At 46.4% G+C, this 71316-nt stretch overlaps 3 protein-coding genes and 2 pseudogenes across 3 annotated transcripts; 3 read left to right on the top strand and 2 right to left on the bottom strand.

The window, feature by feature from the left end:
• Positions 1 to 8469: 8469 nt before the first annotated feature.
• On the top strand, positions 8470 to 17497 carry LOC130865056 (Golgi to ER traffic protein 4 homolog; annotated as a pseudogene).
• Positions 17498 to 18673: 1176 nt separating this feature from the next.
• On the bottom strand, positions 18674 to 22751 carry LOC130865052 (atrophin-1-like). The gene has a single exon (XM_057755911.1). The coding sequence runs from the start codon at positions 22568 to 22570 to the stop codon at positions 19028 to 19030; it is 3543 nt and encodes a 1180-aa protein (XP_057611894.1). The 5' UTR covers positions 22571 to 22751; the 3' UTR covers positions 18674 to 19027.
• Positions 22752 to 27582: 4831 nt separating this feature from the next.
• LOC130865060 (chromobox protein homolog 7-like) lies at positions 27583 to 29541 on the top strand (annotated as a pseudogene).
• Positions 29542 to 49054: 19513 nt separating this feature from the next.
• Positions 49055 to 54672, top strand: Ceacam18 (CEA cell adhesion molecule 18; the record flags this gene model as incomplete). Its single annotated transcript, XM_057756035.1, is given in 6 exon segments — positions 49055 to 49223; positions 51223 to 51393; positions 51396 to 51434; positions 51437 to 51460; positions 54573 to 54614; positions 54617 to 54672. Coding segments are annotated over 6 exon segments (501 nt in total), but the record flags the coding sequence as incomplete, so codon positions are not given.
• A 5633-nt stretch (positions 54673 to 60305) lies between these two features.
• LOC130865160 (sialic acid-binding Ig-like lectin 12) lies at positions 60306 to 70445 on the bottom strand. The gene is made up of 7 exons (XM_057756034.1): positions 70016 to 70445; positions 69552 to 69821; positions 69331 to 69378; positions 67982 to 68239; positions 66918 to 67011; positions 66486 to 66567; positions 60306 to 60494 (listed from the first exon to the last, which is right to left on the bottom strand). The coding sequence occupies exons 1-7, from the start codon at positions 70443 to 70445 to the stop codon at positions 60306 to 60308; spliced, it is 1371 nt and encodes a 456-aa protein (XP_057612017.1).
• Positions 70446 to 71316: the final 871 nt, after the last annotated feature.

Raw genomic sequence — 71316 nt, 5'->3', positions numbered from 1 at the left:
CGAACGTTAAGATATCCGGCAACCTAGAAGTAGCTTTCACAGTGATGCCTGCTCATGAAGAGACTGGGGTGGTTGAGACAGAAGCAGACAGCAGAGTGTGTTGGCAGGGTCTGGGGTGCAGTGAGACAGGAGGAAGGAGCCTTTGTGAAAGGGACAACAGTTTAGGAAGGAAGAATCTTATGGAAAGCTCTGGCACCACAGAGCAGATTTTTCTTTTTTTTCTCTTTCTTTTCTTGTTTTTCTTTACTTTCTACATTTACTTCAACTTTTCTCTTTTCATTACCAACCATTTTCTACTATCTATGCATTTATCTTTGCCATTTTGTACATTGGTTTATTTCTAAACCTTAAAGCTGTTGTCAGTACATATTAGCTGTAAAATTAAAGCATTCAACAACTCACCAGCTTTGTTACTTCCCACAGCATTTCCCTGGTCTGATCAATTCCCTTATAATTGTAAGACTCTTCACCAGCCACCATGCCATACGTGAGACAAAATATGGCTGGGAATCTTGAGGTACAACACATTTTCTATGACATCGCAGTGTCCAGGACAGGCTACGAAGCCTATGATTCCCATAATTGGGAGTTTAATAAGAAGGGAACGGACTGTCACTAGTTTAGAAACCAGGAGGTCTGTGGCAGTCAGATTCACTAGAGAACTTGAGGGTCTAGGTGAAAGCAATATTGACAAAGCCCATGTGTTCACTCTCCAGTGAATAACACATCTCTCACTCAGGTCAGCAGAAAGCTCACTGAGTGCATTCTAGGCATTACTGCTGTTTTCTTTAGAGTCAAAATGTTCTCCTAAACGATCTAATGATAGAGGTCTAACACTATCTCATCATCTCTGAATTCCTGGTCACTACAGGGGGTGCTATCTGGAGAAGTTGTGAAACAGTCAGGTAGTAGAACCCAGAAGGAGAAATTGGGCATTACAGGAAATGGAACCTGGAACAGCCATGCAAGCATGCTTGAGATCCTCATTCCCTGGTCTCCATTCGTGCCTTTCCTGTGCATTGTTACCCAGGGTGTGAGTGGAGGACTTATGGCAGTGATGTTGCTTCTTCTAAGGACTGGGTCACTCTCAGGAAGAAAGAAATGCAGTTCTGGGAGACACAAGGAAAGAAATTCCTTTTGTCCTGAAGAGCATGAATGCAATGGACAGATTGTGAGGTCTTGCAGACCCTGCTCATTGAAGGCACTGGCCAGTCTGGGTCTTGCCTTACACTGCAGAGAAGGTATTGCCTTGTTAGCTTTAGGGAATTTGGACTCAGAATTTGGGTCAAGTTCACATGGTTACTTTGATCACTTGGAAACAGACATGTTGATCTGATTTGACCAAAAGGGTTGTGGTTCTTTCCTGAATTGTTGGTTTTTATATATATATTTGAATGGTGTTTGAATTGATTTGTGCTTTCAAATTAGTTTCTTGTTTCAAACCACCTTTATTTTTTTCTCTTAAATGAGTATGATTCATTGACATTTCAAAAATATTCTATTCTAATTTTAAGTCGTCACTAGTAGGAGATAATTGCAGAAAGTAAGCTTTACAATGAGGGGCACTGTGAATATACCCCCAGTTTGATTACATCCTCCAATCTTTTGTTGAGCCCCAAATGTCACATATTCTCTTGATGGCCTTGTTGAATAGCCATGTCCCATCCACCACAAAACAAAATTTCAATTAGGGACCTCCCACCACAATACTATGTTCAATGAGACCTACCATCTTTTAGAGTACATCCATGTAAGGGTAAGAAAAAAATGAATATCTGGAGTGGAGAGGTGATGACGTTTATCTTAGAGAGTTCTGAGAGAACTTATAGACACGGTGAAAAAAACCACTGAAGCAGTTCCAACCTCAGATAATGCAGACCCAAGACCCTAGTCTAGCTCAACTCAAGAGTTTCTGACTCTATCCTTCTTCTGACTATGGTGCTCACCCAAGACTGGGGGAATACATCCGCAGGGTTTGATGTGAAAGGACTCACACTTCGATATGGGCCTGAATGCTTGATCTCTGGAATGCTGATTGGTTTGGGAAGACAGAAAACATTAAAGTATTGGAAAGAAGCAGGAGGAATTAGGTGACTGAATGCAGCAAGGGCCTGCCAAAGCCATGGAACCAGTTCCTTCAGCCTCATCTTGCCAGGTCAACTTCCCTAGCTCCTCTATCTGCCATGCCTCCCCTGTATTCAGAGGGCATGAGACAAGGGAGACCTTTTGTCCCTTAAGTTGCATTATGTTAAGGATATGTTCACTGCCATGATAAAAATAATGCAGTCCTATTATTAGACAGAGAACCTACCTTGTGTTACTCCTTGCTGTTACTGGTCCAACCTTGCCAGTTACATAACTTGTCCTTTGTGAGAAATGATAGGAATTTGTTCCCAAAGGACATTCAGTGGTTTGGACTTGATTGTGAAGCTGAAGAGAAAGTCATGTTGGATGGAGATGCTTTGTATCTAGCATTGGTCCTGATACAATTGGGATTTCCCAGTCTCTCGGACATTAACATTGGGAGTCTTCCTCTCGTTGCCATGAGTTTCATGTTTTGTGCAATCTTTGAAGTCACAGAGTCACTGCTGGTGTCTGAGACATTGATTTCTACTTGTGCCCATTTGACTTTTTTTCTAGATTTGATCCCTTTTTTCAATTTTGTTTGGCCATGTGGTACTATAATTTCTTTTGGGGTTTGTTTTTTTTTTTTTTTTTTTTTTTTTTTTTTATTTACAACAACAACCTTGTTTTATTCATAGTTTCTTCAAAAATTACAATTAAAACTTTGTTACAATCATGTGTCTCTACAAGATATAAAAGTAGAGGTGAGATTGTCAGGGGAGCAAATGCTACTAGCAGAGGGAGAGAGAGAGAGAGAGAGAAGAGGAGCTTAGGCCTGGGCTCTTAACATGTTTCACATACAATGTATCTTGTATGAAAATGTTCTTATGTAACACAGTATCTGGTACAATGTATACAGACTCTGAAATTTCATCAAGTTATTAATTTTAAATTGCTCCAAATCTTTGCCTCCAAGCTGGTGAGCATTTTGTATGTCACAATAGGTAAACATAGCATATTTTTCTGAGGCAAAAGGTTTACTCAGTGTTAAATTTTGATGAAGACAAAACTATAGAGAGAAGGAAAAATCTACATGAATTTTAAAAACAAGTGGAAATTCCAAAAGTGCAGGAGACAACTTTTGGTCTGCATGCAATCTCTTGCTTTTCTATGTTTTAAAAATTATTTCAGTGGGAAAGTTTGAGCAGCACTGCTCGGAGTATTTGATAATTTCCTGACTCAGTTTAAGAACGTGGGTTCTACACATGTGTGCCTGTTTCAATGGGCCTTCTGAAGCAGAAGATGACATAGTCACTGAGTCTGGACTCTGGAGCCACAAAATGAAAACCTAAGAAATCTGTTTTGCAATCTGGTGTTTTTGAGGACTTGAGTTATTTTCACATGTTCCCATGTTTCTTGAAAAACAGAAGATGTCAAAATGCATGAATATTTCTCCATTTTCCAGACTCTTTTTGGACATTGATATTTTTTTTCTTTTTTTTCTTTCTTTATTTATTTATTAAAGATTTCTGCCTTCTCCCCGCCACCGCCTCCCATTTCCCTCCCCCTCCCCCGAACAAGTCCTCCTCCCTCGTCATTCCTAAGAGCAATCAGGGTTCCCTGCCCTGTGGGAAGTCCAAGGACCACCCACCTCCATCCCGGTCTAGTAAGGTGAGCATCCAAACTGCCTAGGCTCCCACAAAGCCAGTACGTGCAGTAGGATCAAAAACCCATTGCCATTGTTCTTGAGTTCTCAGTAGTCCTCATTGTCCATTATGTTCAGCAAGTCTGGTTTTATCCCATGCTTTTTCAGACCCATTCCAGCTGGCCTTGGTGGGATTTTATTTCAAACCTTAACTATGAAATGTAGAAAATATGCCTTGAGACATGTATCTATGAGCATGGATCATTTTCATCTGCTGGTTATATTGCAAAATCACCTGGCATGTGCATATTGCACTCCCCTTTTAAGAATCCACAAACACATCCATGGCTCTACTTAGCTCAGGATATGTCTGGAACTTGCACAGTACATCCAATGCTGTGTCCGTGTGTATTTCAGAAAACTACAACATTTCATTCTTCATGGAAGAGTATGGACTCTTAGTGCTAAACTTGTCTGTTAACTGATGATCCTTTTTGTGTGGACTAACCCCTAGTACTCCTTGCTGAAGCCCTGAGAACATGAGATATCTCTTAGGTATTCTTAAACAGTGTTGAACAGGGAATCTTATTTCAGATGATGGACATCAAGAACATTACAATATACATTTTGTGAGTGTGTGTAGTAGTGTGTGTGTTTGTGTGTCTGTGTATGTGTGTTTGTGTGTGTGCACCCTCAAATGTGCATGAGTGTGTGTGTGTGTGTGTGTATTCATTGTTTTGGCATCGGGGTACTACTGCCATCTTAGAATGTTTAGAAAGATATTTTTTTCCACTGGTGAAGCAGCTTGAGGATCATTGATCTCCATTGTTTTTAAAGACAGCAGGTATGTTCCTTTATGCAATCTTTGGTCCTGGCTCTCCTTATACGGAAAGACTTATATTCTTTCAATCTTGTACTCATATAGATCTTAGCACATTTCATAAGCTCCTCAATTCATCATCATAACCAGGTGCAGCAGTGGAAAGGCAGCTGGTGGTGCATGTTTGGTAACCTTTTACATCTCTGTTTGTGTCTGGTCCATGAATTTAGCAATATCTTTCTTTGAGGATTGTCAACACTTTGGAGTACAAGGTTTTCTCACAGCCCCTAGAGTTCCCATGGATCTTACTCATCTCTTTCCTGTCTCACATTTCAATAATATGTGTCTTCCTCTGGGGGGTTCATGTAAAGTGTTGTCAGATTTGTTCATCCTTTCAAAGGACCAGCTCTTTGTTTCAACTGCCAAGTGATCTCTAGCTCTGTTCTTTCTTATCCTTTCTCATAACAGTTTTGAGGCTGGAATGTTGTGCTTTGTTTGTTTGCTTTTTGCATCTTTGACCACCAAGATGCGTCATTAGGATGTTTGTGAGACTTTTGATTTCTTGACGTACAAACTGATTGTCAGAACTTTGTCTCCTAATGTTGATTTTGCTTTTTTTTTCATTTCTAGCATCTTATTGCAGAGCCAATCCCCACCAGAAAAGGTGGAGGACATGGCAGATGAAGTATCCTGGGTCCATCTCACTGATGACAGTTTACAGTCTTCCAAACAATTAGCGTCGGAGTACTCTATTTCAAGCCTTGTCAACACAACCTGCTCACTGACTAACATAGTGGCAGAAGAGAACTGTGACACAATTTTGCCAAATAGATTTTATGAGACCTTAGCCAAAAACGACGCCCTTTTTCAGAAAAATCATATCTACAGGTGGAAAAGCAAATATCATCCACAGGTCTGCTACTCCAGGAGGCTCTCTCTTCATCTCACCCTCCCTCGCTTTCCACTGAGGAGAAGGTGGAGTGAGCTGGCTCTGCCAACCTTCATGACAGAACCCAAAGTAAAGAAAGGCCAGGAGGTAAATGAAAAAACTAGCAAGGGTTTCTCTAAGTCCAGCTCCCCTGATTTATACATCAGATCTTAACTCACCTGCGAATTCTGCCCCACAGGGTGCTGATATGAAGTCATCAGAGACACCCAAGTCAGCAGAAAATGCTGCAAACTTAACATCTGAGGGGACACACAAGGACGCTAAGGTGAAGGCCACCAGAAACCTTTTTCGAAGGTTTTTCTGCTGCCTCTGCATGCCAAGGACAAAAGAGACAACATCCAGGTAAGGAATAACAAAAGAATGGAAATTGCACTTTTAAGGAAATGTGGTGGGTGAGGCCAGTTAATCTCTTATGATTTGAGCTGACTTTTCGAAGGCACTTTGCCCATGGCACTTTGTCTCCTAATGTTGATTTTGCTTTTTTTTTTCATTTCTAGCATCTTCTTGCAGAGCCAATCCCCACCAGAAAAGGTGGAGGACATGCCAGATGAAGTATCCTGGGTCCATCTCACTGATGACAGTTTACAGTCTTCCAAAAAATTAGCGTCGGAGTACTCTATTTCAAGCCTTGTCAACACAACCTGCTCACTGACTAACATAGTGGCAGAAGAGAACTGTGACACAATTTTGCCAAATAGATTTTATGAGACCTTAGCCAAAAACGACGCCCTTTTTCAGAAAAATCATATCTACAGGTGGAAAAGCAAATATCATCCACAGGTCTGCTACTCCAGGAGGCTCTCTCTTCATCTCACCCTCCCTCGCTTTCCACTGAGGAGAAGGTGGAGTGAGCTGGCTCTGCCAACCTTCATGACAGAACCCAAAGTAAAGAAAGGCCAGGAGGTAAATGAAAAAACTAGCAAGGGTTTCTCTAAGTCCAGCTCCCCTGATTTATACATCAGATCTTAACTCACCTGCGAATTCTGCCCCACAGGGTGCTGATATGAAGTCATCAGAGACACCCAAGTCAGCAGAAAATGCTGCAAACTTAACATCTGAGGGGACACACAAGGACGCTAAGGTGAAGGCCACCAGAAACCTTTTTCGAAGGTTTTTCTGCTGCCTCTGCATGCCAAGGACAAAAGAGACAACATCCAGGTAAGGAATAACAAAAGAATGGAAATTGCACTTTTAAGGAAATGTGGTGGGTGAGGCCAGTTAATCTCTTATGATTTGAGCTGACTTTTCGAAGGCACTTTGCCCATGGCACTTTGTCTCCTAATGTTGATTTTGCTTTTTTTTTTCATTTCTAGCATCTTCTTGCAGAGCCAATCCCCACCAGAAAAGGTGGAGGACATGCCAGATGAAGTATCCTGGGTCCATCTCACTGATGACAGTTTACAGTCTTCCAAAAAATTAGCGTCGGAGTACTCTATTTCAAGCCTTGTCAACACAACCTGCTCACTGACTAACATAGTGGCAGAAGAGAACTGTGACACAATTTTGCCAAATAGATTTTATGAGACCTTAGCCAAAAACGACGCCCTTTTTCAGAAAAATCATATCTACAGGTGGAAAAGCAAATATCATCCACAGGTCTGCTACTCCAGGAGGCTCTCTCTTCATCTCACCCTCCCTCGCTTTCCACTGAGGAGAAGGTGGAGTGAGCTGGCTCTGCCAACCTTCATGACAGAACCCAAAGTAAAGAAAGGCCAGGAGGTAAATGAAAAAACTAGCAAGGGTTTCTCTAAGTCCAGCTCCCCTGATTTATACATCAGATCTTAACTCACCTGCGAATTCTGCCCCACAGGGTGCTGATATGAAGTCATCAGAGACACCCAAGTCAGCAGAAAATGCTGCAAACTTAACATCTGAGGGGACACACAAGGACGCTAAGGTGAAGGCCACCAGAAACCTTTTTCGAAGGTTTTTCTGCTGCCTCTGCATGCCAAGGACAAAAGAGACAACATCCAGGTAAGGAATAACAAAAGAATGGAAATTGCACTTTTAAGGAAATGTGGTGGGTGAGGCCAGTTAATCTCTTATGATTTGAGCTGACTTTTCGAAGGCACCTTGCCCATGGCACTTTGTCTCCTAATGTTGATTTTGCTTTTTTTTTTCATTTCTAGCATCTTCTTGCAGAGCCAATCCCCACCAGAAAAGGTGGAGGACATGCCAGATGAAGTATCCTGGGTCCATCTCACTGATGACAGTTTACAGTCTTCCAAAAAATTAGCGTCGGAGTACTCTATTTCAAGCCTTGTCAACACAACCTGCTCACTGACTAACATAGTGGCAGAAGAGAACTGTGACACAATTTTGCCAAATAGATTTTATGAGACCTTAGCCAAAAACGACGCCCTTTTTCAGAAAAATCATATCTACAGGTGGAAAAGCAAATATCATCCACAGGTCTGCTACTCCAGGAGGCTCTCTCTTCATCTCACCCTCCCTCGCTTTCCACTGAGGAGAAGGTGGAGTGAGCTGGCTCTGCCAACCTTCATGACAGAACCCAAAGTAAAGAAAGGCCAGGAGGTAAATGAAAAAACTAGCAAGGGTTTCTCTAAGTCCAGCTCCCCTGATTTATACATCAGATCTTAACTCACCTGCGAATTCTGCCCCACAGGGTGCTGATATGAAGTCATCAGAGACACCCAAGTCAGCAGAAAATGCTGCAAACTTAACATCTGAGCGGACACACAAGGACGCTAAGGTGAAGGCCACCAGAAACCTTTTTCGAAGGTTTTTCTGCTGCCTCTGCATGCCAAGGACAAAAGAGACAACATCCAGGTAAGGAATAACAAAAGAATGGAAATTGCACTTTTAAGGAAATGTGGTGGGTGAGGCCAGTTAATCTCTTATGATTTGAGCTGACTTTTCGAAGGCACTTTGCCCATGGCACTTTGTCTCCTAATGTTGATTTTGCTTTTTTTTTTCATTTCTAGCATCTTATTGCAGAGCCAATCCCCACCAGAAAAGGTGGAGGACATGGCAGATGAAGTATCCTGGGTCCATCTCACTGATGACAGTTTACAGTCTTCCAAACAATTAGCGTCGGAGTACTCTATTTCAAGCCTTGTCAACACAACCTGCTCACTGACTAACATAGTGGCAGAAGAGAACTGTGACACAATTTTGCCAAATAGATTTTATTGGACCTTAGCCAAAAACGACGCCCTTTTTCAGAAAAATCGTATCTACAGGTGGAAAAGCAAATATCATCCACAGGTCTGCTACTCCAGGAGGCTCTCTCTTCATCTCACCCTCCCTCGCTTTCCACTGAGGAGAAGGTGGAGTGAGCTGGCTCTGCCAACCTTCATGACAGAACCCAAAGTAAAGAAAGGCCAGGAGGTAAATGAAAAAACTAGCAAGGGTTTCTCTAAGTCCAGCTCCCCTGATTTAAACATCAGATCTTAACTCACCTGCGAATTCTGCCCCACAGGGTGCTGATATGAAGTCATTAGAAACACCCAAGTCAGCAGAAAATGCTGCAAACTTAACATCTGAGGGGACACACAAGGACGCTAAGGTGAAGGCCACCAGAAACCTTTTTCGAAGGTTTTTCTGCTGCCTCTGCATGCCAAGGACAAAAGAGACAACATCCAGGTAAGGAATAACAAAAGAATGGAAATTGCACTTTTAAGGAAATGTGGTGGGTGAGGCCAGTTAATCTCTTATGATTTGAGCTGACTTTTCGAAGGCACTTTGCCGTGGGCAGGCTTCAGTCATTTACAGGACTTAAACATTAAGGTTTCTGGAACCCCAAAAGGAGCTTTCACACTGAATCCTATTCATGAAGAGACTAGCATAGTTGAGACAGAAGCAGATAGCAGAGGTTGCTGGCAGGGCTTGCGGATGCAGGGGAACTGGAGGGAGAAGAGCTTTCAAAGGGACAACAGTTTAGGAATGGAAGAAGTATGTGGAGAACTCTGGTTCCTCAGTTCAGCTTTTTGCTAAGTCTTTCTATGTCAATGTCACTAAAACAGTCCTTTGTTCATCTCTTTTCCAGGGCTGACGATGCGGCCCTGACCCGGGATTCCTAAACCCCGGGTCTGTGTTCGGCCTGGTTGGGGCATAACAGTTTCTGGAGCAAGCCAGGCCAGAGCATGAAAGGAGGTGTGCCCCAAACATCTACCTGATAGACAGCTCCAGCCACCAGGGCATGAGCTCTGTACCCCTCTTCTCCTACTGGGTGCAAGGGTGAACTTCATTTGTTCCCAGAAGAAGTAGCTGGACATAGAAGCCTGTCACATCATCATGGGCGATGACGAGGCATCCATCCTGCTTCAAGTCCACATGAGAAAAGTTAAGTGTCCCAGATGACTCTGGGTCCCCATCTCCTTCTCCCCTCACTTCCATCAACAGAATCAATGAGCACCTGTAAAGAAGCGCTTGCACACTTTCCTCTTAGGTGGTAAGGAGGCACAGGAAGAGGAGGGGGAAGGAGGAGTGGGGAAAGTGGGACATGTCAAAGGATAAAAGCAGTGAGAGAGGGCAGAAGAAAGGGCTTGCATCTGGATGGGGAGGAGGTGATTTATCCAGAGGAAATTCCATTCTGAGAGCAGAAAAGTAAGGAATGAATGTGTGGGTGGTGACAGGGTCCACAACCAAGAAGGAGAGGAGCAAAATTCCCCTGAAGGGGAGGTTAGGAGCGAATGGTGCATGTGTACCCCGAGAAGACGACCCTATCTTCCTCATGGGTTCCAGCTTGCTCCAAGCTGCAGCAGGTGAGTGCTGCCTGAGAAATCTGTTCTCGTCCTGAGGTGCTCAGAGAGGGTGTGGCTGCAGAGAAGAGAAGCCACATGTTTTCAGGAGCCTCTTCTTCTTTCTGCTTGACCGAGTTCAAGCCTTCATCTTTCATGCCCTAAGGTGCTGTTGTCTCAGCCAATGATTATTCAGACAGATAAATTTGATGTCCCCATGGGGGATTCCTTGACTTTGAGTAAACAGCAAGATAGGTGTTTGTACTAGAAATAGGTAAACAGTGCTTAAAAGGACTGGGAAACATCACTGCCCAGAAAAAGTCAACAAACTTGGAACATCTTTGAGCCCAGGGCCATCATCAGGCTTTAGTTTAGAAGGAAACCTGATTGCCAAGGAGCTGCAGATGATGGCCAGTGGTATGGTGTGCAGCCTTGTTGAGGGAGCTGCCTGCAGTCTTCTCCTGCCCACCATACATATATGGAGCATCTTCTTGGGTCACCAGGGGCAAGCCAGCTGACAAGCTTTTCAGGGGTCCAATCTTGAGATCAGTCAGGTGTAGTGAATTCGTGTCCAATGTGCATCTCCTTGTGGTAGATGATGAGTTTCTGTATCATGGTCTTGATGTACACCAACCATCCCAATTGTGTGCTCTCCTCTGCAGAGGCCAATGGTCCTGTCCTGGTGAATGGGAGTATGGTTCTTTGTGACAGTTTATCAATTGTCCGGAATCCACTTCATTGGCTACATCATGTAGATGAAATCTTGACCGAGTCCTATATGGTGCCCTGTTCACCCCAGTCATAATAATAGTCAGTGTTAGTACAGTCAGTCATCATTTTATTCTAATAATTCCTGCCATTATATGTTACTTGATTATTTTTATTATACCCTTGAACATTCTTTGTTTTATTGATTTGATTATATTGTGCCAAGTATGATTTGTTTGATGATCTAGTCTATTTGGAGTTCTGTATGCTTCTTTTACCTTAATAGGAAGCTCAATCTTTAGGTTAGGGAAGTTTTCTTCTATGATTTTATTGGAAATAGTTTCTGTTTCTTTGACTTTGCTTTCTTCGCCTTCTATTCCCCTTAATCATGGACTTGGCCTTTACATAATATCCCAATTTTTCTGGTGCTTTGTGGTGGAAATTTTATTAGATTTAACATTGTTATTGACTGGGAAAACAATTTTCTTCTATCTTGTCTTCAATGTCTGCGATTTTTGCTTCTATCTCTTACATTCTGTCAGTAAGTCTTACCTCTAGGATTCTTGCTCCAGTCCCTTACACTGTTTCCAGTTCTCCCTTGGTTCCACTTGTCTTTATTGAATCTTTTTTTTTCATGTGTACCCTTGACCTGTCTTCTTCATTCAAATCCATTGTTTGTGTTCCAAAGATTTCATTCATGTCCTCCTAAGGTCCTTGACCATTCTCATAATAGCTATTTTGAAGTCCTTGTTCTGTGTGTCAGCTGTTTGCCTTGCTTGGGAACTACTGAAGTCCTATTGATGAGCTCTAATGGAGACACACTGTTGGGCTGTTTTGATTCTGTCCTCATGCTGACATCCAGCCATCTGGGCTTAGAAAAATTTCACTTCCAGTAGTTGATATCTGGTCTTGCCTGTCTGTTGGGTAGGTTTTTCATTCCTTAGTTTCTGTTGCCCTCACAGGATTTCTGGAGGGGGTGTGGTGGCTGTGGGTAGCCTTTAGAGAGTGCTCTGAGTCTCTCCCAGGTGTGGCCACTGGTGGTTGCAGGTGGGCAGTGTTTCTAGTATTGGGAGATTGCAGGAAAGAGTAGGATGAGCTAGATTGGCAAGTGTCTCAGCAGATACATAAGGAGGGAGAAAAGTTTGGTCAGCCATCTGGATCTCTAAAGTCCTTAGGGAGTTGGATTAAGAGGTGAAATCACATCCCTGTCCAGCACGTGGTCTTGTACAGTCTTAGGGATGAGACTGAGTGTTTGAAAATGGAGGACGGAAAGGAGAGGAAATATTGCCTATTTGCTTCCATGGTCAGCATGGGCTGCAGTGACAGACTGTCTCCAGTGAAGGAGACCAAGACAAAGGAATGGGATGAAGAGAAGGCTGAGAGAGAGGATTTGTTTACTCCAGGAATGGGGACAGAAAAAGGAGAGTCCAGAACAGGTGGCCTGCTATAAATCTGGGAATAAGACTGGGGAACTGGGATTGGAGGATGAGAATGAGATTGAAGTTCACCTACTTGCAAGTGTGTCTAGGGACATAGTGTCTCTGGTGTTGCTGGCTGAGATAAAGTGGTGGGAATTGGATGCAGTGGTGTAGGAGAAGAATGATGGATTTGAAATTTGTACATCGACTAGCAAAACATACAGACACTGGAAGTGAGTGCAGGAATCTCATAAATGAGTGTCTGATCGTGTATGGGGCAGACTATTGTATAGGCGAAAAGTTGAGACTGTAGTGCAGTAAATTCATTTGATAGTTACTGGAATATGTTCCCTGAATAATGAATTCTTTGAGGAACCCCAAATATATATATCTTTGTGGTAAATCACATACCAATGAAATAATCTGATGGCATTCTCTGTGGGAAAGTTAACAATGTGTTATTTCCTTTTATTTTTGTAAGAGTGTTAAAGATGTCTTCTGGATGTGGCAATCTTTTCAGAAGATCAAAGGATATGATCTAGTAGAATCCAGCTGGATTCTGAGGCCTGTGTTCTGTGGTGACTAATGATCCTGTTAGAGCTCACCCTGTGCTCACTGAGGAGACTCAGCAGTGCTGTCCTTCTGTCCTGTCAGAGCCCAGGGTGAAAGGAGTCAGCCAGAGCTAGTGATTACTGCTATGACTCCCCAAAACTGAAATCCTACCTAGCTACTCCTCAGGCTCCCATGGAAGCTGAGCTTTAGCAGCAGGGCTCACAAGGGTCTTGGCAGCCTCAGTGGAAACATTCCCAAAGGAAGAGCCACTTCTCTGCAGGGGTGGGAAAGGAGGCCTAGGACAACCTGGACTCCCTGAGGAGAACTTTGGTCTTGAACTGCTTCTTTCTCACTGCAGGGCAGGGACAGGCATAAGAGCTCTGCTGTCACCCTGGCTGTATCTGCATCTGAAGCACAGATCACTACTACACTTTACCACAGCATCTCATCTACCATCTGTTCGTCTCTATTACTGCAAGGATCCTTTCCCAGTCCATCCTGCCCTCTGCTTCTTGGCTAACATTGCCTGCACCTTGATCATGGAAATCAGTTCCATTGTCTCTAGGGTACAATGAGGTAAAAAAGTCAAATATCTGTTCCTCATATCTCCTTGGATACCCCTATGAGTCAATAATAACCAGTCCTGTAAGAAATATTAAATGATCATTTTTCTTGTCAAATACTATAAAACAAATGCTGTTTTTCCTTCAACCCTGAACACTCCTGAGCCTTTTAGACTTTCTTCCTCCATTCCCAATGTCCCATTCTAAATGCCCACTTCTCTTCAAGTGTTAGACATGTTCTTCCAGACAGATGGAACCAATTTCCTTTCCTTTTTTAAAAAGGAAAACAGAATATCTATACATCCAGTGACCTCCTCTTCTCTTTGCCTTCTTCACTGTTCATAATTCCTTTCCAGACTAGCTCTAACTGTGCATACACTGTGAAGTTGGACCTCAGCTCATCCAAACAACTACTTTCCTTCCTTTGGTCATGGATAATAGTGTTAACAGGGATAAAAAGTACAGCTTACTCTCCAGGTATGCTTGCTCTGCCACTTCTGTGAGCATCTATTCTCCTCATTAGAAGTTGCATCAGTAAGATGCTTTAGTGGGAGTGGTGGTCTCTTTCTTTGTGTTCTCAAGACCACTTTTAACAGACTCCAGCTCTTTCTGTGAATCTAACTATGCATCAGGTAATATAGGCACCGCACACACCTTTGGGTTGTGGCCTGGTGGTGGACCTGGATATTACATTCAAGTCTGGCACAGGTGAGTTTCTCAAGATGACAGAGACAAGAGAAACAGTGCAGGATACTCAAACTCCTGGGCCTCGATCCATCTCCACATCTGCAACAGTATTTGTCTACACTGCTGCCTTTGTACACAGCTTCTGCTTACAGTATCTTCTATTCGTTCACATTCAATGATTCTAAGTGATCATAAAATGCCAATAAAACAGACATCAAGGTTATGATTGGTTTACTAATCCAAGTACTTTCCATTGAACCTATTGTTTAAAGGGAATCCCATGGAGTTGGCATTTTTCTCTTAAATATAGAAATATCAGCCTGTGCTTGGTACATTTTACTAATGGAAAATGATTCTGGAAAGCTCTATGCCTGAATACACTCCTGTTTCCACATTATCATGTGTCATGTGGTTAATATATCACTAACCCCTAAGTGGGTCCTTGAACCTGCTTTCTTTCCTAAGTCAAGGTCTACGACGCATCTTGTACCCTGCACCATCTCCTCTTTTTGCAACGCCTGCTTACTGCATCACTGCTGCACCTTCAAGATCTGTCCCATTTCAGCCTTTCCCTGGTTCTCAGCTGTTGGACTGTATCAGCCTCTGGCAAATGCATTCTTCAAGGCCCCTTCTGTGCAAGTTCAGCCCATTACATCTATCAAAGTAGGGTGTCTAATGTCAGAAGAAACAACAGGCAGCATTTTGGTTAAATATCTCTTGAACATATTAACACATTTGCCTGAAAGCCATACATGACATCTTGACATATTGCCTGGTTCTGCACTCTGCCTGCTACCTGCAGACCCTATGTTGGTATTTGATCTGCATTCTAGGCCATGATGTGTCATCTCCTGTGACATTTATCAAGGCCTACTTCACTGTATGAACCCCTTTTCACCCACAGCATTTTGAACAAGTGCCTCCTCCTCTAAAATAAAGACAGATCTAATCATCCTTGATCCATTAAAGGCAACAGAATTGTTCATATTATCAGACTCATTTGTCTCTGTTCAGGGTTTGTCATCCTCAGTTCCTGGGTGGGTCCCAAGCTCTCCTGTGTTGATTGCCCGTGTGCTGTCCCTGTCCACATTCATCAGGAAATGCATCAGCGATGGCTTTGCTAGGACACATCGCCATGCTCCCTGTAGTTTTCCTTTCATAAGTCTGAAACCCACAGCAGCACTGATACAGTGAACACCTGTGGAAGAGATGGCTGCTCTGCGACTTACAGGAGTGTGCTGAGTCTCTCTCTGGAGTTTCTGCAGGACAGGTGCCCACATGCGATAACCCCAACAGACAGGCGGCCCATGACTGAGTCCTCCAATTTGTGAGGAATCAGCAGCTGCTCGCTCTCCTGTGGATCTCAAAGAGGTCTTTGCACACAGGCCTGGGTGTTTTACCATCTACTTTATATTCCATGGAGAAAGTAATTCACTTCACCTGGCTTGCTCTTTCAGGAACCCACACTGAACTAGGAGGAGTTAGTGAGAACTCATTTGCTTGACTAGCACATCTTCCTCTAAGGGGTCCAGATGATGAGATAATGAGACAGCCCAGACAGAAGACCCTGGTCTGAGAAGAAGGTGTGCTGAGCCTGCCATTGCTTGGACTCCCCTCATCTTCATTTTTCCATCTCAATGTACAGGTACGGACAGGTCCAAGAGTCCTGGGGAGAACTCCTAAACTCAGTCAATCCCTTCTGGTTCAGATCCCCAAAATGCTGTACCTCAACTCTGCTGTTCACTGTGGTTTCTGCTTTGGCAGGTTCCTTTTCTCAGACTACATTGACAGAAACACCCTCCTCCTCTGTGCCTCTTGGATCAACAGCCAGACTCACCTGCGCCCTGAGGAGTGTAAACGGCATTGGCAATAACATTTACTTGTCCAGCAGATGGAGGGGAGACCTCCCAGAGTTTTCCTGTTCTACTGCAAAGACTCAAACAAGTCACTGAGGCTTAGAATCTCCATTACATTCTCTGGATCCAGAGAAGCCTCAAAAAATGTAAATTTGCACATCTCTGAACTATAGATGAAGGGTGAGGCTCAGCACTGCTGTATTATCTAGGAAAATAGTGTTTCCCACAGTGATACAGGCAGATGGGGAAGTAGCCATCAATAGTAGCTTCTGCCAAAAAACAAATCAGTTCTGGTAGAGCGCATGTAGCAGCCACAGGGAAGGGAGCAAGGAGGCTCCACCAACATCGCCTGCCACAGCACCAGTTCTGAACAGTGCAGAGGCTCATGGTATTGATTTTGGTCACCCAGAAAGATGCCCCCACCACATGGAGGCAAACTGTGTGCAAGCATCGAGAAGGGCGACTACCACAAGGCACACAAGATGTACCTGATGCTCTTCTTCAGATACATGTCTAAAACAAGCATTCAGAATCCTGAGATCTCAGGTACTCAGGAGTATTTCTCTTCTTCGGTCATGGCCAGCAGAGCAGTCCAGGCTGACATGACCATGCCGGTCCTCGAATCCCTGGAGAAGGTAATAGTGTATATAGCTGATGAACTGTTAGAGAATTGTAGAGCCAGCTACAGTGTTCAGTTTGATGGATCTAAATTCTCAAGAGCAAGTAGTGTTGGTGGCCAGAGCTGAAGTGGTCCAGTGGAGGATCTGGGAAACTGGGCCATCCCAGCTTCCACCAACCCCTCACGCTGTGGGGTCTGCAATACTACTGTAAGTCTCAGTATTACTTCCTGCCCTCCACTGAGGGCAAGGGCTGTACCAACATGACAGACAGGTACTCTATTGCACAAGGCTTCTGAAGCGGGTGGGTGAGTTCATGGCCCAGGCTGTGTACAACTGTTTCTCTGTTTGAAAAACAAGAAAGGTGCCCACGGGATCTTTACAAGGTGCGCACAGAAGGTCCCGTCCATCGAGGGGACTTTCTTTCAATCCCTGCTCAACTTCATCAGGTTTCTGCTGCTGGCTGTGGACAAGATGACTGTGTTCACAGTGAGCACAGCCTGATTACCTACATGGGGACTCCATGTACAAAGTGTACCTGGACAGGGGAGCTGCCAAAGCAGACCTCCTCCAAAGAGGGCAACCTGGGAACAAGCTGAGCAGCCTCGTGGACTCCTCAGAGCAGGATGGGGATGAGTACGAGGATGACAGAAGCCTCATCAGCCTGCCTGGAAGCTGCCTGGCCAGCATGGAGACGTGCATGACCAGCACCACTGGGACGGATTCAGTGCCAGTCTGGACATGAGGCCCCTTACACAGTGGGTTCCTGTTCCGGGGCTGGAGGGGCCACCTGTGCAGAGTCTGCCCCTATTTATGTATGGAGGTCAAGGGCTGTGTGGTCAGGACCAAGAACAAAGCCCAGCTGCCCACCCATGTTCCTCATATCTCCCACAATAAAGCACAAGTCCTGCTGCAGCACCCTGCTGCCGTCCTTGTCTCTGGTTCCTTGTGGAAGGCTCTAGTGGGACAGGCAGCCTGGTATCAGTAACCGGTTTCCCTTCTTATGTGTCCATTGTTGCCACGGCATGCCAGAGGAGTGGTGCTCACTACTGGGGGCCATGCAGGATCCTGAACCCTGCAGATGAGGGCACTTTCTTGTTTTATTTCTGTTTGGACACAGAGTTATTTTACAATCATGGTGCACTTCTCAGGGAAAGTATATGTTCTGTGGTGGCCAAGATCCTTGGAGGTAGAGATTAGTTATTCAATCTACAGCCCTGCTCATCCCCATAAGCCCCACGCTGCTGTTCTGCAGATGTTTTAAAGGATGTAGTAGGTTTTCATATCTTTCAAGTTGTAGTATTTATTTTTTTCTGGGTGAGTGATTTTGCAATCTAATGTTTAGGACTTAACCATTTTAAGAGTCCAGGAATGAGCAACCAACTCTATTACCACAGATAATGTCCATGCTACCAGTCAGATTGTAAAGGGAGACACCATATTTTTTACAATTAAAATAAATAAAACTTCTGGATTACAACACCTCTAAGCTGCTTAGGAAGGAAGAAGATGTGCCCTATTTTCTATAAAATGGAATTTAAAGGAAGGCTTATGTCAGTTGGTTCTCATTTTTTTCTAAAGGTCTGTTTACGTTTTGAACCTATTTTTGATTTAATTTCTCTTACCCAGAATTTTGATCTCTGATCTAGAATTTTACCCATTTCATTAGGGTTTCCTGGTTCATAGATTTCAGAACTGTCTAGCCTTGTGATTTTTTTAGAAAATTATTTCTTGAGATTATACTTACATCATATACCTTTTCCCTTTATTCATCTCAGTCCTTCCCGTGTACTCTGCCTGGTTCTCTTTCAAACCATGGCCTCTTTGCTCACTTTTACACACATTCATTTATATACATATATGTATTTCTATGTACACAAACACAACCTACTCAGACTATATAATCTTTCTTTTTTTTTTTTGAAGTGTGAGGATATTTTTGTTTGGTTGGTTTTGGTCAGGATGTTTTTTAAAGAGCATCATATAGATATTTATATATATAAATTATTAATGTGGGACGGGCAAGGGGCACACATCGCCGAGGGGGGTGCACACAGGGGGATGGGGCAGGGGCAGCAGACAATGCTACGCAAAACAGCCACATCTAACAGATGAAATAATCACACCAATGGGTTAGGGGAGGAGCAGTGGCACCAAGGATTGGGCATGGAGGAGAAGAAAAGCAGGGGATAAGGAAGAGGGACCTGGTCCAAGATACTGTGCACTTTCTGTCCCCACCCTTGCCACTTCCCACCTCTGCACACAACCCTGGGCCTTAACCTTGTCTGTCCCTTCTTCCCTCCCTCCCTCTGCCCAGCTGCAGAAGCTCTGCCAGTGGGCAGCATCCTCTCCTCGGCTCTGGGGGGGTGGGGGTGCGGCAAAAGGGTGGAGTAGTCCTCCAAGGTCTGGGTGAAAGAGCAGTGGGCGCTCTCTGGATCGCAGGTTCTACAGCGGCTTGTCGCTCTCCTTCTTCAGGTGACTGTAGTAGTCCTCCTGGGCGGGCAGTGGTACACTGTGCAATGGGTGATGGGCGTGCAGCCACTGCTGCTGTTCCAGTGCCAAGCGCTGCAGCTCAGCTGACTGGGCGTGCATGGCCTGCAGCTGATGAGCTGCTGACATGGGAGCAGAAAGGGAAGCTGGCAGGTCCCGGTAAGGAGCAGCAAAGAGCTGGTGACGAAGAACTTCGTTCTCGTGCAGAGGGTGAGGAAGAAGGGGATTAGGGAGGGTCCCAGCTGGGTAGGGGATCCGGGTAAGGTGAGACCCTGAGGCCAGGGGGTCAATGAGAGGGTGCACCGAGGCGGAGGCTGCATGAATGGCATCCTGCTGGTGCAGGTGAAGGTGGGAGTGGATGTGGGAGTGCTGGTGGTGATGGGGAGTCACGTTGAGCATCTGCAGTCGGGCCAGAGGGTCATTGCCCAGGGCTGCCACCCTTTCTGCATGCTGCCTTTCAGCTGCCAGCCGCTCAGCGTAAGACATGTCAGGACGCAGGGCTGGCCCAGCTGCCAGCGCTAGCCGTTCTCGCTCTAGAGGCCCCAGGCTCGGATGAAACGGGAAGGGATGCAGGCCAGGTGGCCCAGGCTGTAGAGCCAGGCCCCCATGTCGGGGGAAGGGATCCAGGCCTGGCCCGGGGACCCCATGTAGGGGTTCCAGCTCACTAGGCTTCACCTCAAAGCCAGGCTTGAGCCGGTCACGGAGGTCGCGTTCACGGGCTTCCCGCTCCCTTTCGCGGGCAGCTGGGTCGCTGCTGTACAGGGCTGGGACATTGTAACCCAGAAGCCCCGGGTCCACTGCCCCCAAGGGCACATAGAATGGGTGGTTGCGATTGCCAGGAGACATGACATGAGGTCGGTCGTATTCACTGAGAGTGCGCAGGGCTGGAGTATCAGGACCCAGGTAAGGGGGCACTGTAGCCACAGCGCTGCCAGGCTCAAAGGGAGGCCGATGGGGCACTGGACCCAGAGATGGGCACTCCACTGGAGCACGGCCCTCCTGGGCCAGCTTCACACTGCGCTCCAGCTCGCGCTCTTTCTCGCGCTCCCGCTCCTTCTCGCGCTCCCTTTCGCGCTCGCGCTCCTTTTCTTCGCGTGCGCGCTGCTCGGCCTCGCGCCGCACTTTCTCCACCAGGTCCGCGCGCTTCTTGGCCAGCTTGGATCCCTCCAGCGGCACGAAGTACAGGTCGCTGCGCGCGCACGAGTTGAAGCCACGGTCCAGGTGCTTATTGAACCTGGCTGACTGACTGGCGTGGCTGGGCACGTCCACCACCTTGGGAGGGGGCGAGGGGCTTCGGGCCGGGGGCACCGGACTCTCGGGGGCTTCATACTCTTCAGCTGGCTCCTGTTTGATCTGCGTGGCAGTCAGGGGCGGCCCTGTCGCTGGGGCCGCGGGTGGTGGAGGCAGAGATGACAAACTCGAAGGCCCCGCAGGTGGCAGGGGCCCTGGCCCCACAGTGGGTGAGCCTGGCTTGAAGGTCCCTGGGCCTGCTGGCGGAGAGGTGCCTCGAAAGCCAGGCGGGGTCCCTGTTCTAAAGGAGGGTGGTGACCCCGGTTTGTATCCAGGCGGAGTGGCGGTCTTATAGGACCCAGGGGATGGGGCTCTCTTGCTGTACTGAGGGGGCCCGGGTAGTGAGGCCGTCTTGTAGCCTGCAGGCGAGGAAGCCACGGTAGCGATGACAGTAGAAAGTGTAGCTGAGGAAGTAGTGACTGGAGGAACGGGTGGGAAGGGGTAGGATGCCCCTTGGGAACCCTGGGATGAGGAGGGGTGCGAGCAGGAGTAGGAGGCTTGAGAGGAAGAGCCGGAAGCGTTGGAAGAGGAGGAAACTGGGGGGCCATTGGGACCTGCTTGACTATAGGACACCTGGCCATGAGGAGGAGGCAAGTGTGCTGGCCCCGGTGGGTAGGGCCTCAAAGACCCCAGGGAGGGAGACATGTTGTAAGGGTGTGCATGGTGGGAGCTGCTGCTCTCTAGGGGGTGAGGATATGCCCCGGGTGGAGGGGGCCCGGAGTTTCCAGGATGATGTTGTTGCTGTGGCTGTGGCTGCTGCTGCTGGTGATGGTGATGTGTAGGGGCTGGTGGGTGGGCTGTGGATTGGCCTCCAGCAGGAGGGTAAGGGCCTGGATGGGTGTTGTTGTTGGCCAAGAGGTGGCCATAGGGAGGAGGAGGTGGAGGACCCTGACTCCACACAGCCTGGGATGGGAGGGAAGGCTGGGTATACTTGGGTGGCTGATTAGAGACAGACATACTTGTGGGCTGAGGGAAGGAATGGGGATAACTGGGCAGAGCTTGGGAAGCTGGGTACTGGGAGGCCGAGGAGGAGGAAGAACTAGAAGAAGCTGCTGCAGAGCTACTGGAGGATGAATATGGATACCGCATTGGGGGCCCAGGGGCAGAGGAGGAAGAAGCTGGGGGTAAAGGGTGGGGTGAGGGAGCCAGAGTTGGACCCTTCTCTGGGCCAGGAGGAAGTCCACTCATACCCTGACCCATGGCATGGGGAGAGGGCAGATGCCCAGGGATTGGCTGAGCCCCCATGCCAGGAGGAGAGGCTGAGGCATTGTTGAGGGGTCTTAGGGCAGGTGGAGGAGGCAGGTTTGGGGTCACGTGGGGGAAAGTAGCTGATGGTGGAGCAGAAGGTAAGTTCCCACCACCCACTGGAGCATTAGGTGGCTTTGTTGGAGGGGGACCACTGGCCCCGGAGCTTGATATTGGAATTGGGGTGGTGGGTGGGGGATGCTGCTTGCCTCCACTAGGGGTACCCACTGAAGAGGCAGCTGCTCCCCCTTTGGGACCCATGGGGGGCCCAGATAAAACACCTCCACCAGCATTCCCAGGGTAGAGCTGTGGGTGTGGGGGAGGGGCTCCAGGAGGCGGGCCCTGGAATAATCGAGATGTGGGTGGCTCCATTGGAGCATGATATCCTGTAGGTGTCACAGAAGGATGGGGTTCAAAGCTGGGCTCTGGCTGTCGGGGAGTGCTGTCTGGTGGTGGAGGGGAAGGAGGAAAGAGTGGAGGTGGGTGGTAGGGGCGGGCCGGGCCCTGAGACAGGCCGGAAGATGAATCGGAGTCATTCTCCACACTTCCAGGGCTGTAGATGCTGGGAGATGTGCTTCGGTTATCCTGATCTATGTCCCTAGGGTCACTGCTGCCATCGTCATTAATGCTGCGCCCATCCAAGCTGTCCAGATCCGAGGGAGACTGTGGTCGAGGGAGCTCCTGCTCAGTTTTGGTCTTTTTGGGTGCACTGGTCTCCTCGCTTTCGCTCTCTGAGATCTCCTCACTGCGGCCCTGCTTGCTGGCCTTTGGGGTAGAGGTCTCCTCTACTCGCACCTTCTTGGCAGTCTGCCTGGACTTCTCAGCTTTGCCATCACTGCCGGACGTGCTGACCCCTCCAGGGGAGGCCCGGCCCCTTGATCTCAGCTCTTCCCGGGGCCCAGGGGCCTCTTTCTTCCGTCCACTCCTCATTGACATTGAGTCTTTATTCTGTCGTGTCTTCATTCTTCAGGCTGTGGAGACCCCATTCTCCTCTGCCTGGGCAGCTTAATACAGAATCTCGTATGCTGTACCCCAAGCTCCCCACAGCTGTGGTCTGGGAAGCTGGAAGCAGTTGTAGGCACGTGGTACTCGCAGGGTTTTCTCTGTGAAACACTGCCGAGCCTCAGTGCCCCCTTCACGAAGTAACTAGGTCTAGGATTAGGAAAACAGGGTCAGAGGTGACCTGTGAGCGGCTCGGGACGGCTGGCTGGCTGCGAGTGCAGTCGGGCTCCGGCGCCTCCCGGGGACGGCGGCGGCCACTCCCCGCCCCTCCTCGCTGCGCGGCTTCAGTCGCTGCTGCCGCGGCGGCGGTGGCGGCCCCGCCCCCCCCGGAGGGTGGCCCCCATGCCTCTCTCCCCGCGCAGCCCCGATTGGCTTCTCGCACTCCCCGCCCGCCCAGAACGCGCCGCCCGCCTCCGCCCGCACTCGCGGCCCCAGCGAGGCCCGCGACCCCCGACCCTCCCGCCGCTCGTGCCGCGCGCCCCTAGCCCGCCCCGAGGCCAGCCGCCCACAAACGCGTCCTGGCCTGAGGCCCCGGCCCGGCGCCGGGCTGCGGGCGGGCGGACAGGCGGACGGGCTGGGCGGCGCGTCCGGCGACTCGCACAGGAAAGCGGACGGCGGAGGGAGGGCGCTCGGGAGAGGGGGATGGGAGCAGGGAGGAAGAGGGAGAAGGAGGGAGAAGGAGGGAGCGCGGAGGAACGGAGGAGAGAGGGGCCCGGAGGAGACGCAAGGGAGGGAGCGCGCGGCAGTCGGGGGGCGGAGGATCTATATAATCTTTCTTGTAAGCATGTTTTTAGGTTTGACCATTAGTTTGGGGTCACCAATAGCAAGTGTGTGCTCCTCATGAGGAAGGCTATTTCTCCTACCCTCAACATTCTTTGGTTGAGGTGTTTTTATTTAGACTTGAGTCCTTGGATTTTCATTAGTACATACATGTTGGTGAGACATTATGTTAAATGCTTCTGTTATATGCTACTGGGAGGCACCGTCTCACAGCAAACTCCCTGACTCTCTGTCCCTTACAATCTTTCCACCTCCTCCTACTCAACTTTAACTGGTGTGTGGAGTGTGAACTACACAACCCTGTGGTTTGATTGATTGTGGTTTTGTGTAGTAGTCTCCATCTGTTGCAAAGGGAAATTCATTGATGAAGGATGATGACTATACTTATCAGTGAGTATAATTCTTGTTTATCGTTGTTACAGATTATTCTGGTTTAGTGGCTGTACATTCTCCTATAATAACCATAATTTCTCTAGGACTGAGTAGTTAGGAAGTTTGCCCCTACAAGGTATGGTATTCCTTTTCACATATGGGTCTTAAAATCAATTGGAGAGCTTGTGGTCAGCACTAAGGTATGTTTGTCAATAGTGCATCTTTAGGGTTATCATAACCTTCTGGTTATTGTTGTGGGTTCAAAGGTATAAAGTTGGGTTAAGATTGTGTAGGTTGGATTTTCCAGCTCACTATCAGAGAGGCAGCTTCTGTCTCTCCTCTCTCTGTCTCACCACCCCCCTCTCTCTCTCTTTCTCTCTTCCTATTCTTCTCCCCTTCTTCCTTCCCTTCCATAACCACTAAATAAATACCCAACCTCAAAAAAATTGTGTAGGTTGTTTCCTTCCTTTGAAGCTTGCATGACCATGGAAGTTAGACTGTAGAAAGAGAATGTTCAGGTAATTTCAGTTAACAGGTCTTGGGGATCGTTTTCTGAAGTGTTTGGTGTCTTCATCAATAGGGAATTACACTCTGGGTAGGAACCAAGGACAACATCACTAGGCTGTATTTTTTTATTTTTGTTTTTTTTTTTAATTTTTTTATTGAAAAAAATTTTCTTCCTCCTCCCCGCCTCCCATTTCCCTCCCCCTCCTCCTGCCCCTCTCCCTCTCCCCCCACTCCTCTTCTCCTCCCTCTCCAGCCCCAAGAGCAGTCAGGGTTCCCTGCCCTGTGGAAAGTCCAAGGTCCTCCCCACTCCATCCATGTCTAGGAAGATGAACATCCAAGCTGTCTAGGCTCCCACAAAGCCAGAACATGAAGAAGGATCAAAACCCCGTGCCATTGTCCTTGGCCTCTCATCAGCTCTCATTGTCCGCCATGTTCAGAGAGTCTGGTTTTATCCCATGCTTTTTCAGTCACAGTCCAGCTGGCCTTGGTGAGCTCCCAATAGATCAGACCCACTGTCTCAGTGGGTGGGTGCACCCCTCGTGGTCCTGCCTTCCTTGCTCATGTTCTCCCTCCTTCTGCTCCTCATTAGGACCTTGGGAGCTCAGTCCGGTGCTCCAGTGTGGGTCTCTGTCTCTATCTCCATCCATCTCTAGATGAAGGTTCTATGGTGATATGGAAGATATTCATCAGTATGGCTATAGGATAGCGTCATTTCAGGTTCCCTATCCTCAGCTGCCCAAGGAAATAACTGGGGACATTGCCCTGGCACCTGGTAGCCACTCCAGGTTCAAGTCTCTTGCCAACCCTTAGGTGGCTCCCTTAACTAAGATATGTGCTTCCCTGCTCACCTATCCAACTTTCCTTTATCTCCAATCATCCCGTTTCCCCAAGTTCCCCTCATCCTCTCCTTCACACTTTTCTCTTCCCATCTCCCCTTACCCCCATCCCACCCAACCCCCAAGATTCCAATTTTTTGCCCGGCAATCTTGTCTACTTCCCATAGCCAGGAGGATAACTATATATTTTTCCTTGGGCTCACCCTCTTATTTAGCTTCTTTAGGATCACAAATTATAGACTCAGTGACCCCTATCCACGGCTAGAAACCAATTATGAATGAGTACATCCCATGATCTTCTTTTTGGGTCTGGGTTACCTCACTCAGGATAGTATTTTCTATTTCCATCCATTTGCATGCAAAATTCGAGAAGTCATTGTTTTTTACCGCAGAGTAGTACTCTAATGTATATATATTCCACACTTTCTTCATCCATTCTTCCACTGAAGGACATCTAGGTTGCTTCCAGGTTCTGCCTATTACAAATAATGCTGCTATGAACATAGTTGAACAAATGCTTTTGTCATATGATAGGGCATCTCTTGGGTATATTCCCAAGAGTGCTATTGCTGGGTCCAGGGGTAGGTCGATCCCAATTTTTCTGAGAAACCGCCACACTGATTTCCAAAGTGGTTGCACAAGTTTGCATTCCCACCAGCAATGGATGAGGGTACCCCTTTCTCCACAACCTCTCCAGCAAAGGCTATCCTTGGTGTTTTTTATTTTAGCCATTCTGACAGGTTAAGATGATATCTCAAAGTTGTTTTGATTTGCATTTCTCTGATCGCTAAGGAGGTTGAGCATGACCTTAAATGTCTTTTGGCCATTTGAACTTCTTCTGTTGAGAATTCTCTGTTCAAATCAGTGCCCCATTTTTAATTGGGTTATTTAGCATTTGGAGCCTGTCCTGGAACTAGCTCTTGTAGACCAGGCTGGTCTCGAACTCACAGAGATCCGCCTACCTCTGCCTCCCGAGTGCTGGAATTAAAGGCATGCGCCACCACCGCCCGGCTAAAAGTCCTTATTTTAAAACTGATAATACGGTAGTGATTAGGCTGTATATTTTAAGAGTCTCTTGAGAACTCTGACCAACAACTCAAAAGACGGCTTCTCATATCTGGCACTGGTGCCTTAGTCAGGTGGCCTTCAGTTGTTTGGGGAGCACTGCCTTTGCATATGATAAAATCTCATTAACACTATCTTTATACATAATGACTAACATGTATATTTGTGTGTGTGTGTGTGTGGTTAGGTAAATAGTTAATTGTATGATTCTTTGTGGGTTTTTGAAACATTCTTATGGTTGATTAACCAACCTCCCTCCTCTCCCCTTCTCCCTTTCTAAAAAGCCCCATGTTTCACATTTCTGCTCAGATATCTAGTATTCTATTTTCCTTTGCTCTCCTCTCTGTATTTATTTCCCTCTCCCTCTCTAATCAGCAATCCTTTCCATTTCTCCTTTATGGTCACTCTTACCCTGACATTACCTTCTCTTTGGCTCCCCAACCACTTTCTTGTAAAGGAGACAACCACCTGATCGTGGTAATTAACTTTATTTTATTTAACAGAACATGTACAAACATGTACTCACATGTGAAAGTTTGGACCTAGGAGCCTCCAGTAAGAGAAAACATGTAATATTTTTTTGTGTGTGTCTGGGTTACCACACTCAATAAGATCTTTTCTAGTTCCATCCATTTACCTGCAAAGTGTATGATGTCAGTTTTCTTTATAGCTGAGTAGTATTCCGTAGAGCACATGAATCACATTTTCGTATCCATTTGTCAGTTGTAGAACCCTTGGTGGGTGTCATTTTCTAGCTCTATCAATGAGCATGCCTGAGAAAACATCTGCAGAGACGATGATTGAGTTCTTTGGGCACATGCCATGGAGTGGTATAGCTGGGTCATCTGGTAGATATTTTTAGCTTTTTTGAGGATTCTGCACACTGACTTCCACAGTGACCAAACCCATTTAGAATCCTAACAGCAGTGGATATGTATTTAGTTCTTGGCACTACCATCTTTGTTCTCTATCTTAGTTTGGCCCATTAAGCATTACATACAGGATTTGACCACTTTTCAAATGTCCCAAAGTCTTCCACATCAAAAAAGTAAAACAACAACCAACCAACCAACCAGACCAAACCAAAATAAGATTACCAGCTTAGGTCCGTCAGCAGCTATTAATACCCTACTCTCTGGTACCAACTTCGGTATTAGTTATTTTTCTATTGCTGTGATAAGACCAAGGTAACTCATAGAAGAAAGAATTGGTGGCAGCTGAGGTGACTGAGGAAAGCCTTGGTGGCTAGGCCTGGGCCTGCTCTCTCAGCATTTCATGACCTGAAGGAGCCACATGGGCCTGAAAATGATGATGGGAGCCGAGGCATGGAGGAGCAGAGAGAGGCCGGCTCAAAATCACTGAATAGGGCTCGCCGGCGCTGAGGAAAACGTTGCACAGGTTCAAAAATGGAACGTCGGCGGCGTGAGGGAGCGCTAGGGGGTGTGCGCGCGTGCGCGCCGGGCAGAGCCTGACGGGGTCCCCCGCGGGCAGCAGCCGCGGCCTCGCAGCTCCACCCCCGACCCGGCCGGCCCCCGGCCCGTCGCCCGCCGCCCCGCATGGAGCTGTCAGCCATAGGCGAGCAGGTGTTTGCGGTGGAGAGCATCCGGAAGAAGCGCGTGCGGAAGGGCAAAGTCGAGTATCTGATGAAGTGGAAAGGATGGCCCCCCCAGTACAGCACATGGGAGCCAGAGGAGCACATTCTGGACCCCCGCCTTGTCGTGGCCTACGAGGAGAAGGAAGAGAGAGACCGAGCATCAGGTTATAGGAAGAGAGGTCCGAAACCCAAGCGTCTTCTGCTGCAGCGGCTGTACAGCATGGACCTGCGGAGCTCCCACAAAGCCAAGGGCAAGGAGGAGCTCTGCTTCTCTTTGATGCGCCCACTCGGCAGCGGGAGCCCCGAGGGGGTGGTCAAGGCGGGGGCAGCTGAGCTGGTGGACAAGGGCCCCTTGGTGCCTACCCTGCCCTTCCCACTCTGCAAGCCTCGCAAGGCCCACAAGTACCTGCGGCTCTCACGCAAGAAGTTCCCGCCACGCAGCGGGCCCCACCTGGAGAGTCACAGCCATCCACGGGAGCTCTCCCTGCAGGAGTCAGCAGCCCCAGATGTCCTGCAGGCTGCCGGCGACTGGGACCCTGTGGAGCAGCCCCCTGGGGAGGAGGCAGAAGCAGACCTGGCCAATGGCCCCTCCCTGGACACCCACGCTCCCCTCAAGTGAAGTGACCGTGACTGACATCACCGCCAACTCCGTCACCGTCACCTTCCGTGAGGCTCAGGCTGCCGAGGGCTTCTTCCGAGACCGCAGTGGGAAGCTGTGGACAGCTGCTTCCTTTCTTCTTAAACTGTGTTCCTTGGGGCTTGGGTGAGGAGTTCCAGAGACAGGAGGGGCTGGGAGCAGGCCAAATTAAAAAAAAAAAAAAAAAAAAAAAAAACAGAAGCATGGGGAAGATCCCACCACCTTGCCCTTACCCCATGAGGGTTGTTTACAGAGGGGCCTCCAGGACAGGGAGGGAAGGCCAGTGTTGTCTGGGTCTCATCTCCGGGGCAGATGGGGATGGGCTCTCCTGCCCAGACAGAGGCAAATCCTAGGAGTCGGGGGAGCCCAGGAGGTCCCGACCTTGCCTTGAGCAGCCGCCCTAGCTCTCTGGTGTTGTTCCCTCCCTATTCCTTGACTTGGGTCTTTACTATGAACTTTCCACTCCAGCTTTGTGGTGGGACATGGAAGCTGTCTTTGGCCACCAGGGACAGGATCAGGACAAAGGGCATGGCCTGGACCAGAGAAGAGGCTGCCAACCAAGCCTCCTCTGAATGTGCTGTCCCCCCAGTACTGGCCTGTGTAGGGATGCCCATGAACACATCCAGCCACTCCAGAGTGCACACACTGCCTGTGTGTGTGTTCACACCTGCCCCATGTCTATAGACCTCCACGTGAACCTTGCACACCTTTAGAAACTGACAGGTGAACATGGCGTGATTTCTAGCACAAATGAACTTGCCCCAGCACCTTCACTCCACCTTGCACATCTGGCACGTGACTGACAGGATCAGACAGCTTGGGCCAGCCTGAGTCTGTTGGCATCCCTCTCAGCTACAGATAGAATCAGGCTTTGTGCAAGGTGCAGATGCTTCCACCCAGGATCGCAGACACTTGGCCCTTCCCTCCTTCACAGGAGTTCCTGTTCTTTCTGACTCAGGTGACTTTACAGCCCTTTTAGTACTACCCCTTCTCTGCCCTCTCCTGCAGCTCAGTTGACCTGGGCATCCATGGATGCCAGTGGGTGTGGGCAGTCAAGAAGGGAGTGTCCCCCTACTTTCTCAGGGCAGCCCTTGTCTTCTGTGTTCCCTCCCCACCGAACCTGAGTGACACAGCTAAGGATGACCCCTCATACCTTGTGGGGATTGGACTGTGCTCTGGTGAGTCAGCTACACACAAGCCTGTGGTCCTGGTGAGGGGGCAGTTTGCTAGTTTGCACAGGTGCCCTATAGGCTGATAACCTTCCTATCTGAGGAGGGGCAACTCCCTTGCCAAGGTCAAATTGCTCTCTCACACCCTGCCACCTTAGGAACCCGTGTGGCTGGGTCCCAGCAGCCCCTAAGTCTGTTTTTAGGAGACAAGCAGAGTTTGCATGAGCAAGGGTAGGATGGCTCTCTCCTCGACTCTCATTCCCAAACCAAAGAGCCTGTACCCTGTATCTGCCTGGATTCTTTCCTCAAGCTTCTCAAGTCCCTGGTCTCCCCCTCCTCCTTAATTCTCAGTTGTCCAGGGTTAACTCAGTGCTTCCATTGGGGGCAGTCTCCTGTGGTGACCTGCTTCACCTCTATCCTGGGTCCTGAATCTAGATATTGTTGGGGTGGACCAGGAAAAGGAGTCAAGAAGAGCCCCAACCCCTGGCAGAGAAGGTGGGGATGGGTGACTAAAGCTTTTCTTTGCTGGCCAACAATTCTGGGGACAGCATCTGGTAGATGTCATGCTCTCCATCCCTGGGGCACGAGACTAAATGCCTGTACAACTTGGATCATGAGGCTGGGGGGAAAGGGCAGAAAAGGCGGCTTTCGGGCAGCTGTCTCCTGTCTGTAGCAGCAGGAAGTGTCCTTTTCTCTCATGTGACCCTTTATGAAACCCACCAGCTCCGGAAGATTGTAGCCTGGACTGGAGATCCTTCAGGACAGCCATATGACTCTGGATTGCTGTGGTCTGGCTCCCTAGGGAGAATGGCTCCAGGCTTTGAGTGGCTACACAGGTTTCTCCCAGCCTGAAGCTGGACAGTGTCCAAGTGGACAGGGCCCCCCTACACACACTAACCCCCTCCAAGGCCAGTACTCAAGTGAGGAGTGGTGGCCACCTGCTTATCTTTCCCTTGACTCCACCCATTTGAATGTAGAGGTTGGTAGTGCTTTTCCCTCACTGTGGGTTGGGGTGAAAATGTGCCTCAGCTTCTGGTGTGGACACTCGAAGTGCCACATTTGAGCCCATGTGGGCTGTGTGGTTATCATCTGGTAAGATGGTTATTTCATTGCCAAGTTCCTCCCACCTCCGGCCCACTGGGGGAGGAGCTCAGTGTCGGCGAGGTGGTATAGGTTTTTTTTTTTTCTTTAAGTGGAGGACCACACCCGCCCGCCAGGTCTCAGCGCAAGACCACTTTGCACAGAATGAGCTCCGAGCTTTGTTCAGACTACATGAATGTATTGGGAGGGATTGGGACGGGGCATGTGTGCTGGGGAGAGTCAGCAAGTACAAAGTGCGGTTTTATTTTTGTACTGATGGGTAAAAGAGACTGTATAGCATCTATTTATTTAGATGGTTTGTCTGGTAGACGAGGCAAAGATTATTAGAAAGACATTAAAATGATTTAAAAAAAATCACTGAATAGGAACTCTTAGGACTTGGAGCTGTTGGAAAAACCAAGCCTGCCCTGGTGATACAGCTAATTCAGAAACAATTTGTAGAGAGCAAGCCTGAGGCAGCAAACTCCACAAGAGCAGGATTGAGCCAGCAACCTGGGCTTGAGTAGACCTGAGACAATAAATTCCACAAGAGCAGGTATAGGGAAGCAACCACTGAATGAGTGGACTAGGGCCAGAGACCTCTGCAAGTCTGGGCATGAATCTGGGACCTTCAAGGGAGTATACCTGAGCCAGCACTCCTGATGATCCAAATGTGAGACTGGGACCTCCAAGGAACTAGGCCTGAGCCAGGACCTCTGTGGGTCTGGCCATGAGTCTAGGACCTCCAAGGGAGGAGGCAGAAACCAGAGACCTCTTCAGGCTCTGAGGCAGTGGGCCTGATCCAGGATCTCTGCAGATATGGGCATTGGTCTGGGACCTCCAAGGTAGTAGGCCTGAGCCAGGTCCTCTGTAGGTTTAGGTGCACACGGGTCTGGACCTCTATGGGATTAGATCAGAGCCAGAGACCTTTGCATGACCAACCCCAAGGCAGGGACTTCTGCAGGAGCAGATCCAGACCAAGGACACTTACAAAAACTGGTCTGAGCCAACAACCTAACCAGAGCAGTCCTGAGTGAGTGAACCCCACAGGGGCAGGACTGAGACATTGACCTGTACTGGGATGGACCTGGAAAGGCTAAACTCCACAGGAGCAGGACTAAGCCAGAGACCTTGACCAGAGCAGGCCTGAGGCAGTGAATTCTACAGGAGCAAGACTGAGCCAGAGACCTAGCCAAGAGCAGGCCTGGGACAGCAAAGAACTCCACAAGAGCACACTCCACGAGAGTGGTGCAAACCCCGGGAGCACTTAGCAACCTCCTGGAACACAGAGTGACCAATGAGTAACTGGAACCATAGCACTGACTGCACCATGAGGAACATCCATCTGAGCCTTGGATCCACTGGCACCTGGAAGATTAATCACCAGAGTCACAGACAGCCACAACTACAGCAATTAGAGGAAAAGAGTAGACAAGGTAAGAACACAGGCAACACAACAAAGAACAACATGACACCAGTAAAATCTAGTGACCCTACAACAAGTCTTGAACAAACAAGTATCAATGAAGCAGAAGAAAATGACCTAAAAAAATAACATCAGGAGAATGTATCAGATGCTTAAAGAGGAAATGAGAAATCCCCTCAAAGAAATGGAGGAAAAAAACAAAAAATTGGAAGGCATCAACAAATCCCCTAAAGAATCCAAGAAAAACATCTTAAAGAAGCTATTCAAGACTTGAAAATTGAAATAGAGATAATAAAATGGAAAAAAGACAAAATTTATAGAAGCAAAAATCATGAGAAAAATGATCCAGAACCGCAAATGTAAGTATAAACAGCAGAATACAAGAGATGAAAGAATCTCAAGTGCTGAAGATACAATAGAGGAAATAGACTCGTCAAAGAAAACAAATCTAGCAAAAGCTTAACCTAAAACATCCAGGAAATGTGGGACACCATGAAAAAACCAAACCTAAGAACAATAGGTATAGAAGGAGAAGTTCAACTCAAAAAGCACATAAAATATATTCAACAAAATCATACAAGAAAACTTTTCCAACCTAAAGAAAGGCATGCCTATAAAGATACAAGAAATTTACAGAAAACCAAATAGACTGGACCAAAAATCCTTCACCACATAATAGTCAAAACACAAAACATACAGAATGAAGAAAAAATATTAAGAGCTACAAAGGCAAAGGGGGAAGTAACACATAAAGACAAACACATCAGAATAATACCTAACTCTGAAAACCAGAAGGTCCTGGACAGATATTATGCAGACACTAAGAGACCATGGATGCCAGTAAGACTACTATACTGGGTGAAACTTTCAATCACCTTAGACGGAGAAAACAAGGTGTTCCATAACATAACCAAGTTTAAACAATATATATCCACACATCAAGTCCTACGGAAAGCACATGAAGGAAAACTCCAACCCAAGGAAGTTGGCTGCACCCATAAAAACACAGGCAATAGATAATCCCACTCCAGCAAATCCCAAAGAAGGGGAACACACACTACCACCAAAATAAATGGAATTAACGATCATTGGTCATTAATATCTCTTAATATCTGTGGACTCCACTTATAAAAAGACACAGGCTAATGGAATGGATATGAAAACAGGAGTTGACCTGCGGCATACAAGAAACACACTTCAACTTCAAATACAGATATTACCTCAGTATAAAACGTTAGGAAAAGATTTTCTAGTCAAATGGACCTAGGGAACAAGTGGATATAGATATACTAATATCTAACAAAATAGACTTCAAACTAAAATTTATCAAACTAGATAGAAAAAGATATTTCATATTCATCACAGGAAAACTCCATCAAGGTGAAGTCTCGATTATGAACATGTTTGCCCCACATAGAAGGGGAGCCACATTTGTAAAAGAAACATTACTAAAGCTTAAATCTCACATCAAACCCCACATACTAATAGTGCGAGATTTCAACACCCGCTCTCAACAATGTGGACAGGTCTGTAGACAGAAAACTAACAGAGAAATAAGGGAACACGACTCAAATGTACTTAACAGACATCTATAGAACCTTCCAACCAAACACAAAAGAATATACCCTCTTCTCAGCACCTCATGGAAACATCTAAAATAGACCCCTTACTTGGTGAAAAAACAAATCTGAACAGATACATAGAAATTGGAATAACTGCCTGTATCTTATCAGATCACCATAATGTAAAGTTAAAAATCAATAAAACAAATTACAAAAAGTCTGCAAACTCTTGGAAACTGGATAATGCTAATCTAAAATATCACTAGGTCAAGGAAGAATAAAGAAAGAAACTAAAGACTTCCAAGAATACAATGAAAATTAGTGCACAACATACCCAAATTTATGGCACACTATGGAAACAGTGCTAAGAGGAAAACTCATAGCACTAAGTACAGACACAAAGAATTTGGAGAAATCTCACACTAGTGGCATAACAGCACACATGAAACATCTAGAACAAAAAGAAGTAAGTGCACCCAGAATGAGTAGATGACAGGAAATAAACTGAGGACTGAAAACAACAAAAGAGAAAGAAAGTGAACAATATAAAGAATCAAAGACACCAAAAGTTGGTTCTTCGAGAAAATAAGAAGAATAGACAAATCCTTATCCAAACCAGACAAAAGGCAGAGGGAGGGAGAATCTCCAAATGAACAAAATCAGAAATGAAAAGGGAACATGAAAAAAGACAGTGAAGAAATCCAAGAATCATCAGGTCATACTTCAAAAATATGTACACCAGAGGTGTGCTGTTGGTATGGAGAGAAAAACAATGCTTTCATCGTTGCCAGCTTTGAAAATGAGGATGAAAACAAGGATGAGATTTCCAAGAAAGTTAGCAGGGCTCTTGATAAGGTGACCTCTGATTATCACTCAGGATCATCTTCTTCAGATGAAGAAACAAGCAAAGAAGTGGAAGTGAAACCAAGTTCAGTGACTGCAACACCAAGCCCAGTGTACCAGATTTCAGAACTGATATTCCCACCTCTTCCAATGTGCATCCATTGCCCAGAAAAAAGCCAGGAATGTACCGAGGGAACGGCCATCAGAGTCACTATCCTCCTGTTCCATTTGGTTATCCAAATCCAGGAAGGAATAATAAACCATACCGTCCAATTCCAGTGACATGGGTACCACCTCCTGGAATGCATTGTGACCAAAATCACTAGATTAATCCTCACATGTTAGCGCCTCACTAGCTCCTTTTGATTTTGTCATGTTGATAGAAAGGAAGAATAGACCTTACTATATACACTAAAAGTTCCTACTTGTAGTGAAGTTAGATGGGCCAAACCATCAAACTTATTTTTATAGAAAAGTTATTGAGAATAATCTTTCTTTAAAAAGTATATATATATATATATATATGCACTTTAGATATATTGAAATAGTTTGAGAAACTTTATTAAAGTTAGTCAAGTGCCTGAGTTTTTAATATTGGACTGAAGTATTTATATATTGTGCATTGACTCTGTTGGATACAAAAACACTGTAGGAGTGGGCGATGTGTTCTAGCACCTTTGAGCATTGACTTTATGGAGAGTAAGTTATTTATACACAAGGAAATCTATTTTATGTCATTATTTAGAAAAATTGCATGAAATCATGTAGTTGCAAATAAAAAGTAGTCTGAGGCAAAAAAAATATGTACACCACAAAATTGGAAAATTTAAAAGACATTGACATTTTTGTGGATAGGTGCCATATACCAAAATTAAATCAAGATCAAATAAATAATTTAAGCAGACTGATAACCCCTAATGACGTAGAAGCATTCATTAAAGTCTCCAACCAAAAGAGCCCAGAACCAAATAGATTCAGTGCAGAATTCTTGCAGAATTGCAAAGAAAAGCTGGTACCAATACTCCTCAAAATATTCCACACAATAGAAACAGAAGGAACACTGTCAAACTTCTTTTATGAAGCTACAGTTATGAGGATACTCAGACCACAGAAAGCTGCAACAAAGAAAGAGAATTACATACTAATCTCCCTCATTAACATTGATGCAAAAGTACACAATGAGCCAGGCAGTTCTGGCTCACAACTTTAATCCCAGCACCCAGGAAGCAGACAGGCAGATCTCTGTGAGTTCAAGACCAGTCTGGTCTACAGAGTGAATTCCAGGACAGGTTCCAAAGGTACAGAGATACCCTGTCTCAAAACACTCAAAATATTCAGGAGGAGTCAAACTTTTGCTATTTGCAGATGATAGGATAGTATACCTAAATGACTCTAAAAACTCTACCAGGAGGCTCTTACAGCTGATAAATGTGTCAGGATACAAGTTTACTCAAAAAAAATCTATAGCCCTCTTATATACAAATAATAAATGGGCTGAGAAATAAGAGAAAAATCACCCTTTACAATAATCTCAAATAAAATATTTTGTGATAATACTAACCAAACAAGTTAAGACCTGTATGACAAGACCTTTAAATCTTTAAAGACAGAAATTAAAAAAGACATCAGAAAATTGAAAGATCTCTCATGCTCTTGAATATGCAGGATCAACATAGTAAAAATGGCAATGTTACCAAAAGCAACCTACAGATTCAATACAATCCCATCAAAATCCCAACACAATTATTTACAGACTGTGATAGAACAATACTCAACTTCTATGGAAAAACAAAAAACCCTGGATGACCAAAAGAATCCTGCACAATAAAGAAACATTCAAAGGCATTACCATCCCAGACATCATTTTCTACTTTAGAGCTATAATAATAATAATAATAATAATAATAATAATAATAATAATAATAATAATAATAATATAATATAATATAAAACTTGGTGCTGGCATTAAACAGATGTGGATAAATAGAATCAAAGGACCTAGGCCAGAGTGGGCCTGAGAAAGCAAGCTCCACAGAGCCGGAGCAGATTCAGTCCAAAGACATTTGCAGACCAGAATTAAGACAGCAACCTGGGCCAGAGCAGACCTGAGACAGCGAACTCCACAGGAACAGGTACAAGGGAGCAACACTAAGCAAGTGAGCCAGAGCCAGAGACTGCTAAGGGTCTGGATGTGAATCTGGGACCTTAAAGGGAGTAGACCTAAACCAGGAGCCCTGTGGGTCCAGGAGAGAGTCTGGGACCTCAAAAGGCATAGGCCTGAGTCAGGACCTCTGTTGGTCTGGGCATTGGTCTGAGATGTCAAAGGGAATAGTCAGGATCCAGAAAACTCTGCCAGTCCAAGCATGAGTCTGAGACTTCTGAGGGAGTAAGCCTGAGCCAGGTCCTCTGTGGGTCTGGGTGTACCCAACCTTGGGAACTGCGAGAGAGTAGACCAGAGCCAGAGTCATTTACAGGATCAACTCCAAGCCAGACACCTCTGCAGGAATGGATCCAGTGACATTTACAGAAACACATCTGAGCCAGCAACCTAAGCTAGAGCAGTCCAGAGACAACAAACTCCAAGGATGTAGAGCAAACCCTGGGAGCACTGAGTGACCTCCAGGAACATGGAGTGACCAACAGGGTTACTAGAACTGTGGTACTGACTGTATCATGAGGAACAACCATCTGAGCCTTGGATTCATCTGAGTCCTTGTTCACAGAAGGCAAACCTCAGACCCACAGGTGTCAAAATCATATGCAGAGAACAGAAAGATACCTCATAGCCAGAGGCCAGAGACATCGAGGCTCTTGAGAAGGAGCAGAGAATATGCTGTGCTCCCACCTCACACTTCTCTGGAAAATGGGGTCTGAATCAGACATTTTTCCTGATTCACAAGCTGTTGATAGTTTTTTCTTTTAATATTCAGACTTCTTTGAGAGTCCCTTCGGGAATCTTTTAGGTTTACCTAGGTTTGGGAGATAGGGCAATGTATGGGAGCATTTCATATCTTACACCTTGTGGAAAATGTAGTTGAGCTCCTTCCGTTTATTGGGTAGAGCTTACACTATACAATGTTCTACAACACACAGGGTCTCATCAGTCAAGAGTCATCAGGCCTCAACTTGTATCAACAATCAGAAGCCTGGGAGGTGCTGCAGCAGACCCTAGAGCCCATCAAATCTGCAAGGACGAGGGTTCAGTGTGGATATTTAGGGTGTAAAAGATGAGTAGTGCTCTCAGGGAAAATGTTGAAGGCAGGTGTTCACTAATCAGCAGTTACTGTGAGCTGTGGCTGGAGATGAACAGAGCAAATTCTTCATGTCCTTGAGCTTCTATCCATGCTAGGAGAGCCAGACAAATGCCAGAAAAGGGACAGAGGGGCTGTACTGTCTGGGATTTCTTCTGTATTAAAACATTCCATCTTGCAGCAAAGCTCCTTAACACTTAGGGAAGTTTGGAGGGATGCTCATCAAGACCTGGGAAGTAAACACACAAGTCTCTGGAAGTACCTGAAACTGACCAGATCTGCAATGTGCCGACCTCCCTAAGCTTGGGTCAGCAGTAAGAATTGCTGAGTAGAAGACCAATCAAACTGCTTGGAAGAGACGCCCTCCAACCTGTTGAGTTACCTGTGCAGTATACAGTAAGTGGCAGAGTTCCAGCTTTTGGGAACCAATGCCCATGCTGGAGTGGGCTTTCAGGGATGTATTTGCCTTTGAGACATTGCTCCTGTAAGTAACCCCAATAAACTCGTTGGTTCACCATGTTGGACCGTGGTGTATTATTACTCTGACCTGCCACCAGTGCCCTATCAGGGGAAGAGGCATTTGTTCAGGCCCCAGGAAAACTGTCACACATGTCCTGCCAGATTCTTTTGGGCACACCAAGCAGGCTATCCTTGGTATCTCCTATCAAAAGACAAGATGGAATGTCTCTGGGTGTGCAGCTCTGATATGGATGTAGTGAGGAGGCAAAGCAACTGTGTGTGAGGGGGAATAGGGAAGATACCTCTTCAGTCCTCCTGCTTTGTCCTATCTCCTGCATCGTCCTTTCTCAATAGAGAATGGCCTCAGTTGACCTGGAGGTCGGTTTTCTCTTTCCATCTCCCGCCTCTCACCTGTTCTTGCTATATATAAACTCCACCTCTGATGGAGGACATGTCTGCACCCATCAATGGCTGCTATGATCTGAATTTTTGTTTGTGTGTTTTTGTTTTTCAAGACAGTGTCTTCCTATGTAGCCCTGGCTGTCGTGGAACTCACTATATAGATCAGACTGGCCATAAACTCAGAGATCCACTTGCCTTTGCCTCCCAAGAACTGGGATTAAAGGTGTGTGCCACTACAACCAGCTATGATTTGATTATTTGAGTGTCCCAAAACATGTTGAATTCCTCTCCCATGTTCGTGGCACCAAGCAGAGAAAGCCTCCAGAAGATAGAGCCCTTGTGAGTTGGGTTAGTGCTTATGAAAGATTCCATCTATGAGCCAAGGAGAGGAACTTCGCCAGAGTCTGATGGTGCATGGTTCTGCACATCACAGGGGCAGTGTAGAGACTGTTTCATTTACCACAGTGTAAACATTAGCGCTTTTGGTGGGTTTGGTGACGGTAGGCAAGAAGGATTTGACCCAGTCAATCTAGGCATCTGAGTGTAATGGTTAGTTCTATATGCCTGTGTGACTGGGCTCAGATGCCCAAGTAGCTGATGGAACTGTTTGGGTTTGATCCTGAGAGTGTTTCCAGATGTCAGTGTTTGAATGGTAGACCAAGTAAAGAAGATCACACTCACCAATATGGATGGACAGTTGAGACTCCAACTAGAACAAAATGATGGAGGACAAGCAAATTTGCCAGACTGGGATCCACGGGACACAACTATGCAGGAGGGAAGCAGAGACCATGTTGTTGCCCTGGGACACCTCATTCCCAGCAAGCACTGAATGTACACACTCCCCGAGCGTCTTCCGAGCCATTTATTTGTACAGATAGTTTAAAGAGAATCACAAAAGAAAATACATTTGTATTTTCAGAGCTAGAAACTAAAGCACAGAAAGATTGAAAACATCATTTCCAAAGAACGATTTTGCAGACAAAACACCCTCTCACACTGAACAGAGAGCCCATCAGACCCAAAGCCCAAAGCCCAGGTTGACCCCGGGAGGACCAGCACCATTGGACAGATGGGAACATATGGAACACGACTTCTCTGGAGGAATACTTGTGTGTGGCTGGCATCATTAGATTTCAGCATGTCTCAAAGAGCTATGGCAGCCCTGGACATTTACTGTTTCCATAACCTTGACCTCCCAAGGTTTCATGCCTCCTCACAACCAGTCTGTGATACTCACATCAGGCCGTTTTCAAGAAGCACCAAGTTTTTGGGCTTGAAGAAAAATAAATGTGTTTTCTTCTGTAAATCTTAGAAATCTCTAGGATAGACCTGGATTTAAATGTGGCTGGCAGGTGAGATGGCTCATCAAATAAAGGGGGTTTGCCATCAAGAATCACAACCTGAGTTCAAGGAAAGAACTAATCCCCCCCCCCCCTGTGCAATGTGGCCCCTATGCACACACACGTGCCATAATTGTCCTCTGACCTCCCTATGTAACACACCTGTATGCACATACACACACACACACACACACACACATGCCATAATTGTCCTCTGACCTCCCTTGTAACGCACCTGTATGCACACTCACTTGTCATAAATGTAGTTGTTACATGGAAGCCGCTTGTTTGTTTCCTGGTCACCCAAACTCCCTAAATAACCACACAGAAACTGTTAATAAAATCACTGCTTGGTTCATTAGCTCTAGATTCTTACTGGCTAACTCTTACATCTAAATTTAACCCATTTATGATAATCTGTATATTGCCACAAGGCTGTGGCTTACAGGGTAAAGTTCCATCTGGCTCCAGCGGGGCTACATGGCTTCTCTCTTGACTCTGCCTTCCTTCTCTCAGCACTCAGTTTATTTTTACCTGCCTACTTCTATTCTGCTCTGCGCAGGACCAAGACAGTTTCTTTATTAACTAATGGCATTCACAATACACAGAGGGGAATCCCACATCATGTAGCAACAAATCTGAGCAGTCCTCAGTTTTTGGTGACAGGAGGCTCCTCTTGTTTTTGTTGCAGTTGCTCTGGTTGTTTTAATTCACTGGTTTAGTTCTCACTGAAGCAGAGATCAGGTGATTCTCCTATGCCCACAAGGTTCTCTTGTCACTAAACATGGGGCTTCACATTCCCTGTCCTAGAGAGGGACTTGAATTGTGTCCATTAGGCTGGCTACCTGGCCAGTGAATCCAGCGATCAGCTTGCCCCCCTTTACATAAACAGATGCCACCATGCCCAGCTTTATTTTAAATCAGTTCTGGGAATCTCGGGTCCTCATCCTGAAATAACAAACACTTTACGGGCCGAGCCTCTCCCCAATCTTAATGTTTAATGCTATCACTGTTGTTGACATTATTTTTAAAGATTTATTATGATTGTAAATGTTGTGTGTGTGTGTGTGCGTGCACAAGTGTGCACATGTGAGTGCAGTGCTGGAGGAGGCTGGAAGGAAAACATAAGATCTCCTGGAGCTGGAGTTGCAAGTAGTTGTGAGTCACCATGTAAGTACTGGGAACCAAACTCAGATGCTCTACAAGAGCAGCAAACCCCTCAACTGCTGAGCAACCTCTCTATTACCCTCCCATTCCACTCTCATCTTCTCCAGAAGCTTATTGGGGATTCCTGTCTTCATTTTTTTTTCATCCAGCTCTCCTTTCTCCTAGAGAATTTAGACTACAATCCAAGTTGATTTGTTTCAAGTGCCCTGTCTCCCCCTGGTGGTAAGACATGTTTGGGGTGATAGGGTTTAAGCAGGCGTGTTCTGCTCACCAGGGATCCCAGGTTAACATTCCCTATGTTGTCAGAAGTGATAACGAGGGAGGCACAGGTGTTTATGAGCATCTGTTCTGGCTGTACAGGGAAGCCTTTTGCCCTGAGAAGAACTGTGGGGTTTTTGTTGTTTTTGTTTTTGTTTTTCTCTTTTGCTAAGAAGCTACAGAGATAGCCGGGGTGGTGACACATAGCTATGATCCTAGCATTCAAGAATTAGAAACAAGAGGATTGAAAATTTGAGGCTAGCCTAGGCTACGATACAAATCCTGTCTCCACAATAAGTGCATGTGGTTCAATAGTAGAGCACTTTTCTAGGGTGTGCAAGACCCTGGATTCCATCCCTGGCATCAGAAAGAAAAGTGCAATGAAGGATTTGCTGGATTTTCCCCTTTTCCTCACATAGATGAGAGTTCACAGAAAAGAGGTTTCATAACCTACATCCACCATGCTTCCCTCCAGTTAAGGGTGGCCCCGTGAGATATAGGCAGAAGCATGAGTCACTCTCAGAAGGCATCTTTCACTAAAGGGAATTTTCCTCAGACCTCCCACTTCTTGCTCTCTGAGGCATGGACACATTGGTGGAGCCAGCTGCCATCTTGGATCAGAAGGGGAGAGACAAGAACATCACAGAGTAACAGTGTAGAGGAGCTTGGGTTTCCTGTGACTGGGAAGCTGTTAGATTAGCTAGTACTTCATGTCACTTGACAGAGACAGAAAATACTGTCTGCTTTACCCCCCAGATAAATTTTCACTATCTAGCTGTGGTATGTTGTAGGATATTTGTACACTATATAAACATGTATTACTGTGATCGGTGTAATAAAAAATTAACAGCTAATAGTTAGACCAAAGGTGTAAGCGGGACTTCCAGGCAGAAAGAACTCTAGGAAGAAGAAAGGCAAAGTTGCCAGGCAGGTGGAGAGAAAGAAGCAGGATGGGCAGTACAGAGAAAAGAGGTAACAAGCCATGTGACAGAATCGAGATTTAAAAAGATGGGTGAAGTTATAAGAACGAGTTAGGAACAAGCCTAAGCCAAGGCTGAGCTTCCATAAATAATATTAAGTCTCCTTGTTATTTGGGGCTGGCAGTGAAAAACAAATTCCAATGTGGAGGCTTGAATATCCCAACATTGGACCTGAGAAAGCTCAGAAAAGTTCTGGGTAGGGAGCCCGGCTAGCTCAGTTGGTAGAGCATGAGACTCTTAATCTCAGAGTCCTGGGTTTGAGCCCCACATTGGGCACAATTTGTAGAAAGGAGCTGCAGGCAGACCTGCTTTTTGACCAGCCTGGCTCCCACATGGCTATCTTGGCCCCAGAATAATTACAGAAACTGTATTCATTTAAACACTGCTTGGCCCATTAGCTCTATCCTCTTCATGGTTAATTCCCACATCTTGCTTAACCCATTTCTAATAATCTGTGCAGCACCATGAAGTGGTGGCTTACCGGGAAAGATCTTAACCTACATCCATCTTGGGCTGGAGCTTCATCATGTCTGACTCACTGCCTTCTTTCCAGCATTCTGTTCTGTCTATTCCACCCACCTATGTTCTGACCTATCAGGCCAAGCAGTTTCTTTATTAATTAACCAATGAAAGCAACAGATAGACAGATGATCCTCCTCCATCAGCTTCCTAGTCCTGCAGTCTCTCAGGCAGGTGGTGCCTTTCAGCATAGACAGGTAGGTGCAGGTTAGCAGCTGCTGCCTGCAGATAGGAGCCAGCCGCTGGCCCATGCACTAAGCTGAGCATGAAGCAGTGACATGGCAGTGGTCAAAGAATGCTGCCCTTGCTTAGTAAAGCGGGGTCAAGACACAGAAATCCTCTAAAAAGGTACGGAATGTTTAAAAATACGCTTAGATGCTGAAGAAAAAACAGAAAATGAGTATAGAAAGTCAGAAAAAAATAGTTTAAAAATAATAGTAAAGTCTTTAAGGATAAAGTAATAAAATAATAAGCCACATAAAGATGGGAAATACACAGGGTGTCTGGATCCTGTATGGTGTTTTGTGGACTTTGAATTTTTAAAATACTAATATAAAAAAAACAGTGTCTCTCTACTAAGAGACAGTAGGTTACAGAAACTCCTAAATTAAGTCAACTGATATATTTTAAGAATATTAACTTCAAAATGGTAGTCAGAAATTATGTTGTGTTGGGGAAGAGGTTATGTCTTTGTTTCCATAAGAAACAAAAAAGTTATGGTTCTCTTCAAATAATCTAATAAATAATAAAAATAAATAATCTAATAAGGATTAGATTTGATTGGGAAAGACCTCCAAAAAATCTTGTCTACAGATATAAAGAAAGAAAAAAGCCTACAAGTCAGGTGATGTATATGCTGATCCCTTGACTTGGGAGCAGCTCTGAGACTAGATGAGACATGGTCAGTCTTGCTGGCTCCAGAGTCCTCATGACTTATTACTACATGTCATCCTTTCATATGGCATGGTAGAAGTTTGGTTATACAGTCCAAATAGATTTATAAAGTTGACAGATGCCTTTTATCTGCTCAAACATAGAACAGAAAATCGTCTTTATCTGACTTGTACACACTACCCATTCCATAATTGTGTTACTGCAGGTGTGTGTGTGTGTGTGTTATCTTTAAAGGTTTGTGTATTTTCAAAAACATGATCAGACACTAATGAAGAGAAGTAGCCCAGGTGATCCAGCCTCTCAAAATGCCTCTGTTGCAATTTCCTCAAAATTCTAAATTCAGAACAACTTCAAAGCTACTGTCTGAGGTGGTCTAGCCTCACAGACTACTCCAGTCAGACTTCAGATAAGCTCTACACTTTCCCATCACACAGAGACTAAACAAAAAAATAACACAACTAGCTCTCCAGGACTTGACCTTTGTCCCCATTTCCTTAGGGTCCACTAGAGACGCTGTCACCCCCAGACAACAGGAAGTAGTGTAGAGAACACGACACCCACATTCCCGAGAGGTAGGGTAAGTGGTTTTCAGACATTTAATGGATTATGGGTGTTTGTTATTGTGTAGGGTGGTTGGTTGCAAATTGTTACGGGTCATGGTAAGGGAGGAAACTAAGCAAGGGAAGTTGGATTTAAGAATCTCTTTCTAAAAAAGGGGGGGGTATGGAAATGATAGGATAAAAGGGTAGATTGTTGGATCTACTTTCAAATAAAAAGAGCTATTAATCTCAAATATTTTACATTGGTGTAGAAGGAGCTGCGGGCTGCGTTCCTGCCACCTGGCTCCCAGCCACCAGCTAGCTTTACCCGAAATAACAACATACAAACTGTATTCATATAAACACTGCTTGGCCCATTTCTATTAATATGTGTAGCACCACGAGGTGGTGACTTAACTTGCCTAACCCATATTTAGTAATCTGTGTAGCACCAGTCTTACCAGGAAAGATTCAGCATATCTGACATGGCAGCTTGCTTCATCGCGTCCACCCTGGAGAGCAGAGGCATGGTGTCTTAGCTCACTTCCTCTTCCTCCCAGCATTCTGTTCTGTTTACTCCACCCACCTATGTTCTAACCTATCAGGCCAAGCAGTTTCTTTATTAATTAACCAATGAAAGCAACAGATTGATATGACACTCCCACATCACATTGGTATGGACTTTTGTATATTGATGCTCTGCCTACACCTGAAGAAACTTCAGAATTTTACCAGCATTCACCAGAGGCACAGACCCACCTGCACCTGGAGGAAGAATGCTCACCTAAGCCACAGGCCCTACCTATACCAATTGGAGGAAGAGGAACCCCCTGAAGCACAGACCCCACTTGCACCCACTGGAGGGAGAGATGGACAGACAGCAATATAAGAACACATTCAATAGCATAAAGAGCAAAATGACACCACCAGAAACTAGCACCAGCAAGACCTGAACATTCCAACACAGATGAAGCTTAAGAAAATTACTTTAAAAATAGCTTTATGAGGATGATAGAGGCCCGTAAAGATGAAATGAAAAATTCCCTTAAAGAAATGAAGGAAAAGACAAAAAAATGGAAGAAACAACAAATTCCTTAAAGAAAGCAAAGAAAGCCAAGAAACAACAACTAAACAGGTAAAGGAAACAGCTCAAGACTTGAAAACTGGAATAGAGGCAATAAAGAAAACACAAACTGAGAAAAATCTGAAAATGGAAAATCTGGGTAAACAGTCAGGAACTACCAATGCAAGGTTAACCAACAGAATACAAGAGATGTGAGAGAGAGTCTCCAGTGTTGAAGATACGATAGAAGAAATAGATTCATAAGTCAAAGAAAATGTTAAATCCAGCAAACTCTTAACATAAAATGTCCAGGAAATCTGGAACACCATAAAAAGACCAAACCTGTGAATAATAAGGCTAGAAGAAGGCGAAGAAGTTGAGCTTAAAGGCAAAGAAAATGTATTCAACAAAATCATAGAAGAAAACTTTTCCAACCTAAAGAAGGACATGCCTATGAAAGGACAAGAAGCTTACAGAAAACCAAATAGACTGGAACAAAAAAATTGTTCCCTCGCCACATAATAATCAAAACATTAAACAACTAAACAGGAAAGGATATTAAGAGCTGCAAAGGAAAAAGGCCAAATAGCATATAAAGGCAGTCCTTTCAGAATTACACCTGACTTCTCAATAGAAACTCTGAAAACCAGAAAGTCCTGGACAGACTTTCTGCAGACACTAAGAGACCACAGATGCCAGCCCAGACTACTATACCCAACAAAGCTTTCAACTGCCATAGATAGAGGAAACAAGATATTCTATGACAAAACCAGATTTAAACAATACATATCCAGAAATCCAGCCCTACAGAAAGTACTAGAAGGAAAACTCCAACCTAGGGAAGCTAACAACACCCACAAAAATACAGGCCATATATAATCCCACACCAGCAAAACCCAAAGAAGAAAAACACACAATATCACCACCAACAACAAAACCAAAAATAAGAGGTGCTAACAATCACTACTCATGAATATCTCTTAATATCAATTGTCTCAATTCACCTATAAAATGACACAGACTAACAGAATGGATAACAAAAAAGGATCCACCCTTCTGCTGCATACAAGAAACACATCTCAACTTCAAAGACAGACATTACCTCAGAGTAAAGGATTGGGGAAAGATTTTCCAATCAAATGGACCTAAGAAACAAGCTGGTGAGGCTATACTAATATCTAACAAAATAGATTTCAAACTGAAATTAATCAAAAGAGATGAAAAACGACATTTCATATTCACCACAGGAAAAATCCATCTAGGTGAAGTCTCAACTTTGAACATCTATGCCTCAAAGAGTGGCTGACTTGAGATTCTAAGTGAGCTGGCAGGGCAACTAATCTCCCTAACAAAAAGAGGAGACTAGTCCTAGGGACTCTGACAGGGAGACCCCTTGGAGGACATATTGTCCAGTGTCTCTGTTGCCCGAAAGTGACACTGAAATCTATGAAGGTGGATTTCTGGGTTTCCCTGCAGAGATGGGTCACTCGACACTTTCAAGGACTCAGTTCAATTTTCCATTGTTGTGTGACATCCGTACTTTAGAGTGTTGATTCTCAACCTTTGTAAATCAATGACCCTTTAATAGAGTTCCTCATGTATTGTGACCCCAACCATCAAACTGTTTCGTTGCTACTCCATAACTGTAATTTTGTTACTGTTATAAAGTAGATATCTAATATGCATGATATATGATATACAATCTTAAAGAGGTCACAGCCCTCAAAGAGAACTACTACTTTAGAAGCAAATAAAACAAACAAACAAAACCCAGCTAATCACTTATTTTTATAGAAGTGAGGGTTGATGCTAGGGGTCTCTGTAGGCTAGTGTGATGAGCATGGAAACAGATTCCTCTGAATGAATAAATAAAGGGAAATCTGTAGTGTAGATAGAACAGGAAATTTATAGAATAAGAATGAATGCAACTTGGGGTAGTGTAAAAGCATTTCTTCTTGTGTGTGGTGTGGAAAATTACTAAGGTGACATATTAGGAAAACATTTGCCTGCTTGAAGGCTGCCACACCCATCTGGCCCTGTCAGATAGGAAGGCTGCACCCAGCATCCTTGGTAACAAAGTAATCTTGCCACAGGAGAAGGACTCCCACCCTTCTGTGGCCAGTTGATACTGATAACCTAGGACATCTGGTTATCAGAAGGATCCAACAAGAGGCAGTTTCAAACTGGCATAAAAAGAGAGGGCAGAAGCAGGGCAGTTATCTCACTTCTCACAATGGCCTGGACACGCCAAGCCTTGGAGAGAGAGAGAGAGAGAGAGAGAGAGAGAGAGAGAGAGAGAGAGAGATCCTCCAAGCCTGCCTCCCGAAAAGCAGCAATATTAAACGCCTTGCCTAAACATTTAATGCTCTGTCTCCTGAGTACAGAGCTTCATCTCCCAAAAGCAGACATTTAATGCCTTACATCCCGAATGCAAAGCCTCATTTCCTGAGAGTGAACATCGAAGGTCTGTCTCCCAAGAACAGACAAGACACTCTGCCTTCCCAATTGCAGACAGAACTCTCTGCCTTCTCGAGCACAGGCAGAACACTTTGCCTTCCGAGACCAGGCCACAGACTGCACAGTCAAAAATTGATCCAGCACCTGATAACCAACCTGAGAACAGGACATCGAACGCCTTATTTCCTGAGCACAGACTACAGGGTCAAGAGTTGAGCCTCGCTGTCCAGCCCCCAGAACTGTCGGGCATCCAGCCTGAAGGAATTCAAAAAAGTCCTTTTTAAGCTGAAGAATACCAGGTCGTATGATGCTATTTCATGCGTGTATGAGATGTTAAGAGAAGAACATAGATGTGTCAATACATATGTTTAGTGTGTGAAATGTTAAGAGATGTCTTATGGATAATTGATAAGATTAGGAAATGTTAACGGATAAGTTGTATTAAGGTTAAGAAGCATTTTATAGATAAGTGATAAGTTAGATTAAGGTTATGAATTGGTTTTATGTATTAGGATTAGTAGGATTAATAACTGTGATATTGAAGTGCCTGTGTGTTGCCCATTATCAATGCCCCATGCCTATTAAGATTGTAAACCCCACTGATGCATTGGATATTGAAGTTGCTAGTAGTAACCTCCCAGTTTCCCCTGGGGATACCGAAGAGCGCAGGAATCCCATTAAACCTGGATATTTTTAATTTGGCTTGTTGTGATTTCGCTTGATTAGAATTTTTGCATCGGCAGAGAGCTCACATTAGGAAAAATTCCTAACGCTTTCAGTTCTCCTGCCTCTGCTTCCTGAGTGCTAGGACCATAGCTGTGTGCTGCTACAGCTAGTTTATTGTCACATGACTTCTGTAGGCCAGAACTCCGGGCATTGAACTAGTTGAGCCTCTGCATCTCAAATGTGCTGGTAAGGTCTGTGTTCTCATGTGGAGACTTCTCTAGGGAACAATCTCCTCCTAACCTCCTCCTGGCTGGAGGATGAACTTATTTCTTGGTGTCTATACGATCATAGATCTAGCTATCACTGGGTTGTTTTATTTATATATTTTTTTGTTGCCATGACTATAGGACCAAGTATTGTAGCTCACTGTCGCAATCTCCTCCATGATAGCAATGGTCATGCCAGGCTTGGGGAAAGTAGCATGGCTGCTTTCTGTCTACAACAGACAGTTTCCACTGGGTGCTAGGACATAATTAGGGAGAGAACCAAAGGAAGGGCAGTGGGGACACCAAGTGATATGTGAATTCTGTACCAACTTTAGGCCGTAACCACATGAGGATTTCCCCAGATGGTAAGACTCTGGCCATCCACAGAGTCAGTCGCTATGACCACAATCTTCAGTGTGCCATAGAAGATTTCCCAGAAATACTTCAGAGAAGTGAGGTGATACCACTGAGTGTGGCCTGCGAGTTAACAGGGGAAGGGAAGCCAAGGGCAGACTCCAGTATGGACTGATGAGAAAGGTTGAGCCAGCCTGCAGTCAGCTTGGTGTGGTTAAAATCCCAGCTCTGGCCATTTAGCTCTGAAGATTCACTAATACCCTCCCCGTGGGGTTTTGGACTTCAGAAGAGGGATGTAATCCCCATTCGAGATTAGAAATGCCAGTGTGACTTTATTGAGGCGTATTGTTGTTGTTTGTTTTTAAGAGAGGCATGTGGGACTGGGAAAGTGCTGTCCTCGAACAATCATGAGGTTCTGGATTGGGATCCCTGACAGTTGCACAAATGCTGGGTGTGGTGGTGTGTACCTAGAATCCCAGGACTAGGGAGGTAGGGACAGATTGATAGGTAGCTGGGGCTCACTGGCTAGCCAGCCTGGCCAGAACAGACAAACTCTAGGTCAGAAAGACACTTTGTCCCTTTCATTTGTTTGCTTGTTTGTTTGCTTTGTTTCTTTATTTGCTTTTTAAAGAGAGAGAAAAAGAAAGGGCAAGGAGTTGGGTATGTAAGGTGGTGGGGAGGGTATGCGGAAACGCAGACAATCATGATCAGAATATATCGTATGAAAACATTTTTTCAGTAAAAAAAATTAAAGATGACTCAAGAGTGGTTGAGGAATGCATGTGATGTTGACCTCTGATCTGCACATGGAAGTCATGCATGTGTCCAGACCTTCATGCATATGTGTATAGATCCACCACACCACACAATTCATAAACACACACACAAAGAGGAGCAGATTACAATCAATCTTTTATCTTCAAATCATAATTTTGCCTTTTTATTTGCTTTTATTTATGTGTATATCCATGTTGATATATGTGTGTGTGTGTGTGTGTGTGTGTGTGTGTGTGTGTGCCAACAGAGGCCAAAGAGGGTGTTAGCTCTCCTGGAGATGGAATTACAATTACAAGCAGTTATGAACTGCCTGATGTGGGTGCTGGAAAACAAACTCAGGTCCCTTATGAGAACAACAAGTGCTCTTAGCCACTGACCCATCTCTTCATCCCCAGTCATGTTTAAATTAATATTTAGTTATTAACTTTCTAAAACCTTCATATCTGTTTGCTGACTTTGTTCTTTTCTTCTTAATTTAGGAATGTTGCCTTCACTTTTTATTCTTGCTCCAGTACACAGATTATACTCCCTTCGGCAGCGAGCTGGATTTGAAATTTTAATCTTGGTGTGGGATACAGGTCAGTGACAGAATCCCAGAATAGACTGCCCCGGTGAGGGACTGGGGTATAGCTCGGTGGTGGAGTGCCTGCCAGCATGCAAGAAGCCATGTGGTCCCAAGCACAGCAGCAATGACTACGAGGAACTCATCAACACCCACTCAGAATCTCTCAACCTCAGGGCTGTTTTACATTCATTTCAACTGAAAACCATAATCAGACATCTCAAATGATTTTCTCATTTTAGTTAGGACTTGCTCAGTGGCCCTCCTGTTTCCTAAGATGAAGGCTGTGGTACCATCTGCAGGAAACGAATTCACAGGAGGACAGATAACCTCTGACCTCCATGTGCCACTCACGGGTTTCAGGCTGGAACCAAGACTGGAACCCCCTAGACTGTAGGGACTGCCCTGGCTGCTGGCTACTGTTATGTGAACACAGAACTTGAACCCTCTTCCTCACCTCTGAGATTTGCATCTGTAAGATGGATCATTTCTGGGACCAAATGGCATGTGTTTTGTGAAATATGTTCAGAGCTTAGCTTGGTTCCTTTCTCGCATTTGGCGGGATGAGTTTTTCTGCTTTGCTGTATGCCTTTGGCTGCGGTGTGTAGGGCGACCAAGGTTTACCCCACAGTCGGTACAAGCACTCAGAATGGAAGCACCCATTAGTGTTTCAGTTGTCACCTGGCGTGGGCTCATTGCCCATAGTGGTACCTTGTGTCTGGAGGATGGGATGCCATCCCAGAGGGTCAGAAGTATAACTGTCTTCTCCTGCCCTGTCTTTACAGACGGACCAGACCATGTGTCACCGCAGACCCAGCCTGGTGTCTTCAATGCTGTGCTGACTGCTGTCACTGGCACCAGTGTGCAATCGGAATGTGCCTGTTTCTTCAGGCCTGAACCCAAGTGTCTCAGAGGAGAGCATGAGCTCCCTCTGTCCTGGGAGCAAATGGGCAGCTACGGTGTCCTGTGCAGACCCTGGAGACCCAGCTGGCCTTCTACAGGATGTCACCATTCAGAGGCCTCGTGAGTGCAATCACCATGCTCTCCAGACTTTCTAGGCGGTATCCATGTCAGGAGCCTCACACTCACTCACAGCCTCTGGTGACACGACAGGACCAGTGTTAGCACAGGACACCAAGACGAAGTTCTCAACACACAGAAGATTTATTTGCCCCAAAGGGACAAGGAGCAGGGAATAAGAGACAAAAACAGGAGAGAAAGAGTGAGGGAGAAGGGAAAGGAACAAGGGAGAGGGGGCTGGGTCTCTGTCTCTGGATAGAGAACAGACGGATGTGATCTCTGGGCAAATGGTAGTTTATAAAGGGAAAGGGGAAACCCCACGTGAGGATGAGGTGTTTAATTTTGACTGGACTTGTTAATTATGGTGGCCAAAGGGGGCTTTTGATTGCTGGACTTTAACACTTTGATAGCTGGACCTTGGTGGTCAGTCTTAGGAGGAGGAAGAGGCCAAATAAGGGGATAGACCTTGGTGATTAGCTTTAGGAATGCAACCTAACAGTTTAGCAAGGCCAGAGCCATGTTTGCTATGCTTGAGCCGGTCAGTGGCACCCTCCTCATCCTCTAAGGACCTGTCCAAATCTGCCTACTCTATTAATCATCCAGAGTCTCCAGTCCTGGAGTCAGAGCAAATTCTGCCAGATACAATGCTGACCAGCATTTACTTTCTGCGCACCAGCCACTGTCCTGGTCTGTGTGACCGTCCCGGCTTCCTGGCACAGAGAGTGATTCACTACCTCTCTCACACAAGTGAGGAAACCCAGCCCCAGGGAGTTAAGGAGCTGACCTAAGGCTCTGCTGCTGATGGACACCCTGACCCTACCGCGTTTGCCCTCCATGTGTTCATATGGCCCCTCCCATAGTGGGAGGTAGGGAGAGTCCAGACACTGCAGAAATAGATATTTCTTGTGGTTTTAAAATCAGGAACTTGGGGCAACTTTGCAAGTGAGGAAAGTACCGCTTTTTCCCCAGCAGATGCACAGCTCAGATGCTCGCTGGAAGGAGAGCGATGGACATAATCAGGGAGAGAACTAAGGGAAAGGGCAGTGGGGACTCAGTAAAGCGCCGGCTGTGTGAGCAAGAGGACCTGAGTTCAGGGTCCAGAGCCCGGGTGCAAAGGTCAATTGTGGTGGTGTGTTTGTCATCCCAGCACGGGCCGGGCAGAGACAGCGAAATTCCTGGAGCTCACAGCCGAGCCCACTTTGAGAGCTCCAGGCCCCTGGGAAAGCTTGTCTTGAAAACTGAGATGAGGTCAGATATTGTGACATTTGGGAGGCAGAGCGGGTGGATATTGTGCATATGGGAGGTAGAAGTAGGGTTGGGGGCCAGCCTGGTCTACATAGAGAGTTCTAGGCTAGGCAGAGATATACAGTGGGATTCTGTCTCAAAAAACAAACAAACAAAGAAACCCAACAAAACAAAACAACACACACAACTAAAACAAAAACAAGTGAGCCAATAAGATGGCTCAGCAGGGGGAAGTGTTTGCCTCCAAGCCTGACAACCTGAGTTCGATCTCAGAGACCTACAGCAGTTCAAGAAGAGGACGGCGCTCTCCAGGGGTCCTCTGATCTCCACACACAGGCAATAACTAAATGTAAGCTTTTTAAAACCCACATTAGGTAACACCTTAGGAATGAAATTTGAGGTTAACCTCTGACCTTCACGTGCATGAACAGACACATGCACATGTACACGTTACCTACACTTATATGCACTTGCGCACATGATCACACACACACACACACACACACATGTTCTAGAATCAAAGGACTCAGATTCAAATTCTACCCCTGCTACTAATGTGAACCAGAAGCAAGAATTCCACCATTTCCAAACTCAGTTTTCCAAGGTGTCATTGAAGGACAAGTCCGTCTACAATGGAGTGTTGTGATAAGCAAAACACCATAGGAAACTACCCCAAAGGTGGCCAGCCTGCCTGCACGGCCCAAAGAGAGCTGTGAGCTGATTCGGCGTGGCATGCGTATGAAACTCCACAAGTCTCTAAGGTCTGGCATGTGAGCAGTGCTTTGTGATGCTCTTCAGTGAGTTAGCGACCCCGTGTCATCAGCACCTTCATCTCCTCATCCTCAGGAACTAGCGTGTCGGCCGGCCACCTCTGCCCATTGTCACAGCTGTGACAGAAGTCAGCGTGATGATGGATGGATCATCTTGGTACCTGGGGTGAGGGAAATGCTGGTGTCAGGAGTGGCAGCTGGTCACACTGTGCCTACAGTCGGGACGCAGAGACGCTAATCTTGATGCTCGACTTACTTTTGATTCAGGCCAGGACCTCAGCCCCAGGATGTCTCCTTCCTCAGCCACAACTCTCTGGAAATGACCTCTCGGACAAGTCCACAGCTGTGTCTCATTGGTGATGCTGTGTCAGTCAAGTTGACAATATCAAGAATCACGTCCTCCCATCTGCATGTTTCATTGTGTGTGTGCATGGCGTGTACGTATAGAGGGCTGCCGTTCGCTGTAGTGCGCCTGCAAGGCTGCAGACCAGCTCTGTAGCCTTCTCCTTCCTCCTTAGCATGGAGCTCTGGTCATCAGGCCTGCTTGGCTTTACTCGCTGGATCCCTGGTACCCGAATAGTGCTTTGTGCATAGTGAATACTGATGAGTCTTTGAGGAAGCCATACACAGCTCAGTGTGCTGTTGGTTTTTGTCAACTTACACAAACCTAGACGTATTTGGGAAGAGGGCGTCTTAACTCCATAAGATTGGCCTATAGACAAACGTGTGGGACATTTTCTTGATTAATTATTGATATGAGAGGTCCCGGTGCACTGTGGGTGGTGCCACCCCCGGGCCGCAGGTGGTCCTGGGTTATACAGGAAATCAAGCTGAGCAGATAACGAGGAGCAAACCAGCAAGCCTGTGCTGCAGTTTCTAACTCCAGCCAGGTTTCTGCTTGAGTTCCTGTCCTGACTTCCCTTCACGATAGACCCTTCCTTCTCCAAGTTGCTTTTTGTCATGGTGTTTTATCACAGCTAAAGAAACTCTGACTCAGACGGTGGGTGAAGGGTTGAGCTGATGGGTACGGTGTCCTGATGTCTTGTTGTCCTCTCCGTGCAGGGCCACTGCCTGCTGCCCACAAAGTTCCCTAATCTCAGGATCCTTGATAATATTTATCATCATATTGGCGTCCCTGGGCAGCCCTATGTCTGTGGAATCCTGGTCTACACCCTGATTATGTTTTGTTCCATCAGGTGACCATTGTCCTACATCATGGGGTCAGGGCTGGGCCTCATGACTCAGGAGATGTGGCCAGATGGAGAAACAGGGCAGAAACTGGACACCAGGCTTCTCATGAGGCAGATAAGTAGATTTCCTGCACCAGTAGCTGGTGGGAACTAGAGGCAGACGCTGGAGGATGAGAAGATCTGCCATGCTTTTGGCAGAGTAGGCCACGTCTCAGCTTCAGCGCTGCCAGGCTTATAGAGACCTGGTTATTTGAGACATGGGGAGTCAGGCTTTCCTGTGCATGGCAGGGTGTCAAGCACTGGTCCTGGCGCCAGACCACTAGATGCTAGTAGGAACACCCGCCACCACTGTAGTTTAGATAGCTCAAAACATCTCCAGGCACTACAAAGGTCAGGGTGGGGACACAAAACTGCCCTGGCCTTGGTACTGAAAAAGCATGGGATAAAACCAGACTCTCTGAACATGGCGGACAATGAGGGCTGATGAAAAGCCAAGGACAATGGCACTGGGTTTTGATCCTACTGCATGAACTGGCTTTGTGGGAACCTAGCCTGTTTTGATGCTCATCTTCCTAGACCTGGATGGAGCGGGGAGGACCTTGGACTTCCCACAGGACAGGGAACCCTGACTGCTCTTTGGACTGGAGAGGGGGGGAGGGGTGGGGGGAGGGGGAGGGAAATGGGAGGCGGGGAGGAGGCGGAAATATTTTCAATAAAAAAAAAACTGAGCTGGGCAGTGGTGGCGCATGCCTTTAATCCCAGCACCCGGGAGGCAGAGGCAGGCGGATCTATGTGAGTTCGAGGCCAGCCTGGTCTACAAGAGCTAGTTCCAGGACAGGAACCAAAAGCTACGGAGAAACCCTGTCTCGAAAAATTCAAAAAAAAAAACCTACCCTGGTGCTCTGGTATGAGATTCAGTATTAGAGATGGGGCTGGAGGGATGCCACAGTGGTAGAACTCTGCCACGGAAGAATGGAGACTTAAATGCATATCCTACAGCTATGCAAAGACCATTCATGGGGGTGTGTGCGCCTGTAATCTGAGCACCAGAGGATGTGCTGGCAGGGGTGTTCCAGGGTCTTACTGGTCAACCAACAGTCTAACTGAAATCATAAACTCTAGGGCCATGAGAGACTCCTAAAAGATGAGGGTAAGCTGGACACGCTGACACACACCTTTTATCCCAGCACTTGGGAGGTATCAGGCAGGCGGGTGCTAGGCCAGCCTGGTCTACACAGTGAGTCCTAGGAGCTAGGAGGTACATGATGAGAGAGTGGTGTTATAGCGGCAGTGGACGGTGGAGACGGTGATAGTGAAGGCAGTGGTGATGGTCTCAGCCAGCTTTGTGTTCCTCTAACAAATGCCTGACTCAATTAGCCTATAAAAACGAAGATATATCTTTGATCACAGTTTTAGAACTTTCTGTTCATGGTCAGTCACCCCCATTGGTACTGGACCAGGGCCAAAGCAATACATTCTGGCTTCTGGCCAGAGTGGAAAGCAAAGAGAGAGCAAGGAGCGAGGCTTCCAGTAACCTGGCTTACTCTCACTAGGCCCTTAAGGGTTTCACAACTCTCAATACCTTAGGGGCTAAACCTCTAACGTGTTCTCTATAGAGAACATTCTAGGACCAATATGTAGCAGAAATTATGGTGACAGTGTTGGCACCACTGATACTGATGTTGGTGATATGGGTATGGTGACAATACGTAAGAAAGCTGTGGGACCAGCAGGCCACATCCTCCATGGCTTCTGCTGTGCTCCCCTTGGTTGCGAATGAGTTTCTCAGTTGAACGTCATATTGTGTGGGGCAGCAAACAGGCCCGCCTCCCTCCGTGGCCGGCTGGGATCTGGGATTGTCAACTGGAACGAAGCCTTGTTTGGTTGGGTATTTTACCACAGCAACGGAAGTGAGACTAGGAAGGTGGGTTATGCTCATTGTTCCTCTGACATGAAAAAAAAAATTGAAACTAAAAACTATGGTTGGAAATGCGAGGGACTCTGGGCATGGAGGTTATTAAGCCCCAGGGTCATCTCTTCCATGGAGGTTAAGCCCAGGGTCACCTCTTCCGTGGAGGTTAAGCCCAGGGCCATCTCTTTCACAGGCACATGTGTGGGAAAGAGTCGGGTCCCTTTATCTCTTTCCCAGGACTTTAGGAACACAAGACATGACTTCTCCCTCATTTCCTCCCTCAGGAGAAACCAGACCTAAGAGTCCACGGCAGACCTCGAGTTCACCCCAGCTGGGCAAGGAGGTGAAGGAGAGAAAGGGAGAATAAGTCTCCCATGGGGACCGACTGAACTGAACCAGTACAGGGTCTGGGGAGGGAACCAGTCATTCTCAGTGAATAGAAGAAACCAAGGCTTCCAGACGAATTGGAAGACCCCATTGGGGACCTGCACAAGGGGTAATATCACGGGCAGCCTGGCCACTAGAAGCAGCATCTGCCAATCAGCCCTGGCCATGCTGGGTCAGGGTGGTATGAGAGCTCCAGGCTCTAATCGCAGACATCACCACCTCTAGTATTTATGGCTCCACGTCCTTTCCCGGACACTGGGTAATCCTGAAAGAACCTGGAAGATGCCTAGCTCAGTGTTGCCAATGGCGAGAAATTAAGTAATTTTGAGTTCAAACAACTGGTGTCAGCTGCTTAAATGTGTCCCCCTCCCCAGGTTTAGGAGGTGCACCGACAAGAGGGGCTTCCAATGAGGAAGGCTGGTGTCTTCTAAGTCATAGGGAATTTGCACAGCTACATCTGATATGGCCACAGAGCCACAGAGATGACATCAGAGACAGAAAATACAGATCAGGGACTAGAGAAGGAGTGTGTACTACGCTTGCAGAGGGCTTGAGCTGGGTTTCCAGCACCCATGTTGGAAAGGCTTACTATCACTGTAACTCCAGTTACAAGGGAATCTGAACTCAACAAGAACTGCACTCCTCTCTCTCTCTCTCTCTCTCTCTCTCTCTTTCTTGAACATATAGATAAATATTTATGAAAATATGTGGCATATACCTGTGACTCCAGAATTTAGAAGCTGAAAGGAGGAGGCTCAGGAGCTCAAGGTCATCCTCAAACATATAGCAAGTTCTAGGCCAGTCTGGGATACACGTGACCCTGTCTGTCTCAGTGAGTCAGTGCTCGATTGCTGTGCAGAGACACCATGGCCATGAGAACTCTTATAAAGGAAAACGTTTAATTGGGGCTGGCTTATAGTTCAGAGGTTTAGTCCATTATCATCATGGCAGGAAGCATGGTTCTGGAGAAGGAGCTGAGAGTTCTACATCCAGATCAACAGGTAGCAGGAAGAGAGAGTGACACTGAGCCTGACTTGAACTTCTAAAACCTCAAACCCCACCCTCTGTTATGTACTTCCTCCAACAAGGCCACACCCACTCCAACAAGGCCATGCCTCTGCTATAACACTCCTTATGAGTCTATAGGAGTCATTTTCATTCAAACCATCACACTATCTCAAAAACCCACAAAAGTATAGATTAATAGCAGTGATAGGTATAATATGTACAGCACACATACAGGTTTAGTCCAGTTGTATGTTCACATGAAAGTGAAAAAAAATGCAAAATATATTAAGTATTACCAGTTTTTCCTCCTATGTTAGTTTTTTTCTTTATGCTTTTTATTCTAAAGTGGTTTTCCTTCACAAAAGACATTCATTGTTTTTTTTAAAAGTCTGGAAAAGGACACTTCGGGAAGCTCCTCAGCATCCACAGTATTCTGTCTGCCACTTTCTCTGAGCTGTTTTCATCAAAGTATTCAAAATAGCAAAGCAGAGTTGAATGGTGTCTCTGTCAAATGATCAGTCTATAATCTATCTCTCATCTATCTATCTATCTATCTATCTATCTATCTATCTATCTATCTATCTATCATCTATCTATCATCTATCTATCTATCTATCTATCTATCTATCTATCTATCTATCTGTCTGTCTGTCTGTCTGTCTGTCTGTCTGTCCGTCCGTCCGTCCGTCCGTCCGTCCGTCCGTCCGTCTGTCTATCTATCTATCTATCTATCTCTTATCTATCTCTCATCTATCTGTCTATCTCTCATCTATCTATCATCTATCATCTCTCATCTATCTATCTACCAATCACCTATCTATTTATCTTACATCTACAATTATCTTTTATATCTATCTTCCATCTACCTTTCTATCACATCTATCATCTATTTATCTTGTTTACCATTTTATATATTATCTTCTATCATCTATTTACATCTACCTTTCTATCATCTATCTATCATCTATTTATCTATCTTATGTCTACCATATATCTTTTATATATCATCTTTCTATCATCTATCTACCATCTACTTTTCTATCAAATCTATCTATCTAATCTATCTATCTGTCAATCATCTATCATCCATCCATCTATCTATCTGTCTATCTACCTATCTATCTATCTAATCTATCTATTATCTACTTATCTATCAATCATCTATCTATCATCTATTTATCTATCATCTATCATCTATCATCTATCTGTCTGTCTGTCTATCTATCTATCTATCATCTATCTGTCTGTCTATCTATCTATCTATCTATCTATCTATCTATCATCTATCTATCTATCTATCTATCTATCTATCTATCTATCTATCATCTCTGTCATCTACCCATCTAGTTTCGGTTTGAATGTAGATGGTCCATGCTGGCTTATATATTTGGATACTTGATACTCAGCTGATGCCAATATTTTCTAAAGCCACAGAGCCTTTCAGACATGTGGCCCAACTTGCAGAAGTAGATATCTGGGGCTGGGCCTGGAAGATGAATATCTACTTCTGGTTCTGGCCTGAACCCACTGTTTCCTGATCCACCAAGATGTGTGGAGTCTCCACCGCATGTACCCACTATCTTGAGCATCACATTGCCCTGCTCACCATGAAAGTCTGAAACCATGGGCCAGAATAAACCCCTCCACCCTTCATGTTTCTGTGTTTGTCATCAAGATAAGAAAAGTAACTAATACATACAGCATTGAAACTAGAAAGGGGACTGTTTGGGTAGAGAAAGGGAACTAGTAGCTAACAGAATACAGAAAGAAGAAGGTAACAGGGACAAGTAAGGTCAAAGTCCATGATACACTTGGAAGAAAATATAACAAAACTTCTCATGGTGTAAATGATATGTGCTAATTTTTAAACAAAAATTAAATCTAGAAAACTAACCTAGGGACTGGAGAGATGGCTCAGTGGTTAAGAGCACTGGCTACTCTTGCAGAGGACTTGAGTTCATTCCTAGCACCCCTGTGACAGCTCACAACCCTTCGTAACTCCTATTCCAGGAGATCTGATGACCTCTGCAAGCACAAGACATGTAAGTGGTGCACAGACATACAAGCAGGCAAAACATCCACACACAAACAATCAAAATAAAGTCAAGCTTTGGTTTCCTGGGCACCAGTGGTTGCCAGAGCCTGGGAATCGGTGGACAAGGAGTGCAGGGCATGGGCGGTAGAAGAACTCCTGTGCGATGGAGGAATGGCTCCGGAGTCCTGTGCACACAGACCTAGTGACTCTGTCCTTCTCCAGAGCCAGCCAGGATCCGAGTCTCTCTCACTCTCTATCTGGCGTAGCCATATTCCGCCAGCCATGGTCACAGCCATGCAGGTTACTTGTGGAACTTTATCTCTGAGTACTCAGTGGTGGTGTCCTGCTGCCCCTGTGGGCTCTTGGGCTTCATCTCACGAAAGCTGAGGGATGCATAATGTATGTCTTCCTCTGTGGCTGAGGATGCTGTCTCAGCTGCGGAAGGCAGGGGTTCAGAGCTGTTGTCTGCCTGGGGTTCAACCAGAGGACTCTGTAAAGAGAGGATAAGAGAGTCAGAGTAGGATGCAGGGCCTTTGAGAGCCCTCATCCACTCACCTACATACATTTTAAATTTTAAATGACGTGTGTGTGTGTGTGTGTGTGTGTGTGTGTGTGTAGGGGTGTATGCGCATGTGGTGCAGTGCCCACAGAGTCCAGAAGAGGGCATCTGATTCCCTAGAGCTGGAGTTAAAGGAGGCTGTGAGCTGCTGATGTGGGTGCAGGGAACTGAACTTAGGTCTGCTAGAGCAACACATTCTTGTGACTACTGGGCCTGTTTTCCAGGTTCCTGTGTGCATTTTTGTTGAAATCTTTCATTCCTGCTTTCTCCATGCATGAGCACCCAGTCTTCCTAGCTCCACCAGTAAGATATTATTTTGTCTCTATTTTATATAACTGAATATGAGATGGAAATAGACAAGCAACTCGTACAGACTCCCTGGCAAACCTGGTGCACAGCTGCCCTTCTAGACTCAGGAGACAGAGGCAGGAGACTCACTTCAAGTTCAAGGCCAACCTGAACTATCATAACAGACCATAAAGAGAAACCCAAACCAAAATCTCAGTCAAAACCATAATCCAGTTTTTCTGACCCCAACATCCAGTATTGTGCTAGGAACACATGTGTGAGATTCTGAAGTGGTGCTTGGATAATCCAAGGTGGAATGGATGTGCCAGTCATAGGACCACGGCCTCTTTTATTACATATTGTTGGTTTTTTGAGACAGGGTTTCTCTGTAGCTTTGGAGCCTGTCCTGTACTCACTCTGCAGAGCAGACTGGCCTCAAACTCAAAGAGATCCTCCTGTCTCTGGCTCCTGAGTACTGGGATTAAAGACGTGCACCACCACTGACCAACAAGACAATGCTTTTAATTAATACATATAACCCAAGGAGTGTCCAAGTTTACCCTGCCTACATGTACTGTTGTAAAGTAGTTTTATTTATTTATTTATTTATTTTGTGTGTGTGTGTGTGTGTGTGTGTGAGAGAGAGAGAGAGAGAGAGAGAGAGAGAGAGAGAGAGAGAGAACAGGTAAATGTAGTACCCAAGGATATCAAAAGAGCTACATGGATCCCATGGAGCTAGAGTTACAGGCAGATGTGAGCTGCCTGATGTGGGTGCTGAAATTGAACTTGGGTCTTCTGAAGGAGCAGAGAGCACTTTTAAACTCTGAGCTCTCTTGCCTACCTTCAAACATACCCAGGACATTAACAGTCATCTAGAGTAGGGCGAAATCATTGGACACAAAGTCTATTTATAATAAAGTGTTGAATAGTGTGGGTGATGTATTGAATAGCCACATTTTTTTTTACAGGTCAGGCGGTGGTGGCACATGCCTTTAGAGTACTGGGAGGCAGAGGTATCTCTGTGAGTTTGAAGCCAGCCTGGTCGAGAGAGAAAGTTACAGAATAGCCAGGGCTGTTGCACAGAGAAACCTTGTCTTGAAAAGAAAAAAAGGAAAAGAAAACCTCATGGTCTTGGGGCCATAGACAGGAACTTGTTGTACCACATGCTGCAGGTAACCAGACAGTGCGGCAGATAACCACAGCTCAGACTTAGAAGTATGGTTTCCACAGAACGGGTTTTGCTTTGATGTGATGTCAAAGCTAAAAACTTCTAAGCTGGGCTGGCAAGATGGCTCAAGGGGTAAAGATGCTTGCTGCCAAGCCTGATGACCTGAGTTCAGTCCCTGGAACCCACATAGTGGAAGGAGAGAACCAACTCCTGAAAGTTGTCCTCTGACTTCCACATTTACACCCTGGCTTGCTTGTGCGTGCGCTTGCGCACACACGTACACACACAAACACCCAATAAATAAACAAAATCTTAAAAAGAAAACTCATAGGTCTAAAAGTTTATAACTGGAAACATTGTGAGCCTGGAACATTTGCACCCAAACACTCAATCCTTGTCAATCAGAAAATGGTACACATAGAGTTGCAGAAATGGCTCTGAGGTTAGGAGAATACACTGCTCTTCGGGAGAGTCAGAGTTCAATTCCCAGCATCCACATCACCTGTAACTCCAGCTCCTGGGGATCTGGCTCCCTCTTCTGTCCTCCGTAGGTACTGCACTCAAGAGTGTGTATTCACACGTGTAATTAAACAATAATAGTATTGTGGAAGGGAGGGAGGAAGGGAGGGAGGGTGGGAGGGAGGGAGGGAGGGAGGGAGGGAGAGAGGGAGGGAGGGAGGAAGAAAAGGAGTTTGTCCTTTTGTAACTGTTTCGATTTTTGTTATTTTGCACTCCTTTTTTGCCCCAGACTGATTCCTCTAATCTCGTCACCCTCAGAGATGGGCGCCTCTCTCCTGTTTGCTCAAGGCAAACATCTGAGTCAGCTTCCGACCTCTTTCACTCGGCATCCTCCATCTCCTGCCCACACTTGTTCCCTTCCTTTCGGCTTCATGAGCTACCTACCAGTCAGTCCAGATTCCCTCCACATTATCTCCAGTCTCCTTCCTAAGCCTCTGCCTCTGTTCTTCCTTTGTGAAAGGTTTTCCTGCCTGCTGCATCCAGAGGCATCTACAAAAATTAGAGTGTTCTTTCTCCATGGAGGTTGCAGTTAGGTTGTTCCTTTTTGCTCTTAAAGTGGTTTGCCCAGACTTGATTTACACACTCAACTTCTCCAAACTCACTTCCTGTAGAGGAGGCCCAGCTTCCTTTGTCTTTTCTCACAGCCCTGGGGGCCGCTTTCTCACTAGCTGGCTGCTCCTGTTTTTGAGAATTGGTGCCTGTTCCTCCCTCTACCTGGAATAATCAAATGGCAGAATCCAGTCTCCCTCGTCACTAACCAAAACCACAGTCAACCTACAGAAAATATTTAGAAGCCATGCATCAGGCAAGGAACTAAGAATCAGAGTTGATAAAGAATATCTCAACAACAAACAACCCCACCTGAAAAATAGACAAAGACCTCAAGTGGACATTTCTCCAGAAAGATATACAGAAAAGAGATATTCATTATTATTATTATCATCATCATCATCATCATTATTATTATTAGAAACTGTACAGTAATCATCATCATCATTATTTTTATTAGAAAATGTACAGTTAAACCACAAAGAAATAACACCTCACACTCATCAGGATATCCACTATTAAAATAATACAAAAGAAAACAGAAAATAGCCAGCGTTGATGGAGAAATGGGATCCCTTGTGTACTTGAGATGAAATGTAAAATGGTTAGACCACCGTGGAAAACAGTATGACAAGTTCTCAAAAAATGAAAAGTGGAACTAATGACCCAGCAGCACAGACACACAGCTAAAATAATTGAAGCTGCAGTCTTGGTCTTTCACATTTCTGAGTGTGCGCATCACAACAGTGAACACACAGAAGAAACTCAGAAGTTGGCTGAAGGAACTGTGGAATACGCACACAGTGGAATATTACCAACCCTCTAGAAAGATAAGCAATCTTGTAGTATACTACCACATGACGGATCCTGAGCACATGTCTTCAGTAAGGAAAAACAGTCACTAAAGGACAAATACAGTGTGGTCCCATATAGCAGGTATCTGCAGGAGGTGGGGGCCAGGGGCTTGGGAAGCGAAGGCTGGGGAAACAGTGGGAGCTGTCGCTCAGTGTAAACTTCTAGTTTTTCAGTATGAAAAAATCCTAGGCATCTGTTACACAACTGTGTGTGCGGAAAGGACAACAACAATGAGTTTTGTGCTACATGGGGTTACCAAATTCTAGAGCACCGATGACAGGGAGGGAGGGAGGGAGGGAGGGAGGGAGGGAGGGAGGGGATAGATAGGAAATGAACTAGTATACAGCCTATCTTCCCAGCAATAAATCTTTTACCATATTCATACATTGGTCTTTGTTGTTTGAGTTTGTTATAACCACCTCTGGCTATAATAAACATGACTGAGCTCAGGGTTCTTTAAGGATCTTGAAAGATGGGTCCCTGGCACCTGGTCGGCTGGCTTCTGTGTATGGACACAGTATTTCACTAATAGATGGAATGATGGGACCTGAACAATGTCTCAGAGACAAAATTCTCGCTGTGTAAACAAGGAGGTCAGAGGTTGGATCCCTAGAAATGACATAAATGCCAAGTGGGTGTGGTGGCACACCTATAATTCCAACTTTGGGAAACAGAGGTAGGGGCTCCCTACAGCAAGCTGTCTATTAGACAAGCCGCCATATCAGCGATCTCTGGGGTTCACTGAGTGGCGTCGCCTCAATGACAAGGTGGAAGAGCCAGTGAGGGTGATCCCTAAGATCGACCTCAAGCTTCCATTTGCACGAGTATCCGCATGCATGCACTCTCTCTCTCTCTCTCTCTCTCTCTCTCTCTCTCTCTCTCACACACACACACACAAGGAAAAAGAAAAAAACAAGGACACATGGAAGTCTACTACTTAAAGCCCTTGCAGAAGCAATAAGAACTTCACTGAGGTTGACCTGAGGTTGACAGAGACAATTCCAAGAACAGAGCATGGAGAGGCAGTATTCACTGAATCTAGGAAAAACTCAAAGGATCATCAAGGCTGGGAGATGGCTCAGTCAGCAAAGAGCTTGCTGCATGGTCCTGAGGACCTGAGTTTTATCCCCCCAACCCATTATAAAAGGTCAGAGGTGGTCTGTAGGCATATATCCAGAGCTGGGAGGCAGAGACAGAAGGATCCCTGGGGTGCCCTGCCAGCCAGTTCAGCCTAATCTGCAAGCTGCAGGTCTCAGGGATGGCTCTTGAGGAGCAACACTTAAAATTGACCTTTGAAACACACACACACACACACAGTCTCAGTAACTGATACTTCGGCACCATCTTAATTTGTATCTGAGGCAACTTTCCCATTTTACCATGTGGGGTTGAGGAGTTTGGGTCTTTATGTTCTAAACTAGTCAATAAGTCAATTCCAGCCCACTGTTCGTTTTTACAAATAAAGTTTTATTAGTGCACAGCCATAGGCGTCAGTTACATGTGGCCTATGGTGCTTTTCATGTTACAGCAGCAAAGCTGAGCAGCTACAGCATCAGTCCACCCTCCCTAAGCACTTTTTGAGATAATACTATATTCAGTGGGGTCCAGGAACAGTTATTCAAATGCGGAGGAAGTGGATAAAGCTAATAATTTGGTCATGGTAGCAGACAGAGGAGGCCAAGGGCTAGGGAAGCGGGAAGAGAAAGAGGAAGAAACACACTGAGAGACAGAGAGAGACACCAAGAGAGGGAGAGTTAGAAGATGAAAGAGAGGAATATAGAGAGAAGAATAAAAATAGGGAAAGAGGAGGAGAGAGACAGAGAGAGGAGATAGAGGAAGAGGAGAAGGGAGGGAATAAGAGGCACCCAGAGAGAGAGAGAGAGAGAGAGAGAGAGAGAGAGAGAGAGAGAGAGAGAGAGAGAACAGACAGACAGACAGATGGAGAAATAGAGGAAAAGAGGAAGAGACAGAAAGAGAGGGGGAAGAAAGAGAAAGAGGGGAGGAGGAGGGAGAGACCCAGAGAAATTCTAAGAGACAAAGGGAGATGGGGAAGGGAAGATAGAGAGAGGAAAGGGAAAGATAGAGTTAAAGAGAGAAAAACTAAAAGAGAAAAAAAAGACAGAGGGATAGAGAGAGACAAAGGGAGGAACAGAGACAAAGGAAGAGAAGAGGAAGAGAGATGGAGAAAGAAAGAGAGGGGGAGTTACAGAGAGAGAGACAGACAGACATGTTCCCCCCCCTCTCTCTCTCTGTCATGGCAGGAGCCAAAACGCAGAGAGGGTCCTGCAGCTTGGTATCTTGATGAGGGAAACCGGATGAGAACCCATGAACTTGAGGTAGAACAGGAGAAAAGGAGAAAGATGAGCCGAGCTCTCCTCCCTTCCTGGTCAGAGAACAAGCAGGGAGGACAAGTCTGCACTGTCGGATTGGGGATGGACTAGAGAGGTCTGCTCGCAGGACACCCAACTTGGGCCACACTCATTGGAACAACCTGGGATCCATCTTAGGGGTGGTGTCCAGGCAAGAGGATGCTGGTCACTCACCTGAGAAACTGAGCCCTTGAGGGCGTTTGGATCTGAAGGTCCCACAGCTGATCTGGTTGGTCTCCTCCTACAGGATCTCAACCTGGGTGCAAGGACACCAGGGAACCTCTCAGTGTGGGCAGGGCAGGAGGAGGTGCAGCTGGCATTCTCCCCCCACACTCTACTTGCAATTAAGCCACCGGTCAAGGTGGCCAGTGGTCCTGTTACAGAGGTTCCTGTGTTGAAAAGTGGCTCCCACCATCTGGGACAGTGGGGCCTGAGGGTTGCAACACTCCCAAGTCCCCCACACAGACCACATGCCTAAACCACGCTCCCCCTGACCTCAGGCTCCCCACCTGCCCAGGTCCCCCTCTGGGCCTGGGCTCAGGGTCAGGTACCAGGTTTTTCCCTTGTCACCCCAGGTTCTCTGTCCCCACTGACACTGATACTCACACCAGGAAGAAGATGCTGCAAAGCAGGAAGAGGAGAACTGTGGCTCCGGCACCCACAAAGGCCCCCATTGTCACTTCAGATAAAGTTGTACCGCCTGGAGATAGAAAACCCTAAGAGACCTCCTCTCTTCTCCTACCTCCCCTAGCCCCTGCAGGAAGCCGGGCCTCCTAATTTCCTCATCCCTAGTTCAGATGCCAGAACCTGACTGGAAGGGACAGATGGAAGGACCAGAGATGGCAAAGGGGACATTAAAAGGCTAGGCAGCAGTTTGTCTTGATTTAGTTTGGTATCTTGTTCAGCATAGGATTATTTTGCGTTTTTATTGGATCATTAAATGTTTCTCCATATACATTTGTACCTGGGCTTCAACCCCACTTTCACAAACAGGTAAAGGAATATTTCATCACCGCCAGATGTGTGAAGAATATCTGTCATTTCAGCTATCTCTGAGGCTAAGTCAAGAGGATCTCAAGTTCAGGGGTGTTTGGGTTAGAGACTGAGTTCAGTGACTGCCTGGGAAACTTGGTGAAACCCTATCTCCAAATAAAAATTAAAGAGGGATGGAGATATAGGTCAGCTGTTCAATGCCTGCCTAGAACCCCTCAGTGAGGGACCAGCAGTGTGGCTCAGTGGTAGAGCCCTGCCTAGAATCCCCCAGTGAGGGGCTGGACCACTACAGGTTGACTACTGAGGTGTTTCGCATTTGTTTTTATGCTTCTTTATTTTGGTTCAGTTTTCTCTTGAATTTTATACTCTTGGCAAATGCCCCTTCCTCCTGGCCTAGAGAAGCAAGGACCTTGTGTGCACAGCTCACCCATCTAAGTCCCAGCCCCTCTCCTCAGGATTTGCTGCATCCTAGGATGACTCCCCTCCTCGACCCGCACACCCTCCCTGTCGCAGGAATAAGATAGTGAGACCCTAAATCTTTACAGTCCTCACAGCTCAGCACAACCTGGAGCTCAGCTCCCCTGTGAAGCTAAGGGAAGACCGCAAGCATGGGCCTGGTATTGACCTCCTCCTGCCACCTGCCTCTGCCCCCTCCCACCCCACCCCCCGTCACTCACGCTGTAGATACAGGCTCAGGGAAAAGTGCTGGGAGCCCAAGGTATGCTGAGCTTGGCAGGTGTACACTCCTTCATGCTTAAGATGTACGGAAAACAGCTCCAGGAGCCCAGGTTTGGACAGCTTCGAGGGGCACAGACTCAGGTTATCCAAGGTCCAGCTCAGGTTTGCAGGGGGATAGCTGTCAGTGCTACAGAGGAGGCGTAGAGACTGGCCCTCAAAGATGGGAAGAGATGAGCCGTTCTCTGGAGTTATGGATTCTGTAAAGAAAGAAACAGAGCCAGTGTGATGAGATTAAGAGAAGGGACCCTAGAGTCCAGAAAGGGGGACTGACACACCGATAGGGAGGAAAGGACAGGAAAACACAAACTTTTTCTAGCATCACAGCAAGAATCTAAGCTTGTTTTATTTCAGCGTGAGCTGCCTGACCATACGCCTCAAAATTGGAGAAAACGTGTGATCCAGGCATATATCTGGAACTGATGATGAGAGTCGGACAAATGTGTGGGGGAGAAAGACAGACAGACAGACAGACAGACAGACAGAGAGAGAGAGAGAGAGAGAGAGAGAGAATTGAAGGCAGTGTCTCAAGTAGCCCAGACTAGCTTCAAACTCATGATGCAGCAAGAATGACCTGAATGACCACCATGCCCAGCTTATGTGGTCGTGGGGATGGAACCCAGCCAGGGTTTTGGGCTTGCTCACAAGTGTTTTTTCATCAGTTGAGCCACATTCCCTGCTTTTAGTTTATTACTCAGTCACACACTTGTGGTCATAGATACAAGACCTGTTCATTGTTGGTGGCAGAATGAACACCCTCCCCTTATTGCTCATTGATATTAGAAACCCACAGGACTGGATCCATCTGTGCGGGGTACTGCAGTCATGGAGACCAAAGATCATCTCTGCTACTGACATCTTGTTCCTCTCAGAACCTCAGGGGGACAAGGCCAGGCTCTGCCAGCTGATGTGAACAGGACACTGATCACCTACAGTTTGAAGACTGAGCGTCTGAGAACAGAGTGTGTGTCCTCAATGTCTAACCATGTAGCTGTGTCTCTGCACAAGAACCCAGAGCACAGCTTTGGGGGCACGCAGACAGATCCATAAGTGCGGAGAAGGTCCTGGGTGGGGTGGTTCTGCTGTGTGCATGTTACCCTGTGCCTGTGGTGGTCAAGGCATGTGCAGATCTGGGGGAGCGAGAGGTGGACACTGACTGGTGCCTTCAGAGAGGATGGTCCGGTGGATCCTCAACAAGGAGCCTCCAACTCCAGGTGAGCTCAGGATGGGGAAGAATAATTCCTGTCTGAGCTGAAGAGGTGCCGTATCTCCTACCCAGGAAAGCTCTTACCTGAGTCAGCTCCTTGAGAGATGGTCACAGTCAGATTCTTTGGAGCATCTAAGAGAGAATGACAGAGTGGACTCATCAACCACCGTCCGGCCCGGCAGCTGTCTAGGTGGGTATGGCAGGGGCCCTCCATCCCGACACGCCCCCTTATCAGGATTTTAGGGCCCAGTATCCAGACCCTGACCCCACCCTGGGGACCACTCTGCCACCCAGCGCAGCCTCACATGACACGTTGAGACGGATGGTCGTTCTTGTGGTCACACCAGCTCCAGGCAGGGTCACCTGACAAGTGAGGTTGGTGTCATGGTCCTGGGGCTGGGGGGTGACAGTCAGCACTGAGGAACCAGTGGTGTTGGTGCTCAAGAGTGACACAGAGGTACCAGTCCAGGAGAAGGTGGGGGACCCACAGGCCCAAGGCGCAGAGCAGGTCAGGTTGCTGGGACGGCCAGCCTCCAGGGTCTCCGGGATAAGGATGTGGGGGGTGTTAGTGAGGTCTGGTGAGGAGAGGGGAGAAATGGAGGATCAGGATGGGGTGAGGTGCAGCGTCACAGGAAGCCCCAGCTCTGACCCAGCTTCTCCCCTGAACCTGATGCTCAGACCCACTACTCCCAGGACGGAATCCTACCCCAGGCCTGCCCGGTGGCACCCATGGCTTTCCCTGGTGGCTTCTCTGCAAGCCCCGCCTGACCTGTCACTTGCAGAGTCATCATGTTCTTAATATAACTAAACCTCGCTTTTCCTCTCTCCAGGCGAAAGAAGTATGACCCCGCGTCGTCCTTCCTGGTCTCTGTGATTTTCAGGGAGCAGTTTTTCTTCCGTGGTTCTCCGAGCAGGGAGAATCGGCCCAGGGTCGTAGACAGTGCTGACCGCTCTGGGTTATTTGTGGCCACTGGGGGATCCTGCTCTATATTGGCTCCCTCCAGAAACCAGTATCCGTGAACTGGGTCTGAGTCAGTCCATTCCTCCTTGCGGTAGGTGAACTTACAGGGTACCTGGATACACAGGCCCTCTTGCACCACCACAGTCTTTTCCACATCCAGGCTGTAACCCTTTATGGCCTCAGTCCCACCCTCTACCTCCTTCATCCCCCAGAGCAGCAGCAGCCACAGCGGCAGCATGTCAAGCTGAAGCTGCAGGGCCACCACAAGTCTGACTCTCTGGGCTCTTCTCTGAGGAACTAAGAGATGCAAGACCTGGAGGAAGCCCCACCCGAAGCAGGGGTGAGGCCAGGACAGTGGCTGCCTTGGGAGGAGGAGCTTCAGACCCGGGCACTGCCAGGGCCCTTGGGCCATGAAGATCAGCTACCCACCACCCAGATCTACTGCTGAGGCCGAAGAAGGCAACTGCCTCTTTCAAATTCACCCATACAGGGCCTGATCCTGTCTTCTTTCTCTCTGTACTAACCTTGGGCACTGTGTGACATTTCCTACCCAGAAAATGGATTTGTTTCATCCAGAGCCCCCAGAGCCTCCCCTGAGGCTGATGATACTGGTGGAGTTGGGGGTGAATCTAGGGCATAGAGGAGAAGAGGGATTGGGAGATGCAGACTGGGGAGCAACCAGCCTCTCCTCTCTCCCTTAGCAGTTTGTCATGGGCACACCCTCTGAACAGCGACCTGGGCTATGTTCCCAAAGCACCACTGTCCAGTGGGAGACGGATCCCAGGCCCCTGGAGCATCAGTGGAGGAGCCATAGATTGAGTGGACAACAGCTCGGAAGGGGTAGATGTGAGCATTCTCCCTACGGAAACCCACCAAGGGCTCTGGAGACGCAGCTCTCTCTCGTGGAGTGTCTGCTCCATATGCGCAGATGAGCATTTTTCCTACGGAAACCCGCCAAGGGCTCTGGAGACGCAGCTCTCTCGTGGAGTGTCTGCTTTACATGCGCAGATGTGAGCATTCTTCCTACAGAAACCACCAAGGGCTGGCTCTGGAGATGTAGCTCTCTCATAGAGTGTCTGCTTTACATGCGCAGAGCACTAGGCTCCACC

The sequence above is a fragment of the Chionomys nivalis genome, chromosome 23 (genome assembly GCF_950005125.1).
Source record: "Chionomys nivalis chromosome 23, mChiNiv1.1, whole genome shotgun sequence".
Taxonomy (NCBI): domain Eukaryota; kingdom Metazoa; phylum Chordata; class Mammalia; order Rodentia; family Cricetidae; genus Chionomys; species Chionomys nivalis.
This window is presented reverse-complemented; position numbering and strand designations above follow the sequence as displayed.

Excerpts from the sequence above, each read along its gene's own strand:
- LOC130865160 (XM_057756034.1), bottom strand. The coding sequence starts at position 70,445 with ATGCTGCCGCTGTGGCTGCTGCTGCTCTGGGGGATGAAGGAGGTAGAG. Across the intron at positions 69,379-69,551 it reads CATCCGTCTCAACGTGTCAT|ATGCTCCAAAGAATCTGACT; the intron begins GTGAGGCTGCGC and ends ATTCTCTCTTAG. Across the intron at positions 60,495-66,485 it reads TCAAGGGCTCAGTTTCTCAG|AGTCCTCTGGTTGAACCCCA; the intron begins GTGAGTGACCAG and ends CTCTCTTTACAG.
- LOC130865052 (XM_057755911.1), bottom strand. The coding sequence starts at position 22,570 with ATGAAGACACGACAGAATAAAGACTCAATGTCAATGAGGAGTGGACGG.